Source organism: Prunus avium, chromosome 1 (genome assembly GCF_965620075.1).
Source record: "Prunus avium chromosome 1, drPruAviu1.hap1.1, whole genome shotgun sequence".
In the NCBI taxonomy this organism is placed as follows: Eukaryota; Viridiplantae; Streptophyta; class Magnoliopsida; order Rosales; family Rosaceae; genus Prunus; species Prunus avium.
In genome coordinates this window covers 5092499-5143523 of record NC_142284.1, presented here as the reverse complement: position 1 = coordinate 5143523, position 51025 = coordinate 5092499, and the positions used below count along the sequence as shown (strand labels likewise).

General features: G+C 35.8%; 5 protein-coding genes, 1 long non-coding RNA gene and 1 pseudogene across 7 annotated transcripts; 3 read left to right on the top strand and 4 right to left on the bottom strand.

Annotated features, from left to right (window-relative positions):
* Nucleotides 1-453: 453 nt before the first annotated feature.
* Nucleotides 454-3721, bottom strand: LOC110758451 (putative RNA helicase SDE3). The gene is made up of 4 exons (XM_021960320.2): nucleotides 3434-3721; nucleotides 2309-3269; nucleotides 1707-1898; nucleotides 454-1622 (listed from the first exon to the last, which is right to left on the bottom strand). The coding sequence occupies exons 2-4, from the start codon at nucleotides 3254-3256 to the stop codon at nucleotides 693-695; spliced, it is 2070 nt and encodes a 689-aa protein (XP_021816012.1). The 5' UTR covers nucleotides 3257-3269; nucleotides 3434-3721; the 3' UTR covers nucleotides 454-692.
* Nucleotides 3722-4368: 647 nt separating this feature from the next.
* LOC110758329 (putative pentatricopeptide repeat-containing protein At3g25970) lies at nucleotides 4369-7702 on the top strand. Its single transcript, XM_021960156.2, has 2 exons — nucleotides 4369-7060; nucleotides 7171-7702. The coding sequence occupies exon 1, from the start codon at nucleotides 4588-4590 to the stop codon at nucleotides 7012-7014; it is 2427 nt and encodes an 808-aa protein (XP_021815848.2). The 5' UTR covers nucleotides 4369-4587; the 3' UTR covers nucleotides 7015-7060; nucleotides 7171-7702.
* Nucleotides 7703-8932: 1230 nt separating this feature from the next.
* Nucleotides 8933-12449, bottom strand: LOC110758345 (uncharacterized). The gene is made up of 2 exons (XR_015835494.1): nucleotides 11842-12449; nucleotides 8933-9707 (listed from the first exon to the last, which is right to left on the bottom strand). It is a non-coding gene; the product is annotated as an uncharacterized LOC110758345 (long non-coding RNA).
* A 6187-nt stretch (nucleotides 12450-18636) lies between these two features.
* On the bottom strand, nucleotides 18637-20962 carry LOC110758394 (uncharacterized; annotated as a pseudogene).
* Nucleotides 20963-30522: 9560 nt separating this feature from the next.
* On the top strand, nucleotides 30523-31406 carry LOC110758324 (uncharacterized). The gene is made up of 2 exons (XM_021960152.2): nucleotides 30523-30908; nucleotides 31006-31406. Exons 1-2 carry the CDS (start codon nucleotides 30719-30721, stop codon nucleotides 31125-31127), a joined length of 312 nt encoding a protein of 103 aa, XP_021815844.1. The 5' UTR covers nucleotides 30523-30718; the 3' UTR covers nucleotides 31128-31406.
* Nucleotides 31407-36239: 4833 nt separating this feature from the next.
* Nucleotides 36240-37907, top strand: LOC110758370 (putative xyloglucan endotransglucosylase/hydrolase protein 23). Its single transcript, XM_088255864.1, has 3 exons — nucleotides 36240-36683; nucleotides 36799-36992; nucleotides 37382-37907. Exons 1-3 carry the CDS (start codon nucleotides 36351-36353, stop codon nucleotides 37773-37775), a joined length of 921 nt encoding a protein of 306 aa, XP_088111990.1. The 5' UTR covers nucleotides 36240-36350; the 3' UTR covers nucleotides 37776-37907.
* Nucleotides 37908-39972: 2065 nt separating this feature from the next.
* LOC110748108 (ribosomal RNA processing-like protein) lies at nucleotides 39973-41996 on the bottom strand. 2 transcript variants are annotated; one of them, XM_088247627.1, is made up of 2 exons: nucleotides 41325-41996; nucleotides 39973-41210 (listed from the first exon to the last, which is right to left on the bottom strand). In XM_088247627.1, the coding sequence occupies exons 1-2, from the start codon at nucleotides 41839-41841 to the stop codon at nucleotides 40123-40125; spliced, it is 1605 nt and encodes a 534-aa protein (XP_088103753.1). In that variant the 5' UTR covers nucleotides 41842-41996; the 3' UTR covers nucleotides 39973-40122. The 2 variants fall into 2 exon arrangements, with proteins under 2 accessions (XP_088103753.1, XP_021815980.2); XM_021960288.2 differs by having other exon boundaries at nucleotides 39973-41996.
* Nucleotides 41997-51025: the final 9029 nt, after the last annotated feature.

Here is a 51025-nt window from a genome sequence, read left to right as displayed (position 1 = left end):
CCGGGCCATGAAAAATGGTAATGTTTGTTCACATTTTGAAGATTTTGGTCGACTAATGCAGCAAAATGTAAATGGCACAGAACAATTGGCATGGTCTGTAGGAAGGAGTAAGGATATACATCATTAGTTGTTTTGCAACCTCTTTTTGTCCTTAATATTGCTGTTCTTGGCAACGAGTGATGAAGCAGAACTTGATGGTCCTCATCCCACTTCAGGTGTGAGCACTAAAAGAGCAGTAGCAAAAGCAAACGACCAATCAACAAGTACATGTAAGAAGTTGGGCACTGGTCGAACTAAGTGTTAGGAACCAACAACGCAAAGTTTGCACCTGAAAATCTTTATGCTCCTCTGCTATCAGCCAAATGTAAGTGATGCAATAAATCTGGTCATGGTTCTAATATGTTAAGAGACAAAATTGATTCAGATAGAAGAGGATCTGAACATGCAGGAGGATGAGGTAAGGTAGCCTAGGAGGGTGATTAATAATTTGACAAGAAAACAGTCACAAATAAAAACAATCACCACACTTTGCAGAAGGCTACTTTACAACAAAACAGTCACCCTAATATCTTTAGGTTGTGACTTATGAACCAAGAAATTTAAACAGCAATCAGTCAAATGTTTCGTGCAATTATGTAAAGGGTTATAAGCTTAATGCAAAAGCCTGTAGGTGTTGCTGAGTGTGGCTCTTGCTACTCGTCCAATTGTGTGATAAGCATTGGATTGAGGCTTCTGTATAGCCTTGACTTGAAAAGTCTCTCGAAGTATGAAATCTTCAGTCCCTTTTGCCTTGCCATGTCTGCTCGAACCCAACGTGAATTATCTCCTGGTTGACCAGTGACTATAACAGTAGTACTTTTTTCTGCAAAATTAGTTAAGGCCACTGCTGTTTCCGGCTCAATGGCAGATGAAGCATCCACCAGAAAAATATGACTAAAATGTCCAGAAGTTAGACCTTTATCATGTAGCCGAAAGCTACTCATGAGAGTCGAGAAAATCACCCTGAATTTTTTGAGCTTCTCAGTTGGAGGACAAGAGAAATAAGGGTCTTCGTAATGGCATGATGGGAGGATGTCATCAGGCACCTCATCTTTCTCACGGAATGCAGCGTTGGCTCGAAACATATCTGACTCTGGAATCACTTTCAACAAGCCTCTCATAATCCCATCACAACAGCGGTTACTAGGAGCACATATCAGAATCCTATTTTTGAGTGAGGTTTGACATAACTGGTGCACTGCTTCACAAACAACCGCTCCAGTTCTCGACGGCCTAAAAACGTTCCTTTCAACACAAAGCTGGCCAGCCACCAAGTAAGGTGGTGAGCCTTGAATGCTTAAAATATGACGAACAGCAGATAATTGGGTGGCGTCAAGTTTGTGACGGCCAGACGGCAGCGCTGGTGCAGTGGGAATGCTCGTACGGGATACACAATCGGGAAAGAGGAAGTTCTTAAACAAAGTATCCGATGCTGTTTGAACTGCTTGGTGAGCTCTTTTCAAACATACTCTATTGAATGAGAAGCTGACATCATATTTTTGGGTCGAATAATGATAATCATAAAATTCATCTTCAAATTCCACTAATACAAGATTGCTCCTAATAATGCGATGTATAATTCCCTGCATAACATGTAATAAGATAATTATAATGCAGATAGTTTTAAGAAATTGCTCAGCAAATGTTAATGAATGTTCTGAGTTTACCTGAAACTGCTCAGCATTTGTACCTGATGGCCGTACATAGACTAAGTCCCTTGACAAAAGGAATGGCCGATTTTCAGGAACAGAATCAATCATAAATTCTACGAAGGTTTTCTCTTCCTTGTCTAGATTTTTGTAAACTGCTGCTTTTTGCAACTTCAGTGTCACATTCTTCATATTGAAATGAGCCCATTTCTGGTTCAAATAACAGCAAAGGTTTTTTATTTCTTTCAAAGTAAGCATGAAAAATCATACAAAATTTAGAAAAGAAGAATGTTGTACCGCGGCATTCTACATTCCATCATTCATACCACAGCTCTTAAGATATTCTTTTTGTCTTTTTGGCATCAATATTTAGTTGCAAAGACATGTACATGAAACTCATATCATTTAAAAACAATAGCCAGTCACCAATTCAAATCTTTGTACAGAGAAAAATGATTACTAATATGAAATAAGCTATGTTTTGCTAATCCTTCAAAACTTAGAGAAATGCTTTACACACATATTTATATAAATGGTTTGATATCTGTCATAAATTTCTTCACTATCTTGTTAAGAAGAAAAGGCATTACAAATTACAAAAGGGCAAGATTCTTGCATACCTCATGGTAGAACTCTTCAGCGTATAACAGAGCAGCAAAGTAATCCTTATATGTCGTGGGAGACAGAGGCTGTTTAAGAACTTTTGGCACAATGTCATTCTTGATCAAATCTTTGAAATCCTCAGGAATCGTGAATATAGGTAATGAACCCTTTTCAACCGATACATAACTTTTCTTCCCCTTTTCATTTATTACATCTGAGGAGGCTGGGGATAGAACTTGCTTAAAGATTGGAGGGAGCGTAGCGGAAGACACAGGCAGTCCTGAGGATGGAGATGGTTTTGAAGATGTTGGAGGATTTGGTGATGATGAATGTGATTTTGATGAAGCCTGAGGTGGTTTAGAGGAGGATGTAGAGAGTTTAGGAGGAGATGGTCTAGATGAAGGTGTTTGGAGTTGAAGGGATGGTGAAGATGGACTAACAAGAGTGGATTGGGGCAGCTTAGATGAAGACGTTGGGGGTTTAGGCAATGCTGAACGCTGATCAACAGAAGAAGATTGTTGTAATTTAGATACAGATGTTGGGAATTCAAGAATAAATGGAGATGCATTGGAAGAAGATGGATTAACAAAAGCTGATTGAGGCAGCTTAGATGAAGATGTTGGGGGCTTAGGGAATGTTGAAGAAGAAGAAGAAGATGTTGGGAATTTAGGAGATGGAGAAGATGTACTGATATAAGAAGATTGCAGCGGTTTCGATGAAGATGTCGGAGGCTTAGGGGATGATGAAGATGAACTAAAGGGAGATTTGACTGGTAGAGATGGAGGTGATGGGGCTTTATAGTTATAGAAGGCTGGAGATTGATTAGTAGAAGTCAAGGGTGGCGAGCGGTTTCTATCAGAAATTTTAGAATCATAAGTTTGTCTGGGAATTTGATTATAATCATGATTCTCACGCTCATCTTCAATACAAAACAGGCATTTCAAAATTTCAAGAAAAATTGACATGGTGTCCCTCTTTCTGTGATCAAAACACACAAGTCAAGCAACCAAAGACAAAGATCATCTGAGTTAAAATGTTACATACAAATGAATCGAAAAGAGGAAGCAGAAGCTGAAGAAATGAAAAGCCAACATGAAAAAGGAAACACACAAAAAGAAAAAGAATAAAAATAAAGCACTCACCAGAGTCCCCTGCCTTGATGAGTGAGTGGTGTTGACGAACCAACGACTGGAGGTCTTTGCTATTAAGGAAGGAACATAGTACATGCACAGTCACACAGAGTCACAAAGGTTGAAGCTACTTTAGTCCTTTCGTTTTTCCTTTTCGGTTTTTTTTTGGGCCAAACAATTATTTGACATTGGTGAGATTCAAACTTTCCATTGAAAATTATAAACGATAGTTCCTCTACCAACTCTTGGTCTATCTTATATGTGTCAGCTGATCATGGTGATCAGTCTCTCTCATGTGGTAGACTTATCTTGTATTTTGTAGCTTGTGATTAGGGCTCTTTGTAAACAACTCTTTCATCTCATCCATTATTCTATATGACACAATTACTACTACACTAGCTTCTACTTTTTTCTTCTAGCTAAATAGTGAAGTCTAGCGGAAAGTCTTGAGTGAGACCGTCATCACCCGTCCAAGTCCTCCCAAAAGACGGGTGACGCGGTTCAACCACCTCACCCAAGACCTTGTCCAATTTAGGGCACCAAATTACACAACCGGTCCCACTCCTACCTTGTCTCTGGCCACATCAGCAAAAGGGACCCGCCCAGCTAAAGTGTTTTTCTCTATTAGTGGAGAGTGAATCCCCCCCCATCGAGTAAAGACTCAAACATTAACTCTTGAAGAAACAATTTAACATTAAAACAAAAGTCCCGCAGGGACATGATGAACCATGACACGCCAAATCATTACCCTAGAAATGGGTTTACATTTTATTAAGGATTCTAGGGTTTACATTTTATTAAGGATTTTTTTTTAAAGAAAAAAGTTTGGTAAATGTCTCAAATTCTCATTTTAGTACAATTGTCCCAATAGTTTCTAACAAAATTTGATTTTGCACATATTTGACACAATAAATTAATTTATGAGCTAAATGGTGACAGGGGAAAAAACCACAATATTAAACACTGTTTTACCATCAAAACAACAGAAATCAGATTCTCATGAAGAAAAAAAAGAGTATATTCTGAGCGATCGAACAATCGATCATACCCTAAACCCAGAGGCTGCTATTCAAAATCTGCAGCCTGCAATGCAATGGGCCAATGGCTAATCGTTATGGGATTCACTTTGAAGCTTTTCTTTTTCACCAGCCAAGGTCTCATGAAGAATGAGAAGCTTAGGTGGTGTAGGACTTACTCTTACTTCAAGGCTTAGAGGCTTTGTTCTTTCAACAACCAAACCCAGAGCCTTCCATGCAATCTCCAAAGACCAACTCCAACTCTACACTTCCAAATCCTGCTCTAATCTCTCGGTGGGTAAAGACCCAACTTCCATTGTCGCTGCTCTTTCCCTCTCTGAGACTTCAAAGTCATGTTTCCTTGGTACCCAAATCCATTCCCATATCATCAAGTTGGGATTTACTGATGACATTTTTTTGTTGAATAATTTGATCAAAATGTACTCAAAATGTGGGCTTGTGGGTGATGGATTTAGGGTGTTTGATAAAATGCTTGACAGAAACCTTGTCACTTGGACTTTGATGATCTCGGCTGCCGTCCAAGATGGTCAATTTGAATGGGGCTTGGAGATTTATTTGGGATTAATAAGAAGTGGGTTGAGGCCGAATGAATTCACTGTTGGCAGTGTTCTCAAGGGGTGTGCAGAGTGTGCTAGTACCAAAGCATATGAATTTGGCATGAGTGTTCATTGTTTTGCTTTGAAAGTTGGGATTGAACAGAGCTTCTATGTGGGCGGTTCTGTTTTGAACATGTATGCTAAGTTGGAGGATATTGAATCGGCTAAAGGGGTGTTTGAGTCTATGTCCAATCTTGATACTGCTGGTTGGAATACTATGATTGGAGGGTATGCGCAATGCGGCTATGGCCTCGAAGCCTTGAAGGTTCTATCTTTGATGGTATGGAGAGGGATAAGCATGGACCAGTTCACCTTTGTTAATGCTCTTAAGGGGTGCTCTGTTATGGGAAATTTGGATTTTGGGAAGCAACTTCATGGATTGATCATCCAGAGTGAGATGGAATTTAGTACTTCGGTAGTGAATGCTCTTTCTGATATGTACTCTAGAAATGGTAAGAAGGATGCGGCTTTGAAAGTTTTCAATAGGATACAAGCAAAAGATGTTATATCGTGGAACACCGCGTTCGGTGTCTTCTCTGAAGACAATAATACAAGAGAAATTGGAAAGTTAGTCCATGAGTTCATGCTAGCAAACATGAAACCTAACCATGTCACTTTCTCAATCTTGTTTAGACAATGTGGGGAGCTACTTGATCTGAACCTTGGGCTTCAGTTTTACTCTCTTGCATTACAATTTGGATTCTGGAATGAAGCTAATGTTAGAAGCTCAATAATCAATATGTTTTCTAGATGTGGGGCTATGGACATGGCACGCTTGTTTTTTGACAGCCTACTTGACAAAAACTTAACTTCTTGGAACGAGTTGATTTCTGGGTATAATTCAAATCATTGTTATACAGAAGCCAGGAAGATTTTTTGTGATTTATGGGACTTGGGTGTTGAAGCGAGTGAAGTTACCTTCTCCAGCATATTGGAAACTTGCTATAAAGATGAACACCAAGAAATGATTAGACAAATTCATGGTGCTATTGTCAAGTCTGGCTTCTCTTTCCATGGATATGTTTGTAGCTTCTTAATTAAGTGCTATGTTAAAGTTGGACTACTGGATGATTCCTTTGAGTTTTTCAATGGGTTTGAGACATTAGATGTGGAATCTTGGGGGACTATGATATCTGCTCTAGTGCATCAGGGACATCTCTTCGAAGCTATCAAATTTCTCAAGTCTCTGAGAGAAGCTGGTGGGAAACCTGATGAGTTTATTTTGGGCAGCATTCTAAATAGTTGTGCTGATAATGCAGGCTATCATTTAACTAAATCTGTTCATTCTGTTGTCATCAAAATGGGATTTCACTCACAAGTATTTGTTGTGAGTGCAGTTATAGATGCTTATGCAAAATGTGGGGACATTGGAAGTGCACGGATGACCTTTAGCCAGTCATTTAGATCTGGTGATGTAGTTATATATAATGCCATGATCATGGCTTGTGCTCATCATGGTCTGGACAAGGAAGCTATGGGTTTCTTTGAGAAAATGAAGTTGGCTCGTATAAAGCCCAGCCAGGCCACATATGTGTCAGTTATAGCAGCTTGTGCTCATGTGGGTCAAGTTGATCTAGGTCGTTTGTTGTTTGAATCAATTAACTCAGATTCTAAGATGGAACCAATATCTGAGGATATTTATGGTTGCATGGTTGATATGCTTTCGCGAAGTGGATACCTCAAAGATGCTAGACAAATGATTGAAGGAATGCCTTATTCTCCTTGGCCTGCTATACTGAGGTCCTTGCTTAGTGGTTGTCGGATACATGGGAACATAGAGTTGGGAGAATGGACTGCTAAGAAGTTGGTTCAGTTGGTTCCAGAAAATGATGTACCTTATGTACTACTGTCAAAGGTTTACTCTGAAGGGGGTAGTTGGGAAGATGCTACAAAGATAAGGAGGGAAATGATAGAAAGAGGTGTACTGAAAAATACAGGATGTAGTTGGATCGAGGTATAGCAAAAACTTAATTTGACAGAAAAATGGAACTGTGTCATGAGAAATGGTAAGTCAGTTCAGCTTTTGAAGATTTTCGTCAACTAATGCAGCACAATGTAAATGGCAATACTACAATTAGCATTACAACCTCGTCTCTCTATGCCCTTAATGTTGCAGTTTAATTTGCCACAAGAGTTGATGGTCCGAATACCAGACAACAAGTCTCTGGCAAGGGTCCTTATCCCACTTCAGGTCTAGGCAATAAAAGAGTAGTAGCAAAAGGAAAAGACCAACCACAAAATACATGTAAGAAGTCGGTGACTGGTCGAACTAAGTTAACAGGGGGTACCAACAACGCAAGGTGTGCAACTGCAAATCCTTATGCTCCACTGCTATCAGCCAAATGTTACTGATGCAATCAATCAGGCCACGGTTCTAATCAGTTTCCACCACATGAAGTAAACTTGGCGAATCATGAAACTGATGTGTAAAGGATTTACTAATAGTTCCTCAAGATGGCAATGAATTATGAAGACGAAGATGTTTTGCTAGTTGTGAGAGACTGATGTACATGGCAAACCAAGAACTAAATACATTGTATGCTTGATATTGGCATGTATGCTTGGTATTAGCTTGTATGCTTGATATTGGCATGTATGCTTGGTATTGGCTTGTACGCTTGATAAAGAAAATTTCTTTTTCTTTTGCACGGCGTGATTTTGCTTGAGTTGATATTTTGTGTGGATTGATTGTTGTATTAATAATTGGCACAAATTAATGAGCTAATCATCCAATTATAAATACCCGCAAGTGTACGAATCTATTGAGATATAGATTTGTAAGTACGAGATAAATCCAACGAGGAACTGTAGGCTTATACAAAGTTCTAATTTGAGTACATAAAGAATACTTATTTAACACAACACAAATGTAAAATACAAATTGGAAACTAGGAATAAGTAAAGAAAAGTAAAAGAAAAGAAACAAAACAAGAAATCAAAGATAAACACAAACATGAATTTCTATAACTCCTTTCCAGTTTTGACATCTGTCCCGTTTTTTACTTGTAACTTTCCAACCAGTTATCCAAATTTTACGTTCTTTATATGGTTGAATTCAGCACAAAAAAATGAAGAACTCTACGTGGACCAAATGTCAAACAGAAGTAAGCAGAATTCAGTGGAAAGAACACTCAAAATTTCAAACACACACACACACACACACAAAATGGGGGGAGGGGGGTTTGATTCAATTGACCTAATTATAATGCTTAAATGTAACCGAACTCTAATTTAACAAGACCGAAAAAAATGAATATCAAAATGTGGCTTACAATGATGAGAAACACTAGGGTTTCGTAATCCACCCTAAACAATCCTGTTCAAACACACACACACACACACACACACACATGGCGGTTTTGATTCAAGTGATCTAATTCTCTAATGCTTGAATGTAACCAAATGCTAATTTAACAAGCCTAAGAAGAGTGATTATCAAAATGTGACTTAAGATGTGACAAACACTAAGGTTTTCGGAATCCACCCTAAACAATCCAACTAATGTTCATAGACACTCAAGTAATGATCTCTAAATGTGTTGATAAAGATGTTCGCAATCAAGACCGAGTCTAGTGACTCAAGATGCATTGATTCTCTCTAGTATAAGTAAAGTGCGGGTTTAATGCTACAATACTCGTGCTTTCCATATAATCAATATAAGTGTTCTTAGTACTTCAATTTAACCATATGAAAAACCCATTAAGTTTGAAGAGAATATGAACATCACAAGAACCATAATAGTATGATGTTTACATTAGACATTCAAGAAACCAATTCACATGGATGATTCTTACTTCATCTATTTGTTGCTTATGAAAACATGAAGATGCATATAATCCCAAAAATCTCAAGAAGCATGCTTTCAAAGGTGATCAATCAAAGAAAAACATACATCAAAGATAGATTATTTTAGTGAATGGGAATTCATCAATAACATCTAGAAATTCATAAACTCAAGCATCAAAACAATAGAGTAATCATGTTTAGGGCTTCAACCTAAGCCCTATCTATGGATTTTAGCTCCTCATGTTCATGGTAAACATAACTTCAAATAAAACTAGAAAGAAGTTACAGATTTTGTGAAGGTGATGGAAGCACAAGGTCTTCAATGGTGGAGCGACTTCTTCTCCTCTTTGGTAGCCTCTTTCATGCTTGGCTGCACCTTTGCTCTCCTCCCTCTCTCCAATCTCAGAAATTGCAAGTGTAGAGAAAATGACTCCAATCATTCAATGAATGAGCTGATGCTCCTTCCCTTTGCTCCTTCTCTCTCTTCCTTTCCATCTCACACAACATTATTAAACTCATTCTTTCCTTCATGTCATGATGAGATTTGGTTTTAAAATTCATTAAAAGGCTTCCTTTTGTCTTAGCAAATCCCACTTCATCATTCTTAGCAAATCCCACTTCATCAAGGTAGGTTATTGTTACCAAAAGATATGGTAATAAGTAGAATAAGATGACATCAAGTGGACGTAAAACTGGCACAAAACAAATTTCTCTAGGGTCAAATATTGGATCGGTTGGATAGGCTATACTTGTTTAATGGAGCTCAAATTCGGATATGTTGTAATAACATCCATTGGCACAAGTTTCATGAAGAGCTTTACTGCATCTGAGCACCGGAAGATGATCATCAATGGTTAAGAACTTGACCTACAAAAATGAGCAAAAACAAAAATTATATCAAATAATGCATTTTTAGCTCACTTTCATTCTAACCAAGGTAAAATCTATAAAAACACAAAAAGAAGTAAAAAGCTTAAAAAATGTCAAGAATTAACTCAAAATATTGGGTGAATGACATGATAAATCATGTATAAAAATGAACCCAACATAAACCCTGGGTACTGTTCATCAGTACATAAGTCATATTTTGGAAGCTCGGATCAGAAAACTTCCTTGATGAAAGTTGTTCACCTACTCGAGTAATATAGCCTTTAAAAATTTGAGAATTTTTTGAATTTTTTGGATACCTCAAACTTGATCTGCAACTTCTGTGTTCATCCATGGCTGATGAGTTTCTGCAGATTCAGTTTCTGCACTTGTTTTTAATATCTACTACTCGGATTATTGTACTTGCTTCACGAAATCTGCTTGAAATTGTGAATTTGAGGATCATCCAACCACTGTAGTGTTCTCTACCTTCATTTTTCTAAAGTGTGTTCATGGATTGATGTTGAGGCCTTTGCTGCATGCTTGAATTACTTTGTACTCTCAACAATTGTGGCTTATGAACTGAATTTTGAGGTTGAGCTTCTAATTTAGGGTTTTAGCTTGGTAATAAACAAAGCTCATACAAACTCACTTGGGTAATGCATGCCAAGTGTTTGTCAAAATAGATTGTGGGCTGTTCTTTATACTTTCGAAATATTTATCTTTGAATATGAGTTGGAGCTTTTGACACATGAAACTAAACTTCCCGATGGTTGTGTTGGAAATGGTTTTGTATCATTTGAAGCAAAAATAAATTTTTGGTGCAAATTCAAAGTAAGGGCTAAGCTGCTGGAATTGTGCACTTTCTGCTGCATGGCATGTTTCGGGAATCTGTTTGACATACTTCCCTAACTCTAAATGCGATGCAATTTTGGGAAAATGAAGCTTGATATGTCTAGTTCTAATCTGGAAAGTTTGGGTTTTGTTGGTTGTAAACTTGATTTTTAGTGATTTTTCAAAGGTGGGATGTTCCAGCTAAAATGGTTGGAAAGCTTGTGTTTGTTTTTGCTTGGCATGTTGCTTTGACTATTGAGAATTGAGCATTTCATTTCTCTTGGCATTGAGTGCCTGATCTTGGTATTGCTATGGGTATTGCTAGAGCATGATCTTGAGCAATATCGTTGTGATAGCGTGATTTTGAGTGATATTGTCGCGAGAGCATGAGTTTTCCAATACGGCTCAATTTGCTTGAAATGCCTGAATTGCTTGGATTGCTTGAATAAAGTGTAATTTCTTAGCATGAAGTTTGGGTTAGTGGATCATCTTTGAATTCCTTACCAAAGCCTAGAAGTATATTTGATTGCCCCAAGCTATGAAGTTGGGCAAGCTGAAGCTTTCTAACCATTCTAGCTAGAACATCCCACCTTTAGAAAATCACTAGAAATTAGGTTTACAACCAAAAAATCTCAAACTTTCCAAGTTATAATTAGACATATCAAGCTTCATTTTTCCAAATTTCGTTGCATTTAGAGCTAGGGAAGCAAGCCAAACATATTCCCGAAACAAGTCATGCAGCAAAAACTGGACAATTCCAGCAGCTTAAACCCTTACTTTGAAATTACACCAAAAATTCATTTTTGCTTCAAATGGCACAAGACTAGTTCCAACGTACCCATCGAGAAGTCTACTTTTATGTGTCGAAAGCTCTAGTTCATATTCAAAGGAAATATTTCGAAAGTTCAGAGAACATCCCACAAGATACTTTGAGATATTCTCACAAACACTTAGAATGCATTACTTAAGTAAGCTTGTGTGAGCTTTGTCTATCACCAAGTTAAAACCCTAAATCAGAAGTTCAACCTCAGGATTCAATGTCTAGCTCACAAATTTTGGGAAATACAGAGTTACTCAAGCATTCAAGCATAGAAAACAAGCATGCAACAAAGGAATCAACATCAATTGATGAACATGCTTCAGAAAAATAAAGGCAGAGAATACTACAATGGTTGGATGATCCTAAATTATAGATATGTTATAAACAACACAATTTCGAGCAACTTTCATGAAGTAAGAATAATCATCCAAGCATCAGAAATTAAAAACAAGTGTAGACACCGAACCTGGAGAAACTCACCAGCCATGGATGAACACAGAAGTTTCAGACCAAGTTTTGAGGCAACAGAAAAATTCAAAAAAATCTCAAAATTTTATAGGCTTTAGTTCTCGAGCAGATGAATAACTTTCATGAAAGAAGTTTTCTTATCTGAGCTTCCAAAATATGACTTCTGGATTGATTAACAGTCCACGGGTTTGGGTCTTGAAGAAGAAGAAGAAAGAGGAGAGAGAAGAACAAAGAAGAAAGTGAGAAAGAGAAGTGAATGAGAGAAATGCAGCCAGCCCACACACGCAGAAAGACAAAACGGTGGGGAGCAACCCACTTGAAAGCATCCGATGCAAATTTAAAAAAAATTTAACAAAAAAAAATGAGGAAACAGAATTTTGCCTATGTGCCAAACAAGCCCCAGAATTAATACAACAAGATATCTGCAAAGCAAACTCAGTGGCGCTATTGTGAATTCAAGCAAAGTAAGTGGGGGCTATTGTGAATTCAAGCAAACTCAGTAGCATAATCATAAATTCAGATAAGATGGGGAAAGCAATTATTTGCGATATGAGGCAATTTCTGCAAAACACCAAAAATGGAATTTGGGAAAATCAACAATCAACAACAATGATGTAGAAGTAGGGCTATTAATGGGTCGGATCTTGATCCGACCAAATCCGATACAATTAATAGGAGATGGATCTAGTGATAGGATCCAATTATCTGATTATGTGCAAAATCCGTTAAGTTAACGGGACGGATTTGGATCTAGCTTAATCTAATCCGATAATAATCCAATCCGATTTTATATAATTAAATTAAATTATTGTTTATTAGAAATGTTGCCAACAACATAAAACTAAGGGCAGTTCTAGCAACAAGGGCTGGGGGGGAGCTGCTGGGGCCCACGAAACCAGGCCAGCCCTCAGGCAAGATGAGCCCTAGTTTAAGCACGGGTTTGCTGACGTCAGCAACAACAACAAAAATTAATCGAAAAAATTCTTTAAAAAATAAAAAAAAATTCAAATTTTTTATAAAATAAATACTTAGTCATAGTTTCACTTCCCATACCAAAAATCTATACAAATTTCTCTCCTCATATCTCATGTGAATAGTTGTTGCCATGACAATTGGTGGAAACACCACAACCTTTTGCAAGGGCAGCCACTATTCACATGAATAATAGCTGCCCTAGCCCCCCTTGTCATGGCAAAGGGTTCACTGCTGGAAGTGCTCTAAGGGAGCTCTATTCTCTTCCACGGGAATCCAGCCACTTTTTACTCTCTCTCTCTTCCCCTTTTTGTTTTTTATTTTCATTGGGCTTGTTGCTTCTCTCTCTCTTTTCTATTATTTCCCTTCTCTTTTTCCTTGGTCTTGTTGCTTCCTTTCACACGTGAATCACTCTCTCTTTTCCCTCTCTCTTCTTAGGATTCTTCTTAACCCTAACAACACTAACACACTTCATTTCGATCCTTTACTCCTGCAAATCCTTATGCTCCTCTGCTATCAGCCAAATGTCACTGATGCAATCAATCAGGCCACGGTTCTAATCAGTTTCCACAACATGAAGTAAACTTGGCGATTCATGTAACTGATGTGAAAAGGATTTACTAATGGTTCCTCAAGATGGCGATGAATTATGAAGATGAAGATGTTTTGCTAGTTGTGAGAGATTGATGTACACCACAAACCAAGAACTAAATACATTCAAGAGAAGATATACTGTCAGTCAAGAGTTTGCAATGTAATCATAGACAGTGGTGGCAAACTGAATCTAAGAATTGCAATTTGAAATTAGATAATGCATGGCGTTATGGCTGTTAATCTAAGAAAATTGCAGAGTAAAGAAGATGGCTTTAGTACTGCGGCGGGTAGACTGGAAGAGAAGGAGAAATGGTGCGGCTCATGGAGGTATTCTCTTTCTTTTCTTTTTTTTTTCCAAACTGACTGGGTTAAAGAAATACTAAATAGATATGTGATGAGTAGAGCAGAATTGTGTGTTCTAATTGCATATATAATCTGTGCCAATGACATTAAGTTTAAACTCAATTTCAAAATGTAATAACTTGTGACAGCAAATACAACGCTTTACTGCATTGGATCCAGTGGCGAACTCACAAGACATCAAAACATCAAAAATCATAATGTCTATATTGTCTATTCATTACTATATATATAAGACAATAGCCGCTCTTGGCCTCAGGGGAAGTTTAATTAAGACACCCAAACTAAAATAAGTAAATTTTTTTTTGCACAGAAGAATTTAAATTAAAAAGGATAATATATTAATTAAATTAAAGAAGTTGGCAAAAAAACAAAAGTAAAGAAACTAATTTTATATTTTTTACAAAAAAAATTATAAAAAAAAAAAACATAAACACTTCTCCTGACGAAATTTCGTCGGCATACGTCTATACCGGCAAATATTTGTTGGATTAGGTTTCTCCCGACGAATGAATCTTTGCCGACGAAATTTCATTGGGAGAGGCCTTTAAAAAAAATTATATATATATATAAACTTAGGATGTTTAGGTTAATTAATTTTTTAAAATTTTACTTTTAGTAATTAAAAAATATATTTGACTGATTTAATTAGTTAAATTAGTAATTATATTTTAATTATTATTTATTTAGTGAATAATTAGTATTAAATATTTTAATTAACTTCATGAATTATGTTACTTAATAAATAGTAATTCAATTTTTCTTTTTCTTTTTTCCCTTTAATATTCACTAAGTAAATAACAACTAAAACATTATTACTAATCAAAGTAATTAAAAAAGAGAAATACATATTATGCTACTTAAAGGGTTTGTAAAATCGTATAGCCGTGCGGCTATACGTTTTAAAAAAAATTAAAAAACTGCGTATAGCCGTGCGGCTATACTATTTTTTTTTATATAAAAAAAGAGGACCCCAGTCATTAGGCGCCACCTGTCAAGAAAATTCTACTTTTCAAAAAAAATAAAAACACAGAGTATAGCCGCGCGGCGGTAATATTTTTTATAAAAAAACGAGGACCCTCCAGCAATTAGACGCCATGTGTCACTATACTATTTTTGAAAAAAAAATCGTAGTATAGCCGTACGGCTATACTGTTCTAAAAGGTCTATATATATATATATATATATAAGAGGACCCTCTAAGTTTCATTAGTTTATAATTTATAGATATTAATTTGCTAGTTTCAACATATCCAAAGTAGATATTAATAAGTCACTATATAATATTTTAGTATAATTTTTATAACATATATTATTCGTATTCAACAATATGTGAGAATTATTTGTATAATACGTGAACTTTGTGTGAATTACTGAAAATTTTGTAAAAAATATGTGTATTAAGCATTAAAAATACGTATGTACATGTATAATACTACTATTGTACGTTTGCTTTTTAAAAAAGAATAGACGTGTATAGAATACAAATGTATTATTGAAAAATACGTACGTACATATATATATTCTTGAGCTCTGGGGAAGTTTAATTAAGACACCCAAATGAAAATAAGTAATTTTTTTGTTTTGTTTTTGCACAAAAGAATTTAAATTAAAAAGGATAAGATATTAATTAAATTAAAGAAGTTGGCGAAAAAACAAAAGTAAAGAAACTAATTTTATATTTTTTAAAACAATTGAATAAAAATAACATAAACAATTCTCCCGACGAAATTTCGTCAGCATAGGTCTATGCCAGCAAATATTTGCCGGATTAGGTTTCTCCCGACAAAAGAACCTTTTTAGACGAAATTTCATCGGGAGAGATCTTTTAATATATATATATATATATATATATATATATATATATAAACTTAGGATGTTTAGGTTAATTAATTTTTTTAAATTTTACTTGTAGTAATTAAATAATATATTTGACTGATTTAATTAGTTAAATTAGTAATTATATTTTAATTATTATTTATTTGTTGAATAATTAGTATTAAATATTTTAATTAACTTCATGAATTATATTTCTTAATAAATAGTAATTCAATTTTTCTTTTTCTTTTTTTCCTTTAATATTCACTAAGTAAATAATAACTAAAACATAATTACTAATCAAAGTAATTAAAAAAGAGAAATACATATTATGCTACTTAAAGGGTTTGTAAAATAGTATTTTCGTGCGGATATACTGTTTTTCAAAAAAATAAAAAAACTTAGTATAGCCGTGCGGCTGTACTATTTTTATACATAAGAAAAAGAGGACCCAGTCATTAGGCGCCACGCATGAAGACAATTCTGCTTTTTTTAAAAAATTAAAAACACAGAGTACAGCCGATCGACTGTACTGATTTTGTTTTAAATTTTTTTAAAAAGGACCCTCCAGCGATTAGACGCCACGTGTCACTATACTATTTTTGAAAAAAAAATTGTAGTATAGCCGCACAGCTATAATATTCTAAAATGTCTATATAGACTATTTAATATATAAATTTTTCTTTTAAAAAAACAAGACCCTCCAAGTTTCATTAGTTTGTACTTTATAGATATTAATTTGCTAGTTTCAACATATCCAAAGCAGATATTAATAAGCCACTATATAATATTTTAGTATAATTTTTATAACATGTATTATTCTTATTCAATAATATGTGAGAATTATTTGTATAATACGTGAACTTTGTGTGTCTTACTGAAAATTTTGTAAAAAATATGTGTATTAAGCATTAGAAATATGTACGTACATGTACAATACGACTACTGTACATTTGCTTTTTAAAAAATAATAGACGTGTATAGAATACAAATTTATTATTGAAAAATACGTACGTACATATATATATTTATCTATATATAAAAGACTATAGCCGTTCTTGGGCTCTGGGGAAGTTTAATTAAGACACCCAAATGAAAATAAGTAATTTTTTTTTTTTTTTGCACAGAAGAATTTAAATTAAAAAGGATAAGATATTAATTAAATTAAAGAAGTTGGCTAAAAACAAAAGTAAAGAAACAAATTTTATATTTTTTTTTAAACAATTGAAAAAAAATAACATAAACACTTCTCCTGACGAAATTTTGTCGGCATAGGTCTATGCCGGCAAATATTTGTCGGATTAGGTTTCTCCCGACAAAAGAACCTTTGCCGACGACATTTCGTCGGGAGAGGTCATTTCAAAAAAATAATAAATATAAACTTAGGAAGTTTAGGTTAATTAATTTTTTAAAATTTTATTTGTGGTAATTAAATAATATATTTGACTGATTTAATTAGTTAAATTAGTAATTATATTTTAATTATTATTTATTTGGTGAATAATTAGTATTAAATATTTTAATTAACTTCATGAATTATATTTCTTAATAAATAGTAATTCAATTGTTCTTTTTTTCCTTTAATATTCACTAAGTAAATAACTGAAACATAATTACTAATCAAAGAATTAAAAAAGAGAAATACATATTATGCTACTTAAAGGGTTTGTAAAATCGTATAGCTGTGCGGCTATACTGTTTTTCAAAAAATTAAAAAACTTAGTATGGCCGGACGGCTGTACTATTTTTATACATAAGAAAAAGAGGACCCCAGTCATTAGGCGCCATGTGTCAAGACAATTCTGCTTTTTAAACAGAATTAAAAACACAGAGTATAGCCGAGCAGCTGTACTGAATTTTTTTTAATTTTTTTAAAAAGGACCCTCCAGCGATTAGACGCCACGTGTCACTATACTATTTTTGAAAAAAAAAATCGTAGTATAGCCGCACAGCTATAATATTCTAAAATGTCTATCTAGACTATTTAATATATAAATTAAAAAAAGAAAAGAGGACCCTCCAAGTTTCATTAGTTTGTACTTTATAGATATTAATTTGCTTGTTTCAACATATCCAAAGTAGATATAAATAATCCACTATATAATATTTTTATTATTCGTATTCAATAATATGTGAGAATTATTTGTATAATTCGTGAACTTTGTGTGAATTACTGAAAATTTTGTAAAAAATACGTGTATTAAGCATTAGAAATACATATGTACATGTACAATATGACTATTGTACGTTTGCTTTTTAAAAAACAATAGACGTGTATAGAATACGAATGTATTATTGGGTATTTTTTTTTTTTTTGTTTTTGCACCAAAGAAGGATAAGATATTAATTAAATTAAAGAAGTTGGCGAAAAAACAAAAGTAAAAAAACTAATTTTATATATATTTTTAAAAAAATAGAAAAAAAATAACATAAACACTCCTCCCAACGAAATTTTTTATATATAAAAAAAGAGGACCCCAGTCATTAGGCACCACGTGTCAAGACAATTCTACTTTTAAAATAAAAAAATAAAAACAGAGTATAGCCGGGCGGCTGTACTATATATATATATTTTTTAAATGAGGACCCTCCAGCGATTAGATGCCACGTGTCACTATACTATTTTTGGAAAAAAAATCGTAGTATAGCCGCCCGGCTATACTGTTCTAAAAGGTCTATCTATGCTATTTAATATATAAATAAAAAAAAGAAAAGAGTCAAGTTTCATTTGTTTGTACTTTATAGACATTAATTTGCTAGTTTCAACATATCCAAAGTAGATATTAATCAGCCACTATATAATATTTTAGTATAATTTTTATAACATTATTCTTATTCAATAATATGTGAGAATTATTTGTATAATACGTGAACTTTGTGTGTCTTACTGAAAATTTTGTAAAAAATATGTGTATTAAGCATTAGAAATACGTATGTACATGTACAATACAACTATTGTACGTTTGCTTTTTTAAAAAAAGTAGACGTGTATTGAATACGAATGTATTATTGAAAAATATGTACGTACATATATATATATATATATATATATATATATAATTGTCATCGACGAGTTTTCATAATTTGAAGTCGTTGCATAACAACCTCGTCATCTATACTATTAAAAATGTCTTTCTCAATATATGCAACAAAGCAATCGTTCATCCACAAATCCCCCATTCGATTGCATAACCGATTCTTCACAATATTCATATAGCAGAAAATACTCACTCTACACTTGCAGTCCCAACAAGTAGGATTAGTGCTAGCGTCAGAAGCAAGTACACTAAAGGATAGATATATCTTTATTTGCCTCAACCATCTTTTGCGCAAGATCAGTAATCCCTTTCAATTATGTAAATTCACTGTTAGAGCTCACGTCCCAAATGTAATTCTCAAGTTATTCTTCGAGTAATTTGAGGTCATGCTCAGAAAAATCACTTGGATAAAATTGGGCAAGTCGCATCAACTTTGCTTTATCAAAAGCAGAGAGTGAATTACTTGGACTCAAGCATGCCATACAAAGAAGTAATCCAGTATTCTTTTCATTGAACCGATCATTTAACTCTTGGAGCTGAATATCAATGACATCAACGAATAAATCAACACGATAATGATGTAAGTTTGTGATAGGCTCAGCTTTTCGTTTTGGTCTCCCTCCACTGGAAAAAATATCATCCATTTTAAGAATTTCAATATTATACTTGCCACAAAAGAAAGAAACTTGATCAAGTAAAGAATCCCAACCATTATCTCTCATACTTTGCAATCTTCCTTTACAATATCTTGATCTTTCTTTTGTAATGCCTGAGACAAGTCGTTTGTGATTCCCAAAATTCTTTTCATCAAGTGTAGACCAAAAATGAAGCTGAATGACTGCATAAAAGTTAATAGAACCTTTGCTTCAAATTTTTGTTCATAATCTGATCCATCTGTTCTTACAATCTTAAGCACATCTATCACAGATGGGAACATGTTTTCCAAACTGATTAAACAATTATAATGAGAGCTCCATCGTGTATCACTAGACTGCTTAAGATTAGTTTCTTGATTCAGAGCTTGCCCATTTAAGAGCTCATTATTATTGAGTGCTTCAAAAATTGCATCAGCATGCTTTTCTCTCAGCATATCACGGCGCTTAGCGAATGCACCCACAACATTCACCACATTAGAAACCATAGTAAATAAACCTGCAATTTCTGAATGTTTCTTTGCCACAACTACTAGAGCTAGTTGAAGTTGATGAGCAAAACAATGAACATAAAAAGCAGAGTCATTCTCATTTAGAATGAGTGTTTTAAGACCACTAAACTCACCTATCATATTACTTGCGCCATCATAACCTTGCCCTCGCAATCTAGAGATGCTTAATCCATGTCTCGAAAAGAAATCGTCAACGGCTAACTTGAGTGAGGAAGATTTAGTATCTGTAACATGCACAATACCTACAAAATGTTCAATTACCTGACCTTTATCCATATAATGTAGCACAATTGCCATCTGCTCATTTGAAGACATGTCACATGATTCATCAACAAGAATGGCAAATAACGAATCACCAATATCCATGATGATTGCATTGATAATTTCAGTTGAAATAGCACATGAAATGTCCTTATGGATATCAGGTGATGTCAACTTCATATTTTCAAGAGCATTTTTTAGCGTGACAACTTTTATATTGTCATTGAAACGACATAGCCATCATAAAAATGCAAGAAAATTCCCTTGATTTGTTGAATTTTCATATTCATCATGCCCACGAAATGGAAGCCCTTGTTGTAAAAGTATCCTGCTAACACCAACTGATGCACCTAAACGAGATAATCAATTCGATCTTGGTTTGAGTGTTTTGAGAAAATTGTTTCAATATGCTGCTTTTGGTTTAATAAGACCTCACAACTTCTCCAAGCTTTATTATGGGCACTATTCGATCCTCCAACATGAATTTGTAGTCTATCTTTTTTCTTCCAATTTGAAAATCCAACACCAACAAAAGATTCACCACCAGATTGCTCTCCAATATCAGGTTTAAAGAGATAACAACATAGACAAAAGGCAGCATCTTTTTCTATGCTATACTCTAACCGAGTAGGAAACTCACTAAACCAACTAGGATTAAATTGTCTTTGTTTTGCTCCAAAATTTTTGTAAGGAAAATTATGCCCTCAAGGTGACAAGGACCTTTTTGGAGATAAGCTCTTCGAACTTGGTCTCGAACATTTGGATGGTAACTCAATATTTGATTACGTAATCCGGGATCAGCTGGCAAATTTTCCAAGTTAACTTCCGTAGTTTGGTTTGAACTACTTTCATTTTTCTTTTGACTTTTTGCAGGTGACGACTCCACTAACTCAGACTTTGATTTTCTTTTGAAAAATCTTTCCATAACTGAAACACATATATGAACTAAATTTAAATTGAAACAATTATGAACATCTTCTCAAACTTATAAACCGAAGCAAATTGAGCATTAAATTCAAAGCAATATATTAATCAAAACAATAGAAAATCATATATATAGAAATTTATAAATTAAAATTAAAATTTCACCAACACAAGTTCACAATTGCATAAATAATTACATACTACGCAAGAAAAATTACAAGGGACAGACAAATACATACTTGGAGTTCAATAGCGATTTACCAAATATCTCCAAAGCCTTTTCCCTTTGGTAATCTACACATAAATTGAAAGACCCATTAAAATTAATAGAAATTAAAAAAAAAACTTGATAATATAATTAGAATTTGAGAAGAAAAAAAACTCACAATCAATTGGCTGGTCTGGTCGTGTTTCTGACCCAAGAAAAGAGAAAAAGGCTTAAGTTTATTGATTTATACAAGAAGTGTGAAATATCGTATTTAAAAAAAAAAAATATATATATATATATATATATATATATTAATTAAATACTTTTTTCTTTAGTTTATAATATTGAAAGCAAGAGGTGGCATTAGCACATGCAAATTTTCTAAATGACTTACAAGTGGCTACCATTAATATTAGAGTATGAAAGATATTTTGTTCTTTTTACATGCATATCTTTTCTTACCGTCATGGTTTGAAGAAGTTATTCAAAACTTGGATAACAAGTTGTTACCAGCCAATAGGTGAACATTGGATTGTCGCCTCTCTTGTTGTTTAAATAGGAAACCTTCCACATTAAAAACTTGGATAGACATACATGCGAAGAGAAAAAGAAACAAGAGAGAAAAACGTAGAGGGAGAGAGAATAGTGAGGAAATTCTTGGAGGAGAAAGGTAGATGGGTTGTCTTGTCAATTTATTTTAAGGGTTCTTATTATCGAGGTGAGTGGTTTATGCAATGTGTTCTAAAAGTTTTTATTTTGTGATAAAATATGAAAACCATGAATTATCGTGGATTTATTCTATTTACAAATATCTCTCTATTTGAAGTCAAGCATGTCTAATTTGGTGAGATCTTTCACATTATATATATATATATAATGGTAAGCTTTCGAGCAACGGCAGGTAGCGGTGAAACCACTTACCAGAACAGGATTGCCCAGTTCAATCTTGCTTTGTGTAAGAGATGGAAGACATAGAAAGTTCACGGATTCCTTGTTAGGAATAGTTGAGTCAACCTTAGGGGAAGGTCCGATATACTTTAACTGTTTCCCAAACTTTTCTGTTGCACTTTCCGACGTAAATGTCTTAAAAGCTTTAACATTGAATATTCAAACTCAGGGTTATGATATGGACCCAGGATCCCAAAATCTAGCGATCATTTATAGGGTTTCATATAAGGTTATGAACACTGTCTGTCCCAAAGCTAAAGATTTAGACAGCAAAGGTGAAACTACCTTGTTCCAAACCAACCTTGAAAAATCAAACGTAGCAGTCCCAAAAATGATAAAGTGGAGTGATATAACCCTACCAGAAAAGTGGATTTTGGATGAAATAGTCCCAAAGAAGCCCCTTGAAAATCAAGAACCTACTCGGATCTCCCAATTCGCTGATGGAGAGGTAGAAATACAATTCTCCAACACTAGAAAAACTAGGATTGATCTAGCACCCTTTGGATCTAACCTAGAACCACATAGGTCGAGTACCTCTAGGATTGATCTAGCACCCTCTAGATCCAACCTAGAACCCCATAGGTCGAGCACCTCCTCTGATATAGCTTACGATCTAGACCATGACAGAATGATCTTGGCAGGTCTTAGGAGAACCCAGGAAAAAACACAAAGGCCAGCCTACAGGTTTGAACAAACCCTTCCAAACCCAAGAATTAGGATAAATCCACCTCAACCCGAGCCTTCCTTCTCGGATGTAGAATTTGAAATAAATATGTTAAAATCCTTTGAAATAGAACACGAAAAGATAAAAAGGAATTATCTGAGTATTGAAAATATTAATAAAAGAATCTGGTTTGAAACAGCCTTTTAGGAACATAGGCAAAATCATCTCTGGAAAGCCCATACCGCCTTTATGAAAGAAAAGAAATTCAATTGTTTCTTTTTTACGTGGTTAGATTGGTGTGCTCAGAAATATGACATTCCTGAATATAGGAGCCATGTAGAGATGATAGGAAGCCCATTCTCGACTTACACTTCCAAAGATGGGAAATCAGTAAAAGCCGTACATCCACCCGAGATGGTAATTAAACAGAAAGATATGATAGCGGCTCCCTACAAAGAAACCACTTTCCTTGATGATAGCGCCAATAATTTTCGCACAGCTAGTAAAGAGGATATAGGCGCAGTTATTCAGCAGAATAATTACACCAACCTGTTTCTGCAGTCTCTAGGAAAGCAAGTCACTAGAATTGAAACGTCTGTTTCTGTAAAGGAGCAGAAATCCGACCCCGGTCCCTCAGAAACTAAAAGGATCAAGGAAATGAGTAGTCAGGTGTTCTTCAAACCACCTCCCCCTTTAGATAATAAAAACTTTAAGATGGGAAGAACATTGTCAGAAGATGAAAATTTTGTTGACATCCTGGCAAAGAAATTATCAGAAGTAAAATTGTCAGATAAAGGAAAAGGTCCTCAAGTGTCGGTTCTCACTGAAGGAGAAATAGAAGACCTTGAAACAATGTTTAAGGAAGAACGACCTGAAATTAATAGGTTAACAAATGAAAAGAAATTCACTCAAACTGCTAAAACAAGAAATTACTACCCCCGACCCACTCCAGTAGATTTACAGTTTGAGGAAGACGGAATGTGGAATTCCGCTCAGTATGATGGAAGCTCCATAGTAGAATGGAATATTGATGGTCTAACGGAATATCAGATCATTAATGCAATGAAACATATGATGATGTACGCTACAGCCTCTAAGATAAAAGGAAATGGAGATAAGAGGGTGGCTGAAGCTATCATCGCAGGCTTTGTAGGTCAATTAAAAGGATGGTGGGATTTCCACCTAACCGACTCAGCAAGAGCCCAAATCCTGAACGCCCAGGTGGCTATTGGTCAGCAGAATGTACAAGACCCAGTAACTGGATTAATCAAAAGTGAAAACATTTACCAGGAAGATGCGGTAAATTCACTAATTTACACAATTACTCTACATTTTGTAGGAACTACAGAATTACAGCACGACAGGTCTAGAGAACTCTTAATGAACCTTAAGTGTCCTACCTTGTCCCATTTTAGATGGTATAAGGACGTGTTTTACTCCAAGGTATTCACTAGGCAAGACTGTAATGCTGACTTTTGGAAAGAGAAATTTCTTTCAGGATTGCCACTTCTATTCGCTGAAAAGGTTAGGAATAGAATTAAAGAGAAAAATTGTGGTGTCATTCCTTATGGGTCTTACACCTATGGGGAATTGTCCTCTGAAATCTGCGCAGAAGGATTAGCTCTTTGCACAGATATGAAATTAAGAAAACAGCTTGATAAGCAAAAGGCCCTAGGAAAAAAGGAATTAGGTGACTTTTGTGAACAATTTGGTTTTGAACCAATAAAATCATATTCACATAAAACATACAAGAAGGGAAAGAAATTTGGGGGGCGTAAGACTAAAAAATACGAGAAATATAAGTCTGAACCTAAGAAGCCATATAGAACTTTCAGAAAAAGGAAATACACAGGAGATACTAGCAAAAAGGCTAGTAAAGGAAAGAAAGGAGCTGTCCCTACATGCTATAAGTGTGGAAAAGTAGGACATTATAAGTCTGAGTGCAAAATGAAGGATAAAATCAGTAACCTAAGCATTAGTGAAGACCTTAAGCAACAGCTTTCCAAATAATGCTTAATTCTTCTGGTTCTGAACAAGATAGTGATGACGAACTAGCCCAACTAGAAAATGAAGAATTGTTTGAATCAGATACTGAGACTAGCTCAGGTAGCGAGGAAGAGTGCGCCTGTCAATTTAAAGATCTGAGAATATGTGTCTTAACAAAAGAAGAAAGTCTAATAGTAGACTTAATTGATAAAATAGAAGATCCATAAAAGAAGAGAGAAGCTTTGGAAAGTTATATCTCGCTAGCTAGAACCAGACCAAATAATCCCCAACCGGCCATAGCTAATGTAAGACAACCAGTTGAAAACTATAGTTTTAAGACTATAGTAAACAGAATGAATGATAAAATTCATAAAAAGGAACCTACGCTCAACGACCTTCAGTGCGAAGTCCATGATGTGAAAGAAGAACTTAGAGAGTTAAAAAATAGGGTTAGAGTTTTAGAACTCTATCATCCTTTTTCAGAAGAAGATACAGAAGAAAAATCTGAGCAATTAGAATTCGAAAACCTAATGGAAGAATTTCAAGAGAAAATAGAACCTGTAACAAGAGAAACCCTCCAAGAAGAACAAGTTAATACTATGAGATTCATTAATAGCATAGATAAGGTGATATCACAAAAATGGTATGCGATGATAACTATTGTTATTAATAAAACCTACAAGTTTACTGTTGAAGGGCTGATAGACACTGGAGCCGATCTTAATTGTATAAATGAAGGTGTTGTGCCAACGAGGTATTTTCAGAAAACTACCCAAGTCCTACACACAGCAGTCAATAGTCAAAAGATGGGGATTCAGTTTAAATTATCTAATGCTGCTGTACTTAATCAGGGAATTTGCTTTGAAACCCCTTTTGTCTTGGTGAAAGGATTAAACCAGTCCCTGATATTAGGAACCCCTTTCATTAATATGCTTTATCCCTTCTCTGTTTCTGAAGAGGGAATAAGAACTGAGGTAGAGGGTCAACCTATAGTCTTTAGGTTCTCTCAACCACTCAAGCATAAGTATATTAATGAAATTCAAGAAAAGATAAAGAAGAAAGAAAGTTATCTATATCACCTGAAAGAAGAATTGCAGTACAAAAGAATAGAGGAACAACTGCAAGACAAGAGGGTAAAAGAAAAGGTAGAAGAAGTCCAAAAGATGTTTGAAAATCAAGTTTGTGCCGAAATACCCAATGCTTTTTGGAATAGGAAAAAACACATAGTGGAATTGTCGTATGAGCCTGATTTTGATGAAAAGAAAATCCCAACCAAAGCTAGGCCAATACAAATGAATGCTAGGCTAATGGAAATTTGTAAATCTGAAATTCAAGATTTATTAGGGAAAAAATTAATTAGGAAAAGCTCATCTCCCTGGAGCTGTTCTGCCTTCTATGTAGAAAACGCAGCAGAATTAGAAAGAGGGGTACCTAGATTGGTGATAAACTACAAACCTCTTAATAAAGCCTTAAAATGGGTTAGATATCCAATTCCTAATAAAAAGGACCTTTTGGATAGATTGAATAAGGCAGTAATTTTTTCTAAATTTGATATGAAATCGGGATATTGGCAAATTCAAATTGCGGAAAAAGACAGGTACAAAACAGCCTTTAATGTCCCCTTCGGACATTACGAATGGAATGTTTTACCGTTTGGTCTAAAAAATGCTCCCTCTGAGTTTCAAAATATTATGAATGATATATTTAATCCTTACACAGCTTTCACCATTGTTTATATTGATGATGTTTTAGTTTATTCTAATTCTTTAGAACAACACTTTAAACATCTGAATATCTTTTTGAGAGTTGTGAAGCATGCAGGATTAGTGGTTTCGGCAAAGAAAATGAAATTATTTTCTTCAAAGATTCGTTTTTTTAATAAGGGACTGATAGTTCCTATTGATCGAGCAATATCCTTTGCTGAAAAATTCCCTGATGAGATAAGGGACAAGCAACAGTTACAAAGGTTCTTAGGAAGTCTTAATTATATAAAATATTTTTATAAAGATTTGGCTCAAGATTCAAAATTGTTATACCAAAGGTTGAAAAAGAACCCAACTCCCTGGTCAGAAGAACACACTAAAGCGGTAAGAAGGTTGAAAATTAAAGTCAAAGAACTTCCTTGCTTAGCCTTAGCCAACCCCGAAGCCTTTAAAATAGTAGAAACAGATGCTTCAGAAATCGGGTATGGAGGAATCCTAAAACAGAAGGTCAATAATTCAGAACAACTGGTTAGATTCACTTCTGGAGTTTGGAAACCGGCCCAAAAGAATTATTCTACTGTTAAGAAAGAAATGCTAGCCATAGTCCATGCTGTTTCTAAATTCGAGAGTGATCTTTTAAATAAAAAATTCCTGATAAGAGTGGATTGCAAGGCTGCAAAAGACATTTTGTTTAAAGATGTAAAAAATTTAGCATCAAAACAAATTTTCGCAAGATGGCAAGGAATACTATCTGCTTTCGATTTTGATATTGAATTTATTAAAGGTGAAACTAATGCGCTCCCTGATTTCTTAACTCGAGAATTCTTGCAGGGTGCGAACCAGGAGTTCCGGACAAATGACTCCAAGTAGGAGCTCTTCAGGAGCTCTTGCTAGGTCTTCCCCGACTGATCCAAAGCCCTTGATGACTTCTTCTCCATATAATAAGGGTAAGGAGAAGCAGATTGCTGAAAATCCATTCCGTGAGTATATGAATATGTCTGTAGCAATTATTGAAATGAATGATCTGGACAAACATCCGAATTTTCTAGTTGAAAAATATTTAAGGGATAACCTTCCTCCCTTAAATAAGCCCCGTCTATTCTATGAAACTCTCCTAATTGAAACTAAATCTGTTAATATAGTTCATCGTCATAGAGGTGAAAATACCAACACAATAGCCTTTTCCAAAATCCAAATTCTAAATGTTATTTCCTTGGAAGAATGGGGTCCTAGCCCTGAAAGGGCTAAAAGATTTATCCATCCTGAAATTAGGCCATATTCATATAACTTCTGGGATTATTAAAAAGCATGGGAATATGTCTTATGTTTTCAAAATCAAAACTATTCTCATACTTGGTTCATCCAATTTAAGCTTCGGGCTTTGAAAGAACTCCCAAATTGGTTCAAGAGCTTTTTCCTTATCTGGGGTCCTACTATGGAATACCTTCCTCCTGAAATTAAGGAGTCCTTTCAAATGAAATTTTGTAAATGGAATAAGAATCATCCTGATCAGAGGACTTTGTTCATGTGGTTCATGATAATGTATGAGCTACCTTGGATATTAAAATGAGAATATATTATCTCGGAAGACATTGATGAAGAATGGACCTATATTCCTAACTTAGTCCGAAGCATCTTAATTCGTTGGTGGGACAAATTCACAAGAGACCACTTAGTTCCTGTCAAGATTACCCCAGCAATTATTCCCTCCTTTGATCCTGTTGCTGCTCAGCCTTTGGTCACTTCTTCTGCCAATCTAAGTGTTTCGCAAAGGCTACAGATGCTGATAGATCAGTCAGGCTCTTCTTCATCAAAAGAAGATTTGAAAAAGAAAGTCCTCGAGATCCTGGATTTAGATGACGAGTCGATGGCATCAGCTTCCGCCACTCAACCTGAAGATGAGGTGGACCCTTTTGCTAATGAAGACATGCTTGACCACTTTCATCCGGATCTCCATTCGGATCTTTATGGTGGGCCCAAGTAATATTATGTCTAATAAGAAGACAATTTGTGTTTACTGTAATTTTTGATAAAGCTTTTTACTTTTACGTTTTTTCTGGTAAAAGCAAGACGTTCCTGCTTTTACTCTGTTTTTATTTGCCTTTTGTAAGAGTCTGCCTTTTTCCTTTTTTGGCCGTTTGCGTGAACGTTCGGACAGAATCATTAAAGTGAAGATGCCGCTCTACTGTAGGCCGCTTTGTGATCTTCTGCCTCTAATTGACACGTCAACAGCCAGGAGGCTTTAAATGAAGGGCTTCTCCTCCTTTGCGAAGCACCGAAAAAAAGATCGCCTCTCAAGCAGAAAATAAACTTTGTGTTTTGAGTATTTTGGAGTGTTTTTGAGTGTTTTCAAGTGCTGCTTCTGCGAAGCTTCTGTTAAGCACTACTGCTTTCCCTGCTTCTATGTAAGTTTGTTGAATATTAATGATACTACGTTTGATATCGTATTTAATTTCTCTATATTATTATCCTTGGTTTTGGCTTTGTATGTTTGAATTCCTCATAATAATTATGTTTATTCTCTACGTCTCTACACTACCTTCCGCTCAAAAGCTTAAAATTGATTGAGAAAAAAATTTTGCTCTTAAGAGTCTGGGCCAGTACCTGGTATCAGAGCCAAAAGTCCCTAGAAGAGTTGTTAAGTTTAAGGTCCAAACTAAGTTGTTGGTTTAATCTTCTGGTTTTTCTGTCAAGTTTCCTTTACTCACTAGTCATCGAGTTGTCTAGCTGTCAGATAGGCTCATTAGCCGTTGCCCGTCAAGCTAAGGCGTTGAGAGACCTAGGCATTAACCAGTTAAAGCTGAATTAGATGAGAATGATAGAGCTTTATTTATTTCATGTAAAGTTGTAAGATTTTGGGAGCTATTTTTAAAAGAGAAGTTTATTTTAAACCTTATTTTGGCTTTCTTTGTATTTCTTTTTATTTTATTTTACTTTTTATTTTCTCATGCACCGGGCGCGGGGTTTCCACAGACCCCCGGGTCTGGGGCGTGACAAGAAGGCAATATATAATAATAATAATAATAATAATAATAATAATAATAATAATAATAGTTCTAATCCTTTTAGGAATGGGTAATGTATGATTTTAGGATATTTGGCTGTCAAGAGGGCACACGTTGCTGAAATCTACTTTGGCTGCTTGCTGGACCACGCCCCCATAGCTTAACTTCTTAGCCTGAAATCTTCTTTGGCCCATATGACTACTAAATATGTAGCTAGAGACTCTGTATACTAGTATTATTATTTTTTAAATAAAATTTCAGTGAGGGGCCAGTGACTGCACTGGTCCCCATGTGCCTCCGCCGCTGATTAGATCAGAGGAGGAGTGCGAAAGTAGTTCCGTTGGAGAGGACGAATTGCCTTGGAACCCTCCTAAAGGTTTAGTTTCTGAAGGGCAGCTGCGGTTAATGCAAGAACAATCATCATCAGTCAAGTTTTTTGTTCAATCTTAATTCTTTGGTCAGCTCAGAAGCCTACCTCTTGCCGATAGGCAGAGGTAACTTAACTTATGAGTTTTTGGGGTGATTGGAGTCTCAAATTGTGTTAAGTTTTGGATTTCTTATGATTGTTCTATATCAATTAGGCTTCCTGGTGTCCAAGTTTTTCTCTTAACCCTATAAAGACAAGTGTTGTAGCTTTTTAGCAGAGCTAGAAGTTTTCTATTGTGCAGCTACACTGATTCTCAACTATCACACACCACCACCATGGTTGTGTTACTAGTTTCTATGTTAAAATATGATTGGACGATATGATTTATAATCGATATAAATAATATATTATGTGCTTAGAAATCATTTATTATAAACAAAAATTAATGTACGTACACATCATGTCTTTCATCGAATCTGTGATTTCAAGGAAGAAAGTAAAGATAAGTATTTATGTGACACGAGATTATTTAATGTAACGCATGACACGTCATGTGATTGAACTTAAATAATAACGTAAAAAAATACGTAACACCTGATGATGACTTGGTACGTGTTACACGTGGCAGCAGCAGACAAAACGCCGTGTGCATTATATCTTCTTCCTCAATCCTCCGCAGACTCAGTCGCCTTGTCCCTTTTTAAGTTTTGACCATTACCCTAAACTCCTCCTCAGCTTCAAACTTTGAATCAAAAGCTCTCAACAAACCCAAACCCAAATTCGAACCTCAGCTAATATTCAAATCCCCAAATTCCGAAAACCCAAAATCCAAATCCAGTTTTCAGAGCACAAAACGAACCAATCAGAGAACCAGCCATGGCGTATGTGGATCACGCGTTTTCGATAACAGACGAAGACATGATGATGGTGGACTCTTACACAGTCAACAACAAGCCTCCCATCAAAGAGATCGCTCTCGCCTTCGCTCTCCTCATCACCGGCACTCTCGGCATTGTCATCGGCGGCCTCATGGCCTACAACCATGTCGGCGGCGACAAAGCTCACGGTACCCTCTACCTTACTAACCCTAACCCTAAAAACCCTCTTGTTTAATTTTATTTTCAATTTTTCTTAATTTTGGGGTATTTTTTCGATGATTTCAGGCTTATTCTTTGCGATACTTGGGGCGATCTTGTTCCTTCCGGGGTTCTATTACACGCGGATTGCTTACTATGCTTATAAAGGTTACAAGGGCTTCTCTTTCTCCAACATTCCACCTGTTTAGCATCTCCTTAGCTCTGCTTCAACTTCACATGTACAGATCTCTTCTTCGTTTTTTAGTGTTTTCTTGTAATGGGTTTTATTTTATAAAATTTTTGTTCATTTTTAACAATGCTTATGATATATACTGGTTGTTCTTAATAGAGGGAGAGCTTGTTAAGCTTAAGTGTACTCATTATCTGGCCAAATAGTGAACTTGTACTCATCTTGTGTTACATCATCTATGTAGTGGAAACACTCAACTTTCATTATGAGTAAATAAAAAGAGCTGTGTTTTTTCTAATTTAGCTTGAGCCATACGCTCCTTTCCGGTTTCCATTTATTTTTAAATTCATTGTGCAATTTGTTTGCTTGAATTATATGAATAAAGGTACAGCCAAATGCCAATACATATGATTTTCAGGGGAAGCTAAACTGTTGTGTTGTGTGACTTTTCTTGTCTCTAGGTTTGGTTTTATGTTTGTTGAGTTACTTTAGCATTATGGAGGGAACTTGGAAATTAGACTTTCGTCCAGCTGGAATACCTTAGATATTTTATCTTGTATTCCTTTTCGGTTGAATGCAAACTTATGATGACATTATGATTGTTAGATAAATGATTTCTGAACATGGGTAGTGATGAACCATTGTGTTTCTGTAAGACCTTTGTTGGCAGTAAACTTGTTCAGTGCACTGTTTCTTTTGCTAGCGCGTTGTGGATGAGAGTGTTAATCTTTGGATTGATATTTTCTAAATATATAATGATCTAACTACTTTTGTTGAAGTTTGGACATGTTGAAGCTTGAAGAACATTGTTCATTAAGAAAACTTTTTTCACGTTTACTAATGGGTAGAATAGAAGTTTAGCAAAAGCATAACAGTCCTATTGCTTCAAAAGAGATAAGCATAACAAAATGGAGTGGTATATTCATATCCTAACATATGAACAGTAAGAAAGAGCATTCTTATTGAAACTAGAACTCATTGGAGACGAAGTAGATTTATGGTGGAAGCAAATATGCGATAGTTACAAAAAGAGACATAACAAAGTTGTGAAAGAAATGAAGGTGAGATCATGTAAAGGTTTTGTGTGCAGAGATATTAGTGCTGAGAGAATTAACTCTCATATCATTTTAAACAGTATATGCAATACATAATCTTTGAGGCTGAACTGTTTCCGAGAGAATGGATTCGTGTCTGTTGCGTGTGTGGGCACGTCTGTAGCATGTGTGAACTGAACATGTGGTGTAACGTTGATATATTTTGTATTGATCCTTGGTCCTAGTATGTGAGCTTAGTTATGAGATCACTACAGAGCAAAGCCTATGGGTTATCCATTCCAGAAGTTTCATTTATTAGTAGGGTTAAACTTGCTATGTCAATAGTTTGGGCTTATGTGACATTGTTGTTCAAGCATATGAGAATCCTCATTTCCTTAAGTATTTAAAATGAGGAACACAAAACGAAACATTCAGAGAGGAATTTTTGAGCAATTGAAGGAGTGGTTCTACCCATATAACATTTGTTGGGTTTAAAACAAAAAGGGGGGCAGGTATAAGATTACAGAATTTCTGTTTGAGAGGACAGGAAAGATAATTGCATCAAACCTGATGTATTTAAATAAAGTATGATATATTTACTTATTCTCACGGCCTTGTTGTGTTACTGCCCTATTTGTATTGATTGGCTATGTTGCTTGTTCTGTTTGTGCTTCGTAATTTAATTCATGGACACAGTTCTAAGGTTAGTTCCCTAGGCTTATTTGAGTAGTTTATTACATCAATGTTCCAATTTCCGTTTTCCCCTGTATTTTTCTTTCCGTTTTCAACATTAGGTAAGGATTTGGTTTGTCAATGAGGCAAAGTAGTTCTAGCAACTTGTTTTCCTCTGGTGAGAATGATGTATGAGCAATAAGAAAAGCGGCTGATAATGAAATGGAAAGAAAGGTCTCCCAGTTGGGTTGGACCAGTTCTCATCGATGACATTTGTATGGGTCTCTAAGGCCCGCCATATTTGTATGGATGATTAATATAGTGTTTTTGGGATTCTTAACCCTCGTATTTTAACCCCCCCAAAACAAAAAGAAAGCAAGGTGAAACTGTAATTATAATATAGTAAATTATATGTGAAGGTGCTTGAAAAATCAGTACTTTGGAGCCACTGAAGTCACCCTTCAAGCTTGCTTTTTCTTTTTAGGGGTCAAAATTAAAGCTTGCTTCACGAACAAGAATGCAGGGTTTCAGGGATTGCTTTATAGTAAAGGATTTGTTTAGCTGGAGAGTGCTGCATCTGTTTCAATAAAAAATTATAAAAAAAAAAGATTTATCGTTTATTAGAAATGTATTGGAAACTGTTTACCTTCACTTCCACACAGTATCAGTAGGTAATTTTTAATCATTCATATCTGTAATTAGAGTTACTCTCCCCTCTCTATAAGAGGGATCATCCACCTTAGGGATGGATGTCTGAAACTAGTGAAAGCCTGATTGCAGTATTCAGCTAGCCGTCAGACGGCTGGAGATGTAGTTTTGTCCATGACGTTTTACGATTATAACCAAGTCTACCTATTGGGTTGCTAACTGGTGCAGTATATGGATGAGAGATGCACAAATTCTTGAACATGGGCAGGTCAGTCAATGTTTTTGATGAGCTATATTGGAGGGTAGATTACGGATGTTTTTTACATGATTATATGTGATATTTTATCAAATTTCTGTCTCTCACACCTGTCTCAGCCCTGTATGAGTGTTGGTAGTGTGGAGATCAAATTTTCTGTTTTCCTTTTAAAAGATGTTGGCAAGTGTTGGTAGGAAGAAGCTGTCCAAGTGAATGGTTATTTGTGCTTGAAGGGTTTGAAGTACGTTGGAAAAGATGCGTCTGGTGTGCGGAATTTATTTATTTATCGATAAGTTCGCGAATTGAAACAGTTTGAATGAATGATTGAAAGACCTGTGAACTGATTACAGTTCAATGAACTTGTTTGTTTGATAGTGGAATTCAATGCAATCATTTGTTCTCAAATGGATTGTTGAAAGAGCAGGACAGCTATTTATGAATTTAGCAACCCGTAACCACTCTGCCGGGATGGGCAAGAAAGCAACATTTGACGAGGACCCATGTTTGTGTCGACCGATTAAGAGAGTATTTTATCTACTTTCCAATCATTTAAAATTTGTTATCATGTCTATTCTAAGTGTTATTATATTATTGGCTTCATTCTTATCGTTTTGAACTAATCATGTAGCTAGCTAGAGATAAAGATGAACTACAAATCATGTAACCACACAACCCTACTTTCGAAGAAATAACAAAGTGGGGATGGCAAAATGGAATTGGACAAATGGACGATGGCTTGGATATGGTCATTAGATTATGCGCCACTTCTAGGAAGATAAAGAAAAGGGTCATTCAAGCAATAATTGTGGACAAAGTGGAGATAAAAAAGGGGGACACAATAGCAAAATAATTGTTCAGGTTCAGTTTTTTCAACTTGTTGGATCGACCATTGACCATTTTCATGGATGAGTGATTTCTCCTTTTTGCAAATCATAATTTATATAGAAATGGCTCATCAAAGACACGAAGGAAATGTTTAGCATATATCTCAAACTGTGATTTACAGGTAAGTAGGATGACTAGGGAATAATCCAAGCATTTTTCCGATTGCTTGGCTATTGTTACTGCCCCTCAGTCACAAATATGTAAATGTGCAAGATAACATAACACAGAAAGCACCATTCAATAATAATATCTATATTTATATGTATATATACAAAAGTTGTCGGATTTTTCTATCGATTCTGTCTCTATGTATCGGTATTATGTCGGTGTGTTTTGTTATTGACATATTATCGATAATAATAGATAATGAAATACACCAAAATTTAAACTAAGCTCAAACGTTCAGAAGCAGAGGACCTGCCCTAGATACATGCATGCAAGTACAAACGTCATCGTTTTATTTTATTATACAGTAGAGTACAGTACTGTATTTTTTCAATCCTAAGAGAAAATTAAATAATAAAATGGTATTATAAGGTGATTATGTATGTGCTGTAAAAAACAAAGAAACATAAATGAATCTTTTATATGCCCATTGCCCATGAGCAGGCAACAGCTTTGCATGAAAGCAACATTTGACTGATGACAATCGCAAGACTCTGGTTTGGCGAAATTGACATTGACACTACCAACCTACCTTCTCTCCCTTGGTTGGCTGGCTGAGGCTGAGGTTGGGAGCCATATACAATACAAATTATGGTGCGTCATGTTTTAGAACTTTAGACTTCCCGCACACGTTGGATAAAAGCCCGCCGACAATAATTAAAGATATTAATTGTCCCTCTTACCTAAGCTTCTAGTACTAACTATTATTATCATCTTCAATACCTCAATTAATTGAAAAGAATTTTAAGACGAATAGACAAAAGGTATAATTTATGACTACAAATTTCATTCTGAAATCAACGTGGCGTACATGACTACAAATTTCGTAATATTTGTTCTCAACTAGCATGTATTTTGGTTTGAAGTTGAGCACTGTATAATTTTTCTCATCAATTGTTATTCACACTTTCAGTTTGTCATTCTGCACGTTAAATTTTATATTAGTCGGATGACAAACTGATAACATTGCCCTATTTTTTTTGACTCTAGACAATAATTGGTCACAAAAGGACAATCGCAGTTAATACCTATAACACGTGACACGCTTTGAGAAGAATAGTAATGCGATCATTTACTTTTCTACTACCAATTAACAATTGTCTTCTAGTTTGGGGAACACACAAATGATATTTAAGAGTGAAGACTTGGTTTGATAACCCAATTCATAGCGAACCAAACAAGCCTTGGACAGCTGTGATATTATGTACATGGGATTTGAACCCTCTCTCTGCCTTTCCCTTTACCTTCTAATACCTCACAACCGCGTAGAAAAAGATTTGGATTCCCAACTTCACAAGGCCTTCTAATTGGATTGGAGAGCAACCCCAAAAAAGAAAGAAAAAACTTAAGCTTGGAGAAATGAACATCATCTTTATTAGCTGTCTTTGGTCCCCACTCTCATATAAACCCAAGCCAAGTCAACCCAAATCTCTTAAGCAAACGCATGCATATTTCCCAACCACTTCAACACCACCACCACCACAACTGATCGATCATTGCCTACTAGCCTAGCCTAGCCCTACTACTTCTCCCATACTCTCCCACACCCATCAAACCACTATATATACCCCTCTCCATTCCCATGCATTTCATCAAACACCTCTCTCTCTTGCCTTCCCATTTCCTCAATTCGACCAACCAAACCATGACTAAGATATTCTTAGTTCTAGTACTTCTGCAAACTTTGTTCAACATTTTGGTTGTGGCTTCGGCTGGTAACCTCAACCAAGATTTTGACATAACATGGGGTGACGGTCGAGCGCAAATACTCGACAACGGGCAGCTTCTTACGCTGTCCCTGGACAAGACTTCGGGGTCAGGTTTCAAGTCCAAGAATCAGTACTTGTTTGGGAAAATTGATATGCAGATCAAGCTTGTGCCTGGTAACTCTGCTGGTACTGTTACGGCTTACTATGTGAGTAGTTCATCATGTATAATTTAGCTGCTTTCCTAATTCTGATTTTTATATACGTAATACATCATATCCATATCATGCATGTCTAATGTTTTTATATGTGTGAATTTTGCAGCTGTCCTCGTTGGGTTCTACTCATGATGAGATAGATTTTGAGTTTCTAGGCAACCTAAGCGGAGATCCTTATATTCTACACACAAATGTTTTCACACAAGGGAAGGGTAATAGGGAGCAACAATTCTATCTTTGGTTTGATCCCACCAAAGACTTCCACACCTATTCCATCTTGTGGAACCCTCAAAGCATCATGTAATTAAACTAAAGCTCTCTCTCTCTCTCTCTCTCATTTTGACTTGTTAAAACTATTTGTATCATACTTACTGATAACATGTCTCACTGAATAAGACCTCGATGAGATTCAGTTATGTAGTTAGTAAATGAATTTCATCTTTGCGAGGCATGTAATTAGTGATATAGTTAGTACATATGGTACATATAACATAGGAAATATTCTCTTCAAAACATAAGATGATTATTTTGCTAGTAAATCTGAACCTTTGATCATGTTGATTTTTTGTATGAATATTTACGGTTTAATTTTAGTCTGACAATACAACATTAGCCCATTTAGAATTACTCAATATTTGTTTGTATGTATCCTAATAAACTTCTATGCTTTGTTCTTCTTGATTAATTAGATTCTCTGTGGATGGGACACCCATTAGACAGTTCAAGAATTTAGAATCGAAGGGAATTCCTTTCCCAAAGAACCAAGCCATGTCAATATACTCAAGCCTGTGGAATGCAGATGATTGGGCCACACGTGGAGGGCTTGTGAAGGCAGATTGGAGTAAAGCCCCATTTACAGCCTCATACAGAAACTTCAACGCCCAAGCTTGCACTTGGTCTTCAGGCTCTTCCCACTGTTCTTCTTCCAGTTCCTCAAGCTCCCCCAGCTGGTTGAGTCAGTCACTGGATGCAACTGGCCAAGAAAGAATCAAATGGGTTCAGAAGAACTACATGATTTACAACTATTGCAGAGATACCAAGCGCTTCCCACAAGGGTTTCCAGCTGAGTGCTCATTGGCATGATCACTTCATTGATTTCCTCCTCTCCACATAAAAGGACTAGGGATGCTATTTGTATTTAAGTTTTATTTGTTTGCAGCAATTTTAACATCGCTACACAACCAATAAATAGATTACGAGGTTTTTGTAACATAACATATGTGAGTTAGGCTAGTTGGCCACTACAGTGTGTTGTCCATTTGCAAATTTTATTCTCAAAGTAAAAAGAAGCACTACCTAATAACTATTTGAGCTTTCTGTGAATTGGTAACCTAAGTTGGTAAACATTTATCACCAAATTTCGAGGTTGAAAGATAGCTCACAATATTATTCTAAAAACTCTGCTAGCACCAAATAACAACATCATAACAATATCCTACTGAGAAGAACAAAACCAAATCAAATCCTAATCAACAAACTAACACCCACATATTTGCCAATCCTATTATGATTATTTGGTGATTACCAATTTCCCCAAGCAAATAGCCAGTACATGCCTACATGTTGCATGGCTTATGCATGTGACGACTATGAGTTATGCTGCCATGATGAACACAAACATTGGCCCGACACACAACACTAAGTAATTGAACTCTAGAACCATATAAATTGAAAACACATACAAGACACAAAATACTTGAATCATAACACCACAATTTGAAGCATTGAATATTACAAGACAATTGGTACAGAAGAGAACAGTAAATCCTACACATTGAAATACAGGGACCCAAGAAATATGCAGTTATGCTAATAGAATCCTGATTAGTCTTCTTGACATGCAACAACTGTTTTACCTATCAGTCATCACATCAAATTTCTGTGATGTTAAAATTTCTTCTTCCTAGTATCCGCATATTACAAGCCCTCTCAACATTCAAAAGGACTGAAACAACTGGGGACACTGATACCTAGCATTCATGTTCCAAACCCACTCAGAGTACCCAAAAAAAAAAAGACCGACCATAGAGTTGGATCATATTAGTCCTCATACATAAAAAATATTGTCAGTATTCAAACATAATGCAGGGAAGCGGTGCTTTCAGCTTTGGCCTTCATAAGTATAATGACTTAAATCCTATATACGTCCTTTTGTAAAACCAAAAATTTGCATAGCCGCTTAGCATCCCACAATGACATTTTTGACAAGACCATTTTTTGTACACATATTTCTGAGAGGAACATGATCAAGACAAGTGCTGAAAATTGTGTGCACATGTTGTCAAGGAGTTTCTCCAAAAGTGAGTGAAAATATGCTGCAAACACTGTAGGAAAAAGGCATCTCCCTAGAAGCATGACAAAAGCAATACTATTTTGCTACAACTGGAATCAATTTTGTTATCTTCCCCTAAGTGCAAAACCAGAAACATTAGAATCTCTCTCAAGTGCAAATCATATATTTCCAAAGATCTACTTTCAGCAAGAAGTACACGGGAATCGATTTCTGTGATTCAAATTTCAATATACCTTATCAGTATTTGTTAATAAGGGAGAAGTGATTTGTAAAGATTCCTAACCTTATCCCATCTAATCATCCTAATTCTCCAGAACACATGCCCCCACTGTAATAGATGCAGGGTGACCAGAAAAAATATATAGTATAAAAGAGTGGACCCTCAACACTCAGACTGGATGCACATAAGTGTACAGATTTAGCTGTTTCGAAGATTTGTTTAATCAGGCTGGTAGCTAAAAACCAAGTACAAATATATGCAGTTTGATAGACCATAGATCTATGAGCATGGTGAAAAGGAAAAGAGTTCAATATTTATTCCTCACAATGTTGAAGACAGACACATGTCACTCTTATTTCACTCCTCTTGAACTGGAAAACACAAAGGAAAAGTTACTTCAAGAAGAATATCTTCGACCACAATCTACATGCATGGCAACGTAGTTCATGACACTAATATGCTACATGTCCCTTTAAGTCTATCACCTCTAACATAAGAACTGAAAAATTAGTAAAATTAAAAATGCAGCAAATAAACAAGGCGGTCTTTGTCTTTTCATCTACCTAATATAAATCTACCACAGACAAAAGGGAGGCAACTAAAATCTAAGAAAAATATCACAGCCATTTGAAGAGTAAAACATCCACAGATGATTAATAGACTAGAACATCAGGAGGCAGTGTGTTCTTGAGAAAGTTAGTAACATAGTATCAAACAAAGGAATATGCCAATGCATCATTTCATTCAATTTGAAGAATAAACCAATATCAATGTCAGAATTAACTTTATAAATAAACCCAATAAAACATAGGAGACAAGAAAAAGCACAAATGGGGCAATCATTAAAGTTGTGTATGAAAAACAAACACAGAACAAATTTTTTCAGCTAAAAAATGATAATACAAAATTGATCTCTTCTAAGTAGGGCGAGATTTTAGCTTCTTTATGCGTTTGATAGCCTTCCGTGCCTTCTTGGCAGTAACAACTCTTACCATTTTCACCTTTTTGGTAGGGAGAGGCATTTCCCTAATGGGACCTGGAGGTACTCCTTTCTTAAGTGCACTTCCTCTAGGCGTAGCAGAAGGAGGCACTCTTAAATCTTGTGGAGGTAAAGGGCTTTGGGGCTTCCACACCAAATTACTTTTCATGGAAAACTTTACCTTCTTTGCACTCTTCTCCCCACTCTTTGCATTGGTGCCACCCTCAACATCTTCTTCAACAGCTTTCTTCACTCTCTTTCTCTTCTTAGAGACAGGGCCCTTATCTGAAGCTGTAGGCAAATCACAGGCACTTGGAACATCACCATCCAAGCCTGCTTCAGCAGCAATCTTCTCAAACTGCATCTGAAGGTTTGATATCACATTATCATCAAGTTTAACTGCATTTTCATCAGTAGCCTGTTGATTATCTAAACTCTCACCATTTGCAACTACGTTCTCATTCTCCCTATCCGTAGAGCTCTTTTCAGAGTCAGAATCCAAATTCCCATTCTCCTTCTTATTCTTCTTTTTCTTCTTCTTTTTCTTCTCTGCCTTTGTATCAGCAGCACCAGTGTCCTTTTCACGCTTCTTACACTTCTTCAAAAGCTTTCCAGCAGAGCCATTGACCATGACAACCTCACCAGGTTCTGAGTTTCCAACTTCCATCTCCTCACCTGCAAGAGGAACCAAAGTCGGCACTACCTCATCATCATTGTAAACAACATCAGGAATAGAAATCTCAATCCCAGAAGATTCCAACTCTTTTTCCAACTTTAGAAACTCCTCGTGCAAGCCAAATAACACCTTCCTATTTCCCTGACAGCATTCAGGTGAAGAGCCCAACTCATAAAACTTGCTCGAAAACCCCATCGTCAACGCAATTGACCCAAAGACCATAACTTCATCACCCGAACCCACATCCTCTCCCAATTTCTTAACCTCCAACAGCCTCTTCCCCGCCCCCAGCAAAGCATCAAACATATTACTCCTAATCTTCCCCAACAAGACTTTATCAGGAACTTTAGCTGAAACACGAATAAAACTCACTAAAACAACCTCAAGAACTTCAGCCTTAAGCGGAAGATACGGCCTAAGCTCTTCAAGAAAAACAGAGGCAATGTGGTAATTAACACCATTACCTAGAAACTTATCGTCAGCGAAAAAAGTCACCTCTTCCAACACACCCATCAAACGTTTCACCAGCTCCAAATCCCACAAATTATTTCTCATCAAAGCAAAGAAACTAGCCATAAATCTGCGAATCAAAAGGTAGAACTTGTCTAACCTCAAGGCATCGATGCCGGACCACTCGCGGCGCATAGTGAGCAAAAAGGCCGAGAAGTAATGGATGGAAAGAGGGAGATGGAGGCTGAGGACCAAAGAGGAAAGTCGATCGATGAGCTGGGTCTGAACCGGGACCTTGTCTGCGTGCCATATGCAGTAGAAGAGGCCTTTCCAGAGCTTCTTCATGTGGTCGTCATGGAGATTGAGTTGGGTTGGCAGCCATGTCTTGAGGAGGACCCTGAGTGCTCTGTCTCGGCCGCTCTTGTTGCATGAAGCGAGTTGCTTTATCAGTGACAAGCCTGCTTCTGTTGCAGTCTCGGCCTCCATGTTTGAGCTTTGATTCTGTATTTCCAGATTCTGAGACGCCTGCATAAATAGCGCACAGCTGTAGGTGGCTGGTGAAGGGTGAAGGGTGAAGGACTGAACGGTTAAACAAACCCTAGGTAGCGAATTTTGGGATACAAACGAGGAAGAGGCTTGGGAATGGGCCGACGATTATCTCAATCTCAATTGGCTTTCGTCAAGTTTCAGGCCCATTTAGTCAAAGGATTTCGCAAAGTATCTTTCACCCTGAAGACCAACGTATACTATATATATCACTTTTTGAGACCGACGTATATATATCTATACTTACTAGGAATGGGAATTCATGAATTGAATTGGAAACCTAGTGATAAAAGGGAAATTGGAATAATTTCATTATCTATTTCTGATTCTGATAAGTAAACATGGTATTTACTTTGAAAATAATAAGTATGCTCTATTAATGGGGTCTAGCTCAATGAGAAGGGACATTGATTTATTTTCAATTAGGGTGGTTCCAGGAGAAAACCCCTAGATCGAAGGTGTAATCAAATGTTGGTTTCTTTTTAGGCTTCGAGGATAAAAGTGAAGAGAAAAGAAAAAGGAGAAAAGAACCCACATGGCTCTTATTTAAGTTTAGGGTAAATTACTCAAATGGTCCTCAAACTTATACCCGATTTACATTTTGGTCCCTCAATTAAATTATTCATTCAAATGGTCCATCAACTCTATATTAATTGTTCCATTGATCCTACCGTTATATTATGTTAATGTTGCCGTCAAATGTAAGGGTAAAACTGTCCTATGTTCCCCAAATAGGTGATAAAGTGGTGATACATAGGTGACAAAGTGGTGATACATAGGTGATACAATGGTGATAAAGGGGTGATACATGGGTCAAAAGTCTTATTTACCCCCACAAATATAGCATGTGCTGCTCACATGACCAAATTTAACAGAAAATGTAACGGTAGGACCAAAGCGCCAATTAATAAAGAGTTGGTAGACCATTTGAACAAATAATTTAGTTTAGGGACCAAAATGTAAATCAGGTACAAATTTGAGAACTATTTGAGTAATTTACCCTTAAGTTTACTATTTGTCATTCATAAAAATTGAAATCATGCGTAGTGTTGTTATTAAACGCTAAATTAGAAAACCTCAAGATTAATAATGAAAGACACACAAAGCACGTAAAGTTTAAAAACTGTAGTTGCTCTATCTCTCTCTCTTTGTGAGAAGAAAAACTCCATAAAGGAGAAGTGTCACTAGCCCTCCCCACCACCCCTATCTCTTCTTTCCATTTTTCTTTTGTGTTAGTGAATAAATCCACTTGGGCCATTTTGAATAAGAAGCCTCTTGTGGTGATTTCTTCTAATTCTAAATCATGCTCAAATTGAAGTTCCCAATCACCTCTTTTGAGCTATGTTCTCAATCAAATTCTTCCCTCAAAACGTGCTCTTTAACATTGCTCGTGCTCTCTAAATTTGGTACTATATCATATTTGACAGAGGTTGCTGCAAATCACTCAATTGTTCTTTGTCAGGGTTGTTGTTTTCGCCACAACGGTGCTTCTTCATGTGGTGGTGATAGTTTTTTTTTTTTTTTTTTTTATGGTGGTGGTAGAGTTTAGCTAAGCTCCTATGTTGCTTTATGGTTTCGGTTATGTTAGGTTTGTGAGCTAATAGTTTTAGTGCAGCTTTTGTTTGCTTTAGTAGTTTTTAGCATGTTAGGGCTCGTTTGGTACGTCGGATTGTCCTAACTAATTTATGTTGGATGGTATTAATTTGTTTCATAGAGTACTAACTATTTATCTATAATATTATAAGGCGTTTGGTGTTATTCCGAATAAATAGAATAACTAAGTTATAATGTGTTTGGTGCTCCGTTGGATAACAGTGGATTAGGCTACATGAGCTTGAAAAATCATATAGACTAACATGGACACTCCATCATTTGCTTCCTCTTGCACCCTTCTTTCCTCCACAATTATAATATCTCTACTCATCAATATCTTTTTTCTTTTTTAATACACTGCCAAGTTTTCAAGAATGAAAGTAATCCCCTCTATGTGGTCTTGAACCCTATCATTGATGTTGTTCAGTGCTTAACTCCATGAGCATGAAATCCTCCTTTTGAAATTGAAATTGGCTAGTCATAGTTGCTGTGTTGGTCTCCTTCCAACCCTCCTTTTGAAATTGAAATTGAAATCCTCTTTTTCGCCCTTCCAGCACGCTTTCTCATAGTTGTTGCGTTGTTGCGTAGGTCTGCTTTTGAAATTGGAATTCACTGGAGTAGTAATCAGTTGCCGATCAACCCATGATAGAGATATATGACCCAGAAAAAAAAAAAAAAAAAAACCGTGAGAGAAAGAAAAATATATGAGGAGAAGATAGCAGAGAAGAACCTTAAGGAGAAGAAGATGAAAAAAGCGTATGATTTTTCATGTATAAAGCATGTTTTCTTTTTTAGTGCTGCTAAAATTAACTAAGTACATCATGCTACCAAACTATTTATTGAATTACTAATTTACCTTAATATAAAATGGCCATAAAGGATATATTGAATTGTGAAACAAATATAATTTTAATAAGTACACCTTACTCACAATATTCAACCCTAATCAAAAGTAGAGAAGTTTTGTTGGGTTAAGCAGCAAGTTCGGCAACGATGGGGTATATTTTGTTAAAATATTTTGCAAATTAGCTTCAATACTTAATTACTTTAAGTATCTAACGTTTATGTTTTATTGACCGACTAGCTGTAAACGGAAGAGAACCATGTCTGATAATTTTAACGAACATGAAAAGTCTTCTGCCAGCACCCAAGTTAAGGAGATCCAGGCAATTCTTGGCGCTGAATACCCCATCGTTGTTAAGTCTATGATACGTTCAAATATTTCCTCTTGATTTTGTCTGACAGTAACGCTAGAAAATCTATGATGGAGAAAATGGGAGATGGGATATTCACTTATACATTATAGATGTCACATCTCAATTTTTTTTTAATTATTGAGAGTGTGAGGTAAAAGAAAAACTAAAATTTAAAATTTAAATCGCAAGAAACAAGAGAACTAAACATAAACTTCTATTTAAACCAAAATAATTTACATTGTAATTTTACAAGCAAAATTTCAGGAAAGTACAGACTTTTAACCAAACATCCAAAACTATCTGCAACTTGTTCTTCTTGTTTCCTCATCACAACTAAATTCTAGATTCAAAACCTGCAATAAATTCATTAAGGGGTGAGCACTACATGCTCAGTAGGGGTCCTATGTCTTATGTGATTAGTGAGATTTTTAATATACAATTTATGCAATGCATGAATGATCTTCAATTCTACCCAACCCGTTAATCTATATAATAGGGCAAGCTAATCTGCATGTCCCATACTATGCATTTTACCACTGTGATTCCGAATGCCCCATTATATAACCTAACACCCATATCAATTATCCCATAATTCCCCTTTTGCTAGTCATCCTGTCCATATCATTGATCTCCAAGCCCAAATCACCCAATCGACAATTATACCGCCAATTTCCTAATCTACTGTGCACACGGGCTCGCCTGAACTTGGTCCCTATAATGGTCAGACTCAACTACACAAAAGAACCTTCCCATTACCCTCTTTTCCATAATTTTTTTTATCAACCCAAAAATTCCAAACACCACTGACAACATATGAACATGCCAATATTAATTAAATTATAATGATAATTGACAACATGTAAACATCCAATATCAAGGATAATAATCAAATAATATTACCAAGCATAATATAGTGTTCACAATATTTAATTAAATCAATTTGTGTAAAGCCTCCCCAAGAAAAATCCCTACCTCAAATCCAAAGTTATTGTACAACTCCCAGATGAGCTTTTCCAAAATCTTACCATACTTAGTTTTCACTCTCTCTTTTTTTTTTTACGAATTTTAGGAAACTAACACAACTTTGAAGAACCTATGATTCAAGAACTATTAGGTAAGGCTATTTATAGTAAGCTAGAGTTGGCAAAAAATATATAGATATAGCTTAACATTGTGCCACATAACTAGTCTAGGGATTTCTAGACTACATCCTAGGGATTTCTAGACTACATGGGTGGATTGAAAGTAAACTGCCACCCCAATTAACCTTAGGTGCTGGCTCTGGAGAGTGCTTAGTGAGCACTTTCCAATTACATTTATATATATAAGAATATCTATTGTTCTTACACATCATGCCAAAACATACCACCTCATGCTTTAATTATTTTTTGAAGACTCCATAACGCAACACGTCACTTTTTAAGAGAAAGCTTAGTAAGCAACAAACACCCATCTAAAAGCTTTTGTAAAGTGTGTGTATAGAATAAATATTAAATGAATTGATATAGTTAAAGCCATACAATAAGGTTTTATAGGCTATAGCTAGATTCACGTGGCTTGCCATACAACTATGTATATATTATCAATTATATAGTTTTGAAAACTAATAATTATAATTAATTAATTTTATGAAATATTAATATACATATTTAAAAATATGGGGTTTCACAATAAATTAGCCATAGACTTCTCAAGATGGTGTATTCAGTTCAATAAGGAATGGAATGGATGTGATATTGGCTGAATATCCCATCGTTGTTAAGTCTATGATACGTTCAAATATTTCCTCTTGGTTTTTTTTATTTTTTTTGTCAGAATTGAGTTTTATTCAAAAGAAGGCCAAAGCCAATTACACAAACGTTGAACCCCAAAAATGAGTTCAACCAAATGCAATACAAAAGGCATAGAGCCCACTATAGTCATTAAACTCACGAAAGGCATAAAGGCCACAAAACACAACACACACTTAGGAAATCATAAGACAAAGAATAGAGAAATGTTGCACCACCCAAAACCCACAAGCCATGCCTTCAACGGAAGACCACCACCAACAAAAAGAAACTAGTAACCAAAGCTACAAACAGAAAATGGTGATGGACAAGGCACCAAAGCTACAAAGAGCGTTACCAAACTCTAAGCAATAACTGACACAAATACTTTAAAAACATCCTCCACCCGTGGAGTAGAGGAGCAAATGATGGTGGTGGAGAACAAACGCCAAGGCGCAGCCACCGACGATGAGTGGAGAAAATACATAGCATGTAAACACATGAACATAAAAACAAAGTCGATGACGCCGAAACCACCACAATCGTCGCCCATTCTGCTATTGCCACTATTGTCACCATCGCCGACATAAGAGGAGAAGGACATGTGAGAATCGGAAATGATAGAAAATGGAGGCATAAGACACAAAGCTCACCCACACAAAGAGGGAAGGGGGCCACAAAAATGGACCAAGTAAGGGGCAGAAAACCTCAAGCAATCACTTGCAAAAGGGGGAGAATGAGCCACAAAATGAACACCAAATTAGGAGGAAACAGAGAGCAAATGAGGAATATGGTAGGGGAAGAAAGGGGAGAAGGGAGGAGGATTAACAATGAACTTCTCCTCCCCTTCAAGCTATGTGGAGCCTGAAGAACACTTTTGGGGGAGGGGGCTAGGGTTTTTTGGGCTTGACAGTTCCTCTTGGTTTTGTCTGGTATATGTTAAAATAGTTTTACAATAAAGAAGATTTGAATTGAATAAGCTAGCAAATCTACTTCCACAACAGGTTACGAAATTAAAGATTTTGATGCAAACCCAAAATATGAAAAGAGGGCCCGAAATTTACATAAAAAGAGAAACCTAGTTTCGGATTGGTATTAAGGTGTTGTGTGATAGAGTGTATTAGAGTGTACTAGGGGTATTTTTGATATTTAAATAGGGTGTACTTAGTTAATTTTACATTTTGATTAAAATATTATGGTGTACTCAGTTAATTTTAGGGTTCGTTTAGCAGCACTCTTTTTTTTCTCTAGCCTTATAATTAAGCGTATATTATCTTTAACCGGGGTATGTGGGTTGTATTAGTTAGTCAAGTAAGGAGAGTATTAAAAGCCCAATCCGTTTAACAGAGTCGGGTAATTAAATAATACAAGTTGACACCAAACAGTTGACACCAAACAGTTGACATGGACTATTTACTCACATCCATTGTCTAATGTGGTACACCAAATATACAGTGTGTTGCCATCTTTCAATTGATGTTTTAGATGTCATGTTAATGTCTTTGATTGCATTATTGAAGTTTATCTAAAGAAAATTATCTTTGATAAATAATAGGCTTATTAGTTAAAATGCCCCGTGAAACTTGGGTCAAATCTCACTTTGCACACTGAAACTCAAAGTGACCCGTATACCCCCTTTGACCGTGGTTTCGTGTTTCATTTTGCCCCTATTGTCAACTTTGTTGCTAACCCCATCAAAATTCCTAACGTGACCGGGGTAATTTCATCTTTTCGTCAACTTGGCAAATTGTGGATCTCACTTTATTCAAAGAATAAATAAAAAAATGCAAATATTAAAGATTATTATGGTTCAAGGGGATTCAAACCCTTGACCTCCAATACCCAATAAATGACCTTTACCATTGGAGCAAGTTGTATTCTTGGGTAATCTTTATACAATGATGATATTTATTATATGCTTAGAAGAGTTTAAAAAATGTTATACTCTTCCTTCTCCAGCAGTCGACTTTCTACTCTCTTTTTTCTTCTTTTTCTTTACTTTTCCGCTTCTTCTTCTTTTTTCCTTTTGTTTGTTTGTTTTTTTTTTTGTGTTATTATTATTTTTTTATTATTCTTCTTCTTAATTTGAAAGTCAGATTTGGGGATGAGGGGTGGGGGATAGTTGGGTTTGTGTAATATGGGGTGGGGTATCAATTGGCGGTTGCGATTTGGGGTGGGGGATCAATTGGGGTGGCTGGGTAAGGATAGATGTGTTAAAGGTGGCTGGGTGCAAGTTGGCTTTTTGGAGTTGTGTCGTTTGGGGTGGGTGTTTTAGGGTTGGTGGATGAATGTGCTGGAGGTGATTAGGTGGAGGCAAGGATTAAAATATCGGCCGTGCAGATAATATCGGGCCTCCAATTTACGAATATTTCGGGGGATATATCGTTATCGTTTTAGGTATCGGGAAAAAATGATATATATAGGCATTGAAACACATAATTTTGGTGTAAAACTTTCATAGATGTTATTTACATTGTCAATGAATGTATTTAACAAATAAAACTCAAAATTTACTAATAATAAGATATACATATGATGAAATATAAGTGGTATGTAATGCGCGTTAATGAAAAGTTTGAAAATAAAATGTTGATTAGAATGAATAAACCATGCATAAATCCTTAGTTTGTTTAAACATTGGATTACAATTTAGATAAGTGTCCATCTACATAAATGAAGAGCTCCTATGAGGTTGAAACAATGAGGAACAACTTTGTAAGCCATGTGTTGAACATGGTGCACATACGTCTCTCTTGAGCTCCCTAATGTCCTCCTATATATGGGATAGTTAGGATTAACCAAACTAGTAGGTCCATAATCTGTTTCATCATCTTGAGCTCCATAACTAGTTCCACTATAATCAGACGTGACATAACCATAGCCATCATAAGATTCATTTGAGTTAGTACTAGGTCTAGTTCCTATGCTCATAGATACAAAACTGATCGCCATGTCCTCTTCAGATGGATTGGAGTTATGTGGGTAGTGGACTGTGTATAGATTCTTCATATTAATAAATTATAGGGTTCTGGGCAAGCATTAGCTATTTTTGGGTTCTAATTTGCTTCAATTGCCTTCAAAAATTTTGAATTTTTTTTGGGTTATGTTAAGGGTATTAGGAAATAACGGGGATATTGGCAAAATATCGAGGATATCGCATTTATCGGGGATATATCGTTGATACAGGGGAAGATATGGCCTTACCCCCCAATATCGATGTCGACAGTTGAAAATATCGATATATTGGTGTATCGGCCGATATTTCAATCCTTGGGTGAAGGTAGGTGGTTGTGCGACAGTGGGGTTTGCCTAAGGAGAGAAATTGTGAGGATGAGGTGAGTTTCGTGGGCTGAGAGAGATAGGAGATGAGAGATGGGAGATGAGGATTGTTGGAGTGGGTTGATCTGGTGGGTGGGCTAAGGTCGCGGTGGGGGAAGGAGGAGAGGTGGTGGTGACATCGAAGTGAGGGCTAGGTGGAGATGGCTGGTATGGGTGGGGGACGAGGTTGCTGGTTCTTTTTCTTTTTTTAAAAAAAAAAATTTTAATGTTTAAATTTTAATTAGTTAGGATCATTTTTTATTTTTTATTATGTACTTATATCATATGGGACAAAAAGACGAAACTACCTCTGCCACGTCAACAATTTTGACGGAGTTAGCAACGGAATTGACGGCTATGGGCAAAGTAAAACACGAAACCACAATCAAAAAGGGTATATGAGTCACTTTCAGTTTCAGAATACAAAGTGAGATTTGACTTAAATTTTAAAGGACGTTTTAACTAATAAGCCTAAATAATAATAATAATAATAATGCAAGACACACAAGTATCAAAGTAAACATATAATCACAAACTAGTTATTGTATCATGATATTTTTCTACCCAATACCGAAAAGAGATCCACTATGCATACGATAGTATAAAAAAATTAAAAAATAAATGTCATCGAAGGTTAGTTGAGTTGATAAAGATCATTCTCTTTGTTATCCAGACCTACATTCGAGTACTGCTGCTGACAATCCCTCTTGGTGGGTAATCTGTAAAAACTAAAAAATGGGCTAAAACCCCCTCTGAGGTCTTGGTATGCCCGACCTTGGGATGGAGTAGCCTCCTCTACCCCCAAACTTTTGTTCATAAATAAAATTATAAATGAAAGGTAAGCGTAGTCTAAATTCATCACCTAAAATACTTCGAATTACTTTTGTTACTTTCATAATGTGTAGACCATTTGACTACAACACTGACGTGGACCTCCCACCAGAGAAGGAGTGGATGAACCGAAAGGGACGGAGGCAGCGGAAAATGGAAAGGCGCACACGCAAACACACCATGGCATTTAATATACAGTAGAAGAGCAGTAACTAAGAAACGGAAGAGGGAGTCAAGTCCAAAGAACCAACGTCAACAAACAAGGAACTACAAGTCACTACTAGATATTGTAACCGAATGTGAAGAGATATATATATATATATAATTAAATCGAGAGAGAGAGAGAGAGAGAGAGAGAGGAAGAAGAAGAAGAGAGCCAAGACAATGAAGTGAGAAGAGAGGGGGCCTCGTGGCTGTTGAAGGGGTTCGATGATGGACGCCTGGCACGCCCATTAAGAAACG

Bases quoted from the DNA above. Each gene is read 5' to 3' on its own strand.
- LOC110758324 (XM_021960152.2), top strand. From the start codon at position 30,719: ATGGCGTATGTGGATCACGCGTTTTCGATAACAGACGAAGACATGATG. The intron at 30,909-31,005 runs GTACCCTCTACC...CGATGATTTCAG, and splicing joins CGGCGGCGACAAAGCTCACG to GCTTATTCTTTGCGATACTT.
- LOC110758329 (XM_021960156.2), top strand. From the start codon at position 4,588: ATGAGAAGCTTAGGTGGTGTAGGACTTACTCTTACTTCAAGGCTTAGA.
- LOC110748108 (XM_021960288.2), bottom strand. From the start codon at position 41,841: ATGCAGGCGTCTCAGAATCTGGAAATACAGAATCAAAGCTCAAACATG.
- LOC110758370 (XM_088255864.1), top strand. From the start codon at position 36,351: ATGCATTTCATCAAACACCTCTCTCTCTTGCCTTCCCATTTCCTCAAT. The intron at 36,684-36,798 runs GTGAGTAGTTCA...TGAATTTTGCAG, and splicing joins GTACTGTTACGGCTTACTAT to CTGTCCTCGTTGGGTTCTAC. The intron at 36,993-37,381 runs GTAATTAAACTA...TTGATTAATTAG, and splicing joins TGGAACCCTCAAAGCATCAT to ATTCTCTGTGGATGGGACAC.
- LOC110758451 (XM_021960320.2), bottom strand. From the start codon at position 3,256: ATGTCAATTTTTCTTGAAATTTTGAAATGCCTGTTTTGTATTGAAGAT. The intron at 1,899-2,308 runs GTATGCAAGAAT...TATTTGAACCAG, and splicing joins CTGAAGAGTTCTACCATGAG to AAATGGGCTCATTTCAATAT. The intron at 1,623-1,706 runs GTAAACTCAGAA...CATGTTATGCAG, and splicing joins CAAATGCTGAGCAGTTTCAG to GGAATTATACATCGCATTAT.